This window comes from Miniopterus natalensis, chromosome 5 (genome assembly GCF_054644295.1).
Source record: "Miniopterus natalensis isolate mMinNat1 chromosome 5, mMinNat1.hap1, whole genome shotgun sequence".
Lineage (NCBI taxonomy): Eukaryota > Metazoa > Chordata > Mammalia > Chiroptera > Miniopteridae > Miniopterus > Miniopterus natalensis.
The window spans coordinates 40,119,354-40,191,442 of record NC_142085.1 but is presented as its reverse complement, the minus strand read 5'-3'; positions in this window follow the sequence as shown (position 1 = coordinate 40,191,442).

The window sequence follows — 72,089 nt, the reverse complement described above, 5'->3', positions numbered from 1 at the left end:
GAGCGTCATCTCATACACCAACAGGTTGCTATTTCGATCCCCAGTCAGGACACATATAGGAGGCAACTGATGGATGCTTTTTTCATGCATTGATGTTTCTCTTTCTTTCTGTCTCTCTCCCTTCTTCTCTCTAAAATTAACAAACATATCCTCAGGTGAGGATTAAAAAAATAGTTACAAAGATAGTATAGAGAGTTCCTATATACCCAAACACAGTTTCTCCAATTATTAACATCTTAAATTAGTATGGTAGATTTGGCACAATTAGTGAATTAATATTGAATTATTATTTATTGATGCCAACATTTTATTCAGATTTCCTTAGTTTTTATCTCATGTACTTTTTCTGTTCCAGGATCCCATCCAGAATACCATGTTACATTTGGTTATCATGTCTCCTTAGGCTCCTTTTGTCTGTGCCAGTTTCTCAGACTTGCTTTGTTTTTGATGACCTTGACAGTTTTAATTTTAATTTTATTTATTTTTAATCCTCACCCAAGGATATGTTTTTATTGATTTTAGAGAGCGAAGAAGGGAGAGAGAGAGAAAAAGATCGATGTGAGAGAGAAACATTGATAGGTCGTTTCCACTATACACCCCAGCCTACGGACTGAACCCACAACCTTTTGGTGTACAGTCAACGTGCCAACCAACTGAGCCACCTGGCCAGGGCGAACCTTAACAGTTTTGAGGAGTACTGATCAGGTATTTTGTAGCATGCTCCTCAATTGGCATTTGTTTGATATTTATCTTAGGGTTTGGCCGGGGTTGTAAGTTTTGGGGAAGACACTCACATAGGTAAATTGCCACATCATATCAAGAATGCACACTATCAGCATGACTTAACACTATTGATGTTGACCTTGATCACCTGACTCAGGTAGTGCTTGTTAGGTTTCTCCATTGTAGTTACTCTTTTTCTTCTTTCCATATTGTTTTCTTTATAGAGAAGTCACTATGTGCAGCCCACACTTAAGGGGTGGGGAATTGGGGAATTATGCTGCCCTTCGTTGAGGGTGGGCTGTCTACATAGATTATTTGGAATTCTTCTGCATGGGAAATTAGTCTCTTCTCTCCCATTTGCTTATATATCTTATTGATTAAATTGTAGCAACTTTGACCATTGGGAGGTCTTTCAGTTGACTCCTGTTTTCTTTTAAGATAATTCCATCATTGTGGTGTTTTTAGCATTTTCTAACTTTCTGGTACTCCAAGACGCTCAAGGCTCACCTTGTATATTTCTTGCCCCCGTCCTAGAACCAGCTGTTTCTCCCAGCAGTGTTGGTTCCTTTTATTGTAGAATGGTAGTAGAAACCAAGATATGGGTGCAAGTTTTGCTTGTTGTTATTAAAGTGTTGTTGCTTCTAGGCACAGCAAGGAAATATATGTGTGTATGCTAATCCATGTATATATACATATTTATAAATATTTTATGTTTCCAACTCTGCCTATAGTAAGCTAACCATGAGTTCATACTCACATCTCTAACTCTAGTCTGTTACCTCATGGATCATTGTAGACTTCTCCCCTGGCTTATCTGTGACTTTTCACTCCAACAGTATGATACCTGAATTCTACCATCTGTCATCCAATCACTTAATTATTCAATTCCAGGTATACTGGTTTTAAAATTATTACCCTGAATCCCTGTGGGAAGCAACTTCATCAACTATAAAATAGTGTTTGGGTGCAGTTCCTTCTGTCTTTAGTCTTATGGAGGCCCCTTATTTCCAAAATTACATAAGCAAGCACCTTTCTCCTTTCAGTGAAGTTATTTCATGCATTTGTAATAAGTTAGATTCTTTTGTTTAGTCTGCCATCCATCCTGTGACCTGCTGATCTCTTAAATTATTTCTTTTTAATTTGCATGTAATAAGGTTCAGTCTTTGTGCTGTAAAATTCTAAGGGTTTTCACAAATACATTCTGTCATGTATCCACCATTACAGTATCATACGGAAGAGTTTCATTGCCCTAAAAAAAATCCCCTGTGCTTTGCCTATTCAGTCCTCCCCCAACCTACCCTTTCTGAACCCCTGAAAACCAGTTATGTGTTTAACATCTTCATAGTTTTGCCTTTTTCAGAATGTCATACGCATGGAATGACATAGACTGGCCTCTTCATTGACTTCTTTCACCTGGCAATATACATTTAAGATTCATCCATATCTTTACATTGTCAGATAGCTCATTCCTCTTTATTGCTGGATGGTATACCATTGTATCAGCTTGTTTATCCATTCACTTACTGAGGAGCATCTTGGTTGCTTCAAGTTTTTGAGGATTATAATTAAAAATTACTATAAACATTCTTGTGCAGCCCAGTGTTGGTTGCTTCAAGTTTTTGAGGATTATAATTAAAAATTACTATAAACATTCTTGTGCAGCCCAGTGTGTGTTGGAGGGGAAAGGGTACTCTTCTGCATATAACCACTCAAGGACACAGGTTGATAAAGGATCTGTCCTCTTCAATGTGTAGCTCTCACCTTTTCCCTGGTTATTGACACCCAAATGGCAGTGGGGGAGGAGAGCAAAAGTAGAAGACTGTGACATAGATTTTATGGGCAGGGCCTGGATGTACACGTCAGTTCTGCCTTATATTTCTTTGGTCGGAACTCAATTGAATGGCTCTATTAACTGTGAAGGATGCTGACCTGTGTTCCCAGGAAGAAAAGTAAATAGGTACGGTGAACACATAGCATTGTCTTTGCTTTAGTACCTCCATTTGGTCACCAAACATCTGCTTTACTTTTCCTCCTCTACCTAGAACACACTTATAGCCTTCCCAAGTTACACAACCCAAAGTCCCATCCAGCCATGGCATCCACTCAAAGTCTAGAACTGTAGGCTAGTGTGGCACTTCATGGTGTGGTGACTTTTGATTCAAAAGGCACCATACAATGATAAATCAAGAGAGGATAGCCACAGTACATAGTCCCATTCTAAACTGGGGAGAATGGAAGACATAGCAGTCACTGGTGCAGAGCGATGCAGGAATGCCATGGTCTGGCATTGTGAAGTTTCTTAGGTCCCTCAGTATCCCCTGATTAAACTTGATTCTGCTATCTGGTAGGAACTTAGGAACTCCATGGCCCCGGGATCCATTCTCTAAGGTGTTCTTCCTTTTTTTCCTCTCTCCCTTGGCCATATCTGAAAGGAACACTTGGTACACCCTCATTGGAAGCTCTAGAGCTCCCTGTATGTGGAAGATTGAAGGCTTAGGATTTTTTTAAGTCACAAAAGTCAAAAGACTTTGTTAGTCTATGATCATGGTTTCTTTGGTCACAAAAATCCCTTAAAATCTTGGTAGGCTTCTGAGTGATTTCCCTCCAGTCATTCCATATGCCAGTAACCTCATAGCAAATTCTTTACTGGATAAGATTCTCAAACTTATTTCTTAGCCCCTCCCCCCCCCAATCTTTCTCCTTCCCCAATCCTATCTCTATCAACCAAGTGGTGGATATTTTGAGGCTATTAATCTTGAGAGGGATGATCATAGGCTTAATGTGATTTTGCTGTGGGACTACATTTTAATGGTTTCTTTATCTCAAACATATTAAATCCTCAAATCTCAAGATATAGAAGCAGTTGGTCAATTCCCATAGGTAGTTCTCTCCTATGTACATCTTTTTCAATAGCTTCCGTACAAACTCTGCCAAGATCACCAATACACACTATTCATTCTTGCCAACTAGTTCCTCCAGAATGGCCATTTCAGTAAGCACATGGTCTATCTTCCATGTTACTGCAATTCTCCCAAATGTTTAACATTTTCCCACAGTATAACATTGACTGCCATCCTCTTTGCATCTTATATGAGTTTCCTTGCTAATGATACATACTTTAGGTTTGTGTTACAGCAACACACTGCATCAAAGGTATTGATTTCTATATTAGGCAGGATAATTAACACTGCTGTTGGTTCTCACCAAGACACTTAACATAAAAATCTAGTGATTTAACACACTAAAGTATATTCATTGCTTCTGTAACATTCCAATAAAAGTCTTTGGAGCAATCTGTTCCACCTAGCCATTTAGAGAACCAGGTTGCATAAGCATCTCCATCTTCAACATGTGACTCATAAGGTCATCTTGAGCATAAACATTCAGCAAACAGATGGAAAGAGATATCGCATTGCATCTGCCTGCATGCCACTGGCCAGACCTCAATCATATGTTCTTAATTAATTGCAAGGCACAGTAAGAAATGTGATCTAGCTCTGGGTGTGTGTGTCCAAAAGGAAATAGAAATAGGTTTGATTATTACAGAGCACTAACTCTGTTGTAAGTTTCTGTCACCTCATCAATAAAATGGGGCTATTGATAACCACTCATAGGATGTGTGTAAATGCTATAATTTATGTAATCAACATTGGAATTCCTGGTCTATTTCCTCAGATTTGAAAAATGGGGACAATCTTACCTGCCCTGTGCTCTCTCTCTCTTTCTCTTTTTTTCTTCCCCACCCCGACCTTTTCTTATAAAAAGTAACTTCTAAATTACTGAAGTTAGAACCTGATGATCTTTTACTGTGCATCATATGATTGGTGGCATTAGATGGTAGCTGATTATAGCTCAGTGTTTAAATTTGTTTTTGTTACTCTCTTGGTGTCTATTTTTCATTAGCTATACTTAATCCAAATATCTTGTTAATTTTTATCAAACTGACTGGGCTTCATTGCAGCTTCACAATGTATGGACACTAAGACAGGAATAAGGCCTTCCCAGTCTCGTCTTAGATCTTTGAATTTTGCCCTTGTAAAAAATCATTGGAGTCCTGGAACACAAACTGCCCGTAATGGAATTCATGAAGACTTTTACTCATTTACAAGCCAGGCACTGAAGATAGTGATCATACCCAGATCATCATTCCAGATATGTCAGGTAGCTCCTGGTAATAAGTTGCGAGAAATTACTATCTTCTCCCAGTCTAGGTACCAACATGTCAAGCTCCTTAACCTAATGCATCATGATAATCAGTGCTTTTGAAAACACTGAGGCGGCATAATGAAGACCCAGAAACACTGGAAAGTCTCGGCAGTGCTTCAGCCTAATTGTCACACAACCGAAAGCCTGGGATCTCCCAGCAGCTGGAAGCTGCTGCCATGGAAACCTTAATGTTCCATCATCTGGGAGATTAAAAATTGAGACTATTAATGGATTCGACAGTAGTTTGCATGTTTCATTAGTAAAAAATGTCATTATTTTAGGGCTCAGGGGAATTGGACTTTTGAGTGATGTTTTTTATTCTCTCTTGAAATGGTCCAGGCATGATTTGAATGGTATAACAAAAGAAAGAAAACAGCTGAGGAGGAATTAGGACATTTGGGGCAATCAATGTTTTTCTCTTCTCCTCAACATCCCTGCAAGCTGAGTGTTTAACTGGGTGCAGGTGGGGCTGGAGGATGGGTGGGGAACAAGCGAAAAGCCATTTTCAGCTTCCGTTCGATTCCAGTGCAGATTCTTCATGAATTCCTGTCTCCTGTTTTGGAGGCAGCATAATTAGTGTGGTGTTTGGAAAACTGAGTACCACAACCCATTATTGAGTCATAAAATAAATTTAGCAAGTCTCAACTGGCATTTATCAATAATGGGGTGGAATGAAATGAAAAGGAAAATACTGAAAGTGTTCTCCACTGTTAGAGCAGGTATTATTTTTAAAACTCCTTCTATTGGTTTACAATGTAAAGTTGCTTCCTGTTGTGAATCATGACCAAAAAAAGTTTGAAAAACATGGTTGTAATTCATGATCAAGATCTGAGGCTATAAGGCTAGACTGTCTGGATTTGAATCCTGATTTTACTACCTACTAGCATATATAACGCTATCACTTAACTTCTGTGTATATCTGCTTACCCATAATAGAGGAATGATAATAGTAGAACCATAAGGTTATTGTAAGGAAGAAATAAACCAATGTAAAGTACTCAAATGATAGTTAGCTACTGAAAATATGTCATCCATTACTTGGAATAATTACATCTTTGGATCACTGAACGTCTTTTGCATTTACATTTGTAAAATAGGACCAATTCTTGTGAGTTTAGAAAAACCATCACTATAAATGATTCTGTTAGACCACATGGCACATCACATCACTCATATAGCTCTTAATACGATCCTACAGGTTTTATTCCTGTCTCTTGATACCAGAATCATAATGGTGTTCTCCTGCATCATGAGGTCCTTAGAGAAATGTTGTAAAGACAAATGCAAATTTTAAGGCTCCTTTTTTCTAAGAAACAACACAATTTTTAGCCCAATTTCTCCTTAAAGTCTGCATCCTGTCTGAATGGACCACTAGGGTACCATTTAGTGCTTCGAAACATTAATCCACTAACTGGTGCTGAAAGGTTAATGCAGCCTTAGAAAATGACCGATCTGCTCCCAGAGGCCTGTCCTGAGAGGGCAGGGTTCTCCAAATGAGACATGGGGCCTTGCTCTGGGGAACCAGAGGAGAGCAACATAAAGTCTGGGAGGCCAACTCGTGGACTCTACTGGTATATGGCACCTTTGGGATCTGGGTCTAGGGGTTGCCTTATTTCCTAAAAGTAAAAGATGTCTAAATGATTCCCAAAGTCCTCTTTTAACTGACTGAAACTGCTGAATGTAACTTATTGGGGACAGAGGTGTTCTGAACACTAAAATGTGATGATAGTTTCATGTATTTGAAATTCTTTACCTTTACCCAACCCCCAGACAGGGAAGAATTGACTCAGAAGCACAGTCACATTCTAATTTTCATAGGTGTTGCAATTAAGTACAATTCAGAGGGACTGAGGACCAGAGAGGTTAAAAGGGGATGTGGGTTTATAATGATTCTAGTAACTGTTTACTGAGCACTTACTAGGTACCAGGCACTACACTGAATGCTCTATATCCTTGAACTAATTGAATACCAACCATTTGGAAATTACTCCTATTTTCCAAATGAGGAAATTGAGGCTTTGAAAACGTCTTGAGTAATTTACTAAGGATTATAAAGCTGATAATTACTCTAGCACCTTCACTTCAATGACTAATAATAGAGACCTTTGATCCATTGATTCCATTGCTTTTTGACTCTCCACCACCCACCTTACCTGTACCCTCACTTCCAAGATCTTAGGCTACTTATAAAAAATCACTATCTTACACCAGCTTTTACTTTTACCCATCTCTTCTCTAATGTATTCACCTGGGAAAACTCCTACCCTGGTTAAACACAACTATTTGCCAGCTCCAAGGCCATGTCTGAGCAGCCATTCATCATTCCATGCATCAGTTTCTATATATTTTACTCGAATACAGAGCCAGAATTTGTCCCCTCTCCAGCGCTCCATTGTTGCCGTTGGAGACTAACGTGGCATTATCTCTTGCCTGCACTGCCACAGTAGCCTCCAAGTAATTTATTTGCTTCACCCTTGCTCCCCGCATTATTCCCTGAACAGTATAGTCAGGACAATCTTTTAAAATATTATTCAGATCACGTTCGCTATGTGCTTCAAGCCCTCCAATAGCTTGCCACTGAATATTGAGTAAAACCCAAGGCCCCACATGATTAAGCCCCAGGTGCTTTGACCTCATCCCAAATCATGCTCCCTGTGCTCATGCCAACCGAGCTCCCTTGGCCTTCTCTTTGTTCCCCAAACACTTTGAGCTTGCTCTTGCCCCAGGGCCTTTGCAATTGCTATTTCCTCTACCTGGCCGGCACTTTTGCCAGACCATCCCATACCTGGCTCCGTTCTGTCACTCAGGTCTCAGCTCAGATCTCACCTCCTCTGAGAAGCCTTCCCTGGATATTCAGCTTGAGGGTAAAGAGGCAAAGAACTCTCCAAGGTGGCACAGAGAGCTAGTGGCTGAGTTGAGGCCAGGCAAGGTTTTCTAACTCCTGTTCCCTGTTCTTTCTATTTCATGTGCTATCTCCAAACTTTTTTTTTTCTTTGGCAACCTAGCCTGGTCCAAATGTTTCAGATTATCACTTTGATCAGGGATTATAAAATTCCAGTAGCACAACAGCAGAATTTCCTCTGTGACTTCTCAGTGTTGTATCCTGTGCTGCTGAGGTCAGTCCGGCTTTTAGCTGGCTCCCCACTCCACTGACAGGCAGGCAGCTCCGGGAACCAGCTGTACAAACATGTGCAAATACTGTTCCCAGTGCTGTGTGGAGGAGAAACTTCATGGCCCACTGATGTATCTGCATTTTTTATATTCACAAAGTCAACTATTATGTCATAATGACCAGTTGTGTACTTTATCCATACATAACCAAAAATGAATGCTGCCTTCTACTGAAGCTCTGCTCCGCTCTGGTGGATGATTTTGCATATATTATCCCCAAGGTTCAGAGAAATGAAGAAAACATACTTAAGTTCTTGTGTGAGTGATGCCTGAGCCTGTGTTCTTTCTAGAACATCATGTTGCCTTTAAAATAGTGTATGTATTTGATGAGCTGCCCTTTAGGCATAATTTGCAATAGATGCTTTCTCTTTCTCTCTGTTCTACCTTTCTCTGTCTTAGCATCCCTGACATAACTACCCCTAGGGGTTTCTTAGATAGTCAATATGTAAACCCCAAAAATGTATTCTTTGATATTCCATTTGAAAGTATGAAGTGGTTGAGGGAAAAGATAGCAGGTTTTATTTCTTTAGGAAAATCAAACTTAGTCATACTGAGGAGAGACTTTGATAAGAGGGTGGAGGAGATTTAATGAGGATCTCACCATGACGTCCCTTCAAATAAATTTGTGTCCCTACAACACCAATGTTCATCTCCTTCTACCTATGTGCTGACTAAATCCCTTTCAGCTAAATCCCTTGTCTGAATCCTATTACATCTAGCTGAATCTGATCCTGGAACCATCTTTCTCATGGGAAGATAACCAGACAATTACAGATGAACTCTGTATCTTATTTTCATTAACATAGATTCTAACTAGTAGAACTAGCTGCTTCGGACCCAATATCAGAACACAATTTTGGTAATGCATGCCTAGTAGCTGTTAAACATCTGAATGACTGTTCTTTGCATGTTAGTTAGTACCTTTTGTGTACAACAATGAAGAACCAGATAGGAAAGAATTGTGACTTTATTTTCCCCCCTTAATTGCATGATGAGGCCTTGCCACCTGGTCATGCTCTCCAAAGGCCGCTTTCTATGTCTTCTGGGCAATAACATTACCCATTATCATTTTCTTGGCATGGCTTTTATTTGCTGGGGAAGCTATTCAAAAGCTCCCACACCCTCCTCGGTGACCCAGATAGGAAGCATATTGACATCTCTGCAGAGCTCATTTCCAAGACAGCAATCTAGAGGCATTGATTAGTAGGACAGATACAGTGGAGTTTTAAAATTCTATTCCAAATGTTAGAATCCCTCATTTTAAAGTACTTTTTAACTCTTTTTTAAAAAAAGCTATCTGTAGAAACTTTTAATAGACTCTATGGTGGAGTTTGTGTGAGGGTAAACATGAAACAAAGTCAACTCTCAGAGGAACAAAAAGTGGGCAAGAAAGAGAACATTTACATTTTCATATTGCAGCCAGAAGTTGAATTAAATTATCTTAATGATGCTTTAATTCTGATTTGATAATATATCTGAGTGTGTTTTATTTTATGTGCTATTTACTTATCAGCTCTCAGCTCTGTGCCTACCCTTCTCTACTCTGCTCTGAACTGCTGGGGCTGGAAGTCTGCAAACTACATTTCCCATCAGGTTCTGCCAGTGGGGGGCACTGGTGGGAGATTGAAGGCAGGAGGAAGAGAGATTTCTGCCCCTAGCACCAACTCCATGGCAGGGACCAGCAGTTGCTGGTGCTTTCTTTTTGGGAGAGGGATGATTATGGGTTCCTTGGCAGCACATCTTTGCAGACTGTCCAATCCTACAGCAGAGGTGCCTCTGGCAGTTCCAGCCCCAGTCATGTTGGTTTTAGCACTGACAGCAGCTGCAGCAGGTGCCAGCCAGTGGGTACCACCCCAGGGTGCCTCAGCAGCTTCCTGGTCTCTAGATAGCCCCACTTCTTTCTTTTTCCAACTCTGCCGACACCTGTGTAGTCAGTTCCCTCCATTTATTTTATTTTTTTAAAAAATATGTTTTTATTGATTTTAGAGAGAGAGGAAGGGGAAGGGATAGAGAGAGAAAAACATTGACAAAAGAGAAACATCCATCTGATGCCTCCTGCAGGCCCCCTAATGGGGATTGAGCCCTCAACCCAGGCATGTGCCCTGACCCTGACTGGGAATCGAACCGTGGACCTCTTGGTTCGTAGGTCGACACTTGACCACTGAACCACACCAGCAGGGCCCTCCTTTAAAATACATAGTGTGGTTTTTGTTTGTCTGATTGGATTCTGACTGATATATTTATGAACAAAGTGCTTCAACACTGAAGTATCAGTACATGGATTTTGAACTTTAAAGATTCAGCAGTCTTACATTTTGTCCCTGATTGTCATCTAATGGGGCTTTTATTTGAACATTTGTAGTTGAAAATATTAACTGTCATAAATGATAACAAACATGGCTAACCCTTATCATTTGTTGTGTGCTAGGTGCTATTCTCTGCCCTTCATACCATACTTAATTCCCACAATAACTCTGTGGGTAAACACTATTTTTATCCCCTTTGATACCAAGAAAATGAGGTACAGAGAGGTCAAGTAGTTTGTCGATGTCCATCACTACTCCTTGGGGAGAGCCAGGATTTGACCCAGGACTATCTGACTCTGGAGACTGAGCTCTTCATCACTCCAGAATAACGCCCCCTGCTGCTTGGTGTTCTAACTGAATGTAACTCTATATTGCAGACCATGAAGCCTTTGGTTGAACTGCAGTGTTTTATGAAAAGTTTTGCAAATACACTCCCTGAGGTCACTTTCCAAGTTGTATAATTCTAGAAGTAAAGAACATAAATGTAAGCTTTTATGTTCTTGTATATTGTAAGCTCTCTGAGACCAGAAGTGATTTTCTGCCACGTTCTTCACTGTATACCCAGCACCTAGCATAGTTTCTGTCACATTTGAGCTCTAATAATATGCTTATACAATAAAAGTAATATGTTTGTATAATAAATAAGTAATAAATCATAACATAAGTAAATTGTACATACAATATACAGTAAATAAATGAATTGATGCCAGCATGGGCTTAAATTGGGTTAATATTGCACAGCCAGATAATTCTTTTTATTTCTGATACTTCCACTTGGAGACACCTAGCTAACAGCCAGAGAAGGTCCTGAGTTCTTTTTCTCACACAGAATACAACACACTCTATATTCAGGAGAGTACATTTTCATAAAGGCAAAAATATAGCTCAAGAATACCACGAATGGAAAGTAGAAAACTGTGTTATGATTAAGGACTATGCCTGATGATTTCTTATAAGTCCATAGAGGTATATAAACAAATTAAGAAGGTGAAATAGCCAGGCTGTTGTAGCTCAGCGGTTGAGCATCGATCTAGGATCCAGGAGATCTGGGTTTGATTCCCGGTCAGGGCACATACCTGGGTTTGGGGCTCAATCCCCAGCAGGGGGTGTGCAGGAGGCAGCCGATCAATGACTCTCTCTCATCATTGATGTTTCTATCTCTCTATCCCCCTCTCCCTTCCTCTGTCTCTGAAATCAATAAAAATATATTTTAAAAAGAAGGTAAAATAATGTTAAGATATGAGAGAAATATGGCAGGTCCTTAGGGTAGAAGAGACAAAAAAGAGCAAACTGGACCCCCATCTATTTCCTTTGAAAGGAAAGTGTACAATGTTGAGAACAAGTGGGTAAATGAACGCTTTACTTGTTAGCTTCAGTGATATCATGAAAGAAGTAAAATAAGTTTGGGGAGCGCCTAGGCACTGGTACTACTTTGGGAGGGAGAGAGAGAAGAATGTGGTAGAGGCAGGACTCTAAACATGATTCCTTGTTGAGCTGGCCATCCCAGGTCAAGGATTCAGGCTGAGAACTTTGCCAAAAGAGGGGCATGCATAGGTCTTGAGTAAGGAAACTGTGCAGTAGACTCCCGTGAAAAAAAGTGAATAATATTATTTGATCTGTGGCTGAAAAGTGGAGGGGATATTAAGATTACTTAAGAAGAACATGACTTCATTAAGATTTCAGTCCAACTTCACAAAATTGGAAGAAGTAGCATATCACAGTTGAGTCAGCAGGATGAATCTATCCCACACACAGGCAAAAGGGGTGCATTGGGTATGGGGAAGGTAGAAACAGTAATAAAACCACTGAAGTGGGTCTGCTATTTATTATCGTGATGAGCCTACAAGTCTAAACACTCACAGTGGAAAAATGCTCCTCCCTGAAAAAAATTGGCTGCTGTTTTGAGATCTAAACAGCTACAGCAGTTACTGTTGTTTTTTAACTATATGTCTATATAAATTAGCTGCTCAAAAGAACACACTAATTCTTCAATAAACATTGTATTCCATGTGTAAGTTACCTTAGAGAACTGCCAGAGGTCAAGTTGCCCCGATACATGTGACTCAGCCACAATTATGTTTCAAGAGTAAGTTAGTAATGATTCAGAACCATTGGAGCGTCCTTCTGCCATAGTTTGCATCTTCACATATTCCTGTGTTTAAACTGTAGGTTTTAAATAATAGTTGTATTTACAATGAAACAGAACTTGACTAAAATTCTGTCATTTTATGTAACCACTCGTAGTTTTCATTTGTGTTTAAAAGTTTTAAATTTGCAGAAGCTAAACTTCAAAAACAAGAACTATTAGTACTAATAATGTTAACTATTCATGACTGTAACAAGCCAACATAGGTATGTTTTCCCTTTTTATTCTCCAGAAGCATCTTGAGAAAGTAATCCATTACTTTCTTCATTCTTAGTACTGTAATATTTATTTATTCATTCATTTCTGGTATGATTATATCTATTAAGGTCAAAAAAGGAAAAGTCTTATCATCTGCATTTCTTTTCAGGCCATTATTGTTATTTGTTTCACATCATAGTTATTACTGAAAATAATTTTCTTGTGTAGAAGAAAAATGTTCTCTGTATGTCAGATATGCTAGGGATGCCTCTGGTGGAGGTAAATGGATTGCTGCAAACACAGGGCAATATCTCCAAATTATTATTGCAAATAATGTCCATAAGACCCTGAGTAGAAGAAATGCTATCAGTTATGTCCATTCTCTCTGCTTGTTAACTGAGCCCTCGATAGAGAAGAATTGTAGTGCTTGCTTATTTCATGAACTTCGTAATGATTTAGCCGCTTAAGACATCTTGGCGAATCCTTTTAGGCTTCCTATATGATTTATAGGATTTCATTCAGAGTGACTTTGTTCAAATGGATGTAATGTATGTTAGCAGTATATTCCTTTCCATTCTTCACAGCCCATGAATTAAGTACAATTTGCTAGGGGTTGACCATTGGTGAAGATTTTTGAGTTGGACACTTGTTAGAAGCTATTAATATATGTTAATTTATCTGTGCTTTCCAGTGCTAGGAAGAAAGTGTTGAAATGCAATAGCGAAAAACATTTTCCTTTACTTAAGCAATCATTGGCATAGTAACAAATAAATTTCATATTTACCTTTCCTTCGGGACTTAAATTTCTAGGTAAAAGTTTTGTATTTTATTATGGAATAAAGCAAGGTTAATAAAAATGAATTCATCACATACAGCTTCTTTAGGAAACTGGAAAAATATAGGCACATCATTGTCTGAGTGTGACAAGTGTGATGGGAATAAAGAGGTTTAATATAGGAATTAGGGCTTCCAGTTGTATGGCGAGAGCTGGGCAGGTTCTTCTGGTCACCTACCCATGCTGGTCTCCTCCTTGGGGACAAATGACATGGGCAGCCAAATCAACAGCGGGTTCTGTGCTAAGTGGTTCCAGTGTGTAATGACAGCAGGACTCGGGGCTACTGCAGCTATCTCCTCAGCAGGAAGAGAGCAGCATGACCAAGCTGTCAGAATAATCCGGCCAACACCCTTCTTCTTGGATACTGTTTGGGTGGGCACTGCAAAGATCTGATTGTGATTCTGCTTTTTCAAGCTTTCATGGCTGACCACTCTTTAATTGGATGGCCATCCTATTGACTGGATTTTTACCTCAATTAAATCTATCTGAGTCTGGGCCATTTTGTATTGATTTTATAATGTCACCCTTGAGGGCAATCTTATAGTTATTATTTTCTGGCAATTTATTATTACATGACAACTATAGATATCATAGAGAAGTTCACCAATTAACTAAGGGTTCTAGCAATCATTTTTTTTAAAACACACTCACATCTGAATTTATAGACAAGCATGAAGAATTGGAAAAGGTTCAGAGGAAAGCCATGAAGGTGATTAATGAATTTGAGAATGACTCAGGTGGAAAGACCAAAAGTAGTGCGGGAAAGAAAATGAAGGTGAATGGAATAATAGTATCCAAAAATCCTGGATTGTTAAACATAAGACACCAAATTCTTTTGTAACATGAGGGAATTAGGCTGAGCAGAAAGAACTTTGAAGTGAAAAATATAAACAGTGAATAGGCTACCAAAGAAAGGACTGGAAATCTGCTCAGCAGAGTTTGAAAAATGACTCTATTTTCACTTATTATAGACTGTAATCCTTCCTAAAGGCAGAGAAATAGACCAAATAACATTTCAATTTTTTTCCAGACCTCAGATTACTGATTAACTTTCTCAAGAATAGGGTAATGGATCCTTCCACACTTAGGTGAACCAAGAACTTCAGGTGGTGATTCAAGCCAAATTACAAAGAAATTCCTTTTTGTGCCCTAGTGTAACTTCTTTTGCACAAAAGCACTTTTTGAGAAACTAATACAGCTATAGACCACCACACACGTGTATGCACGCACAACATTTTGTGTACAATTTCTAGGGTCTAGGTACCCAGCTTGAAAACCTCTTTCTAGAGGAAATTTATTCTTACCCCAGAAATGGTCAACCCCACTTTAATCTTTATAGAACATTTGTTCTGGAATCTTCTCGGTATCATGTATTACCTTCACACCACAGAAAATGTATGACTCGCTACCTCTTTTCTTTCTTACTTTCTCCTATTCTGTTCTTCCTCTGTTTTCTTTCTTCCTCTCTCACCCCCTTTCCTGGTCTTCCCCAGTGTTCCCTCCTGTCAAAATCTATTAGTGGCCCCCAGGACTTATAGTTTAAAAACTTTAAAAGACTGCCTACTAAAGCCCAGAATCTGATTAAATTTAATAGGCCTGTTAAAGATCACATAAGTCAGTTTGCATTAGTTGGTCAAAGTCCTTCATGTCCCGCACACTTTGTAGTTACTTGTGAAGGAAGAGTTAATGGTAAGCAAGGGCTGTAGAATCTGGAAATGATTGTTGTGTTCCTGGGATTCTTCATTTAGAAAAATCTGGGAAGTCCCCTCTTTCAGTTGGGGTCAGAGGCACTTAGAGAAATCACATTTCTCAAACTCTGCACATGATTGAAATCAGTTTCCCTTAAAAAAAAAAGAAAAAAAAAAAAGGCTTCCATGAGAAGCCAAAGGGAGATTAGGGTGCAACCTTCACTTTATCTCCAACATTTTTTTTTTTTTTTTGCTGCCCCTTCTCAAGAATGAAATTGACTGTGTGAGGAATAAATGTGCCTCCTCGTGTTACTTTGCAGAATTTCCACTTCCGTGCAGTCCTTTCTAGTTTGCTAGTTTCTCTTTGAGGAGCTGTTATGGAAGCCATTTCCCAGGGAATTGAGGACAACACATTCATTCAATATTTAATTAGAAGTCTGTTCATGGAACTCATCTTTCTCAATTTTGTAGCATTCTAGTGTTTCCATGCCAAAGATACCCTCACTGGGATTCACATTAAAGAAAATCTTGCCATAAAATAAACGCTCTGCAAGTCTGAGTATTTACATATGAGATTTATGAGGAAATAAAGCCAATAGACATATTTGGAAGATTTTCTCCTACTTTTAACTTTAAAACATCACCAAATGAAGTCAAAGATTTAAATTTTAACTTGAAGTCCTAAGTTTCTGTTTTAGATCATGAGAAACAAGGGAAAAAAAAATGATTTTCTTTTAAGCAAAGAGTTTGATTTACAGAGGAATCTTTCTCTAAACATGTACTCACATAATTTTAACCTAAGGGTGGCAAAGTCAAGGGGATGGCATTTCTTACAGGCAAAATTCTACATATTGTGATGCCATACTACCTTTCTAAGGTGAACATCAGGTCAACTTAGGCCTGAGTTACCCCAGTTGTGAAGTATTTTACATATTATCCCTGGTTTTGAACATTAATTCCATAGCTGACTATATTCCCCTTCTCCCTTTGGTGACCAGGGAGTCTAGAATTTACTATGTGGGTTCCCTTCCTCCTATGCAGAAACTTGAGGCATGCATTTCTGTGAATTAACTTTCCCAGGCTTTTCTTTTCCCCTGCTTTCACTTTGCTCTAATTTCTTTATCTTTAAGGGAGAAATCTGATTGTGCTATATGTATTTCCATAAGCTACCTCAGATGTGTTTGTACCAAGGCAGGGCATTAAATAAAAAACACAGATAATTTTTTAATGGTATAATCTTGAAACTTGAAATTTAGGAAGAAATTAATAGTTTTGAAAAATGGAAGAGTTGTCAGCAAGTCCCATTTCAGAAAGAGTTCATCTGCTCTGTCTAATTCAAAGTAAATTGGACCAATGTAAAGCTTCTGTATGGCTCCCCACAATGGAACCCATAGCAATGACACATACTTAAATAAAAAATATTTTCCTAAGTCCAGATTTATGTCACACCTACAAGTATGTTTGGCAGAATATTATCTATAAATAATTATACAGAATTTGCAACAAAATCCCTTTTTTTTTTCTTTCTTAGGATTTTAGGTCAGAATGGTCTGTAAAATATGGAAGCCATATACCACATGCTAAATCTTAAATATTTCCCCATGGACCTTGATCATTGAAGATTTTTTTTTTTTTGGGGTAGCACTTAAGTCACCTCATTGCTTTATCTGGCAGAGCTCTCCTGTTTCTAGAGCCACTAATATTTTTCTGAAAAGTCTAGACAATCCTCTGGAGAACAGACAGGAGTGGTTGAGTATGCAGGGCAGCTATGCAGCTGTGGGTTGAATGCTGGGTGCAGGGCACACCACAGTTGAGGAATGAGTGGGTTTACTTGTCTTAAAGGAATAATTTGGGAGGAGAGGGGACTTTTATTCAACAAGGTATCAGGAGTTCTTCCAAGCACAGCACTTTTTCTCTGATGTCTACACTTGGCTGCTTATTTGTGTGTGTGTTTTTTGTGTTTTTTTTTTTGAGCCTGAATGATTTTTTTAACTTTGAATTTCTCCTCTATAATCTGTGAATTAAGGAAATGACTCTGGATATAGTCATCTGACTGTTCTTTGGCAGAATTCATGGTACCCCAGAAAGTGATGGAGGGAAAGGGAGGGTAGAGAGGTGAAAGGAATTATCTAAAGGTTGAAACAAGCAAAGAGGTTGAAACTGAGTTCCCTGAGTTCCTGAAACTGAGATCATCTCTGGCCCCTGGGTTATAGAACAGCTTTTACTTCTTGAGTATCCAGCACTTTAGGGATTCCTTGAATTATAGTTAAAGCAATTATAAGTTTGGAGACTGGTTAAACTTTAAAAATAAGCCTTCTGATAAAAGATGTAATCTTTTCCAGTTTCTGAAAATTTTTGGTAGAACCTTAGAAATACTTTTTCCCATTATGTTCAGCCCTTTCCTTTAGGGAGTGTATTAAATGAACTGAGTTCTGGGAGATATAAGGTGCCAAATAAGATCACAAAGATAAGCAACTCAAGGCTCTATCCAGATAAGAAAAATGAATAGCTTTGTCCTGTGCTTCTCCTGACCGGCCGCGAGAGCCTGCAGTGGCTCTTGGTGTGCGGTGGCTGTAAGGCCGCAGAGTGTAGGGGTAAGCACTAGCACAGGCCTCAGGGAACCCGCTGGTGGGCTTGAGTCTGACATGATGACCGCATCTGAGAGTTCTGATGTTAGATAGACTGGCAGTTACTTCAATTCTCTCTTCACTTCCTACTCTGTAAACATTTCCTAACCTTTAAACAGCATGGAAGTGTTGTTTAGAGAAGGTTAAATGAAAACTTTGTGAAAAGCACATGGCGCCTGATAATGCTCAATATGTGGTAACTATTATTGTTTATAATTATTAAACCAACCTTCTCGAGAATGCAAAATGTCTTTTTATCTGTGCCTGAATTTCAAACCTGTATTGGAAATAATTATGCCAGCAGTGATTTTACCTATTTAGAGGGAAGGTGCTTTCATTCATATGTAGTTTTACTAATTTAGAATGATTTGCTAGAAGATCGATCTGAATGATTAACATTCAGAACAACACAATGTATTAGAATCAATATAGGTGGAGCACTAGCTTTAACCTATAGTAGATATTATGAGAAATTTGGATTTATTATCTAAAATATATTTATTATTCACTCAATCCTAGAATGCCTAAACCCAGTTTCAGAATTACTAACCCACGCCCCTGTGAAAACCAAATTTAATAAAGAGAATACACTATTGGTGTCTTTTTTCTTTAGCCTTACATACATAATAAACTATTTTCTTTCATAGTTACTTGGGTTAGCTCTTTTCTTCACCAGCTATTCAGTGTGGTTGTTATCACTAATACAGTGAGGTTAGCTCTGTCTGAATTCCATTTTGGGCTTCCCCAGTGTCCAGGTTGATTTAGTTGTTTGTTTATTTTTGGCTACGTGAAACATTAACACAGTTTGAAATATCAGAAATATTTAAAAAGTTATACTTTACCCCATTCTTTCCATCTTATTCCCACCTAACCCCTGTGGATCACTCTTTCCATTAATGCTTCTGATTTGTTCTTCCTATATAGTTTCTTGTATACTTTCTTATTTTCTATTATTTCTAAGTGAAGAGAACACACTGGAGATAATCCTTTGTACTTTGTTTCTTGTACTTAGTGTATCCTGGAAATCACTTCTTACCAGTTTGTAGTTATTGTACTTATTCTTTATACAGTTGCATAGTACTCCACTATGTGCATATGCCATAGCTTATTCACAGAGTCTCTTATGTATGGGGAAGTGCATGTATAGCTTTGTTACATATTGCCAAATTCCCCATCTAGAAGACTTATTCCAGTTTGTATTCCTAGAGATGTAAGAGAATGCCTAATTCTTCACAGCCTGACCAATAGAATATGTTGTCATACTTTTAGATTTTCTCCAATCTGATAGGTGAGAAGTGGTAACTCAGGGTTGCTTTAATTTGCATTTATTTAATTGCTAGTGAGTTTAAGTATCTTTACCTGTGTTTAAGGGCAATTTGTATATGTTTTTTATAATTTGTCTATTCATATCTTTTTACCATTTTTCCATTGGTTTTTGGTCCTTTGTCTCCCAGTTTTTAGGAGTTCTTATATATTAGAGATTTTAGGTTTCTATTTGGGCTATATATTTTACAAATATTTTATTCCAGTTTGCTAGTTGCCTTTTAATTTTATGGTGTTTGCCATGCAAATTAAAAAAAATCATGTCAAATTTATCAATATTTCCTTTTATTTCTTCTGGGTTTTGAATCATAGTAAGAAAGCCTTCTCCTACAGTAAGGTTAAGAGGAATTTCCTGGTGCTTTTTTCTAATACTTATATGATTTCATATGTTAAGATCCCTGATCTATTTGGAGTTTATTCTTACGTATGAAGTGATGCATGGGTCTAATTTTATCTTTTGCCATTTATTAAAATGGCTACCATTTATTAAAAAGTAATTCAAGATGCACCTTTATCATGCACCAAATTTCCATATGTCTTTGGATCTATTTTTGTATTTTTTCCTTTGGCCTAGTTGTCTATTTGTGTGTCAGGACCACAATGTGTGTCATAGAGGCTTTACAATACAGTGTGCTTTAGATAGGGCTAGATCCCCCTTGTAGTGTGTCTTTTTCATTGTTCTCCTGATTATTCGTACATGTGTGTTTTCCATATGAACTTTAGTATCAACTTGTATAACTCCATAAAAAAAAAGCATGTTGTTATTTTATTGGGATTGGATATTTATCAGTTAAGTTGTCGAGAGATGACATCTTTATAATGTTGAGTCATTCTATTCAAGAACAGGGAGGTCTCTGAATTTGCTCCTCTACCTTCGCATCTCTCAGGAGAGTTCCATTCATGTTTTAACCCAAAGAAGAGCCTCGTAATGGAAGGTTCAGCACCCAAGGAGTCACTGGGCACCACCTTCAAACATGACTGCTGGTGATTGCCTCCTCCTTGTTATCCATTCAACTAACATTTACTGAGCATTTACCTACCAGAGGGTAGGCTCTATGCTAGGTCCTGTGGATATAGAAGTTAAAAACCTGTTCCCAGCTAAGGAGGCACTCACAATCTAGTAGGGGAAACATGTTATTAAGTTGACAGTAGCTATTACTTTTTTATTTTATTTTAAGGACAGCCCTGTCTTTTTACTGAGGACAAAAGCTAGATTCAGCATCTGAGACATCAAGGAAGATGTTGAAATTGGTGGTATGAAACCTAGCTGGAAATTTGTTTCTTGATGTCATTTATATGTTCAGTAACTTTTGCATACAACTGTGTCTTAGAAGATTGTTTAAAAGACTAATTGTAAAGCCTTGAGGCCTTCTTGCTCATGCATCTGTATCTATGAGATATCAAGTGGAATGTTGAAATTAGTTGACTCCAGCAGCAGCTGGTACCCAGCAAGCCTCTCCTCTTAAATCACTTCAGTTTCTGATGGCCATTAATAATTTGCCTAAAAATGAAGCAAATCCTTAAAGACTTTTATTACTCTTCCTAGATTTTTCTACCAGTTCTTGACATTTAACATGTGGCTAGCACTTGCTTTTTAGGGAGTGGGGGGCAACAGCAATGTTTGGTATTATGTTTTTATATGTTTAACAAAATATAATTGCTGCCTAACTTGAGTTAATAATCACTTAAGTTTTTTACTGTGACTCCTTCAAGCTTAATTCATGTCTTATTTTGGCCCCATGGAGAATCCAGCAGGATCCTGAGTCAACTGTGATCCTGTGGGAAATTAATTAACTCTTTTAGGATTGTCAATATTTATTAAAAAAAACCCAAAAAAACCATTTACCTTTCTGGGCTGTTCTCTGGCCAAATATCTAGTATAGCATTCCCACTCTTGCCTTCTCTCATTAGGAAAGTCTAGGTTTCAAAATGGAGCTAAGATAATGATAAGTTGTCAAAGTGGATGCCTGCTTCTGACCTCAGAAATAGAGGTAGTGATTGCTGATACTAGGGAAAGGGGAAGGGGGTGGAAAGAGAACAAAGTATCTTGGTCTGCTTGATTCTTTCTCTTCTCATCTCATCTTGAAAGTAAAAGAAGACTTGTTGGCTATGATTTTTCCAAAAGCAAAGACTGTTTCTTCAGGGAGCCTGAGTCCAAAAGGGAAAGTGATGGAATATAGTCTTAGAAGCCTTTCAGAATGAGAACCAGGCCGCTATTATTCAAACATAAGCTGAAAGTGACCTTACAAGGAACTTGCGGAAGAGTAACTCCTAGAATTTTATTAGTGCATTCTTCCCCCCCTCCCCCGCTTCTTACTAATTGTATCCTGCCTCTTTTCTGCACAGCACTATGGTCATTCAGTTAAATCATTTCATTCCCAATCCTCCATACCCACCCCCCCATCCAGGTCTCCAGCCCCTTCCTCCACCCCCACTTGCACTCTCCCTCTTTCATTTTCATTCTAAAGGGGTGCTACGGGAGGGAGAACTGTGTAGTAGTCTCTAAGGCGCTGTGGTTTATCACCATCTTCAATGACCTTCAAAGCTGTTCTTATTTTTTAAGTTCTTTGATTATTTTTAAAATACCCTAAGAAAATTGAGAATAGTAATAACAATAATAACTACCATAGTTCATATATAAAATAAATAAATATATATATATGTATGTATATAGTTCTTTTTTATTCATATCCTCATTTACCCAAGAATGTGTTATATCCAAAGATCACCTAAAATCACTGGTCAAATCAATTAGTCTCACCAGTTTGCCTCCAATCATTCTATTAAGCAAGAGTATTTATTCCAAAATAATAGCTAAGGCTTATATAATGAGATAATTTATAATCAGAAAATTTCAAACACATAGGAAAGTGATGCTACTATGCCAAAGGATTTTTTTTTAAATATATTTTTATTGATTTTCAGAGAGAAGAAGGGAGAGGGAGAGAGATAGAAACATCAAGGAAGAGAGTCATCACTGATCGGCTGCCTCCTGCATGCCCCCGACTGGGGATCGAGTTTGCAACCCCGGGCATGTGCCTGAGTGGTAATTGAACCTCGATCTCCTGGACCCTAGGTCGATGCTCAGCTGCTGAGCTAACCCTAGCCCGGCTGTGCCAAAGGATCTTTAAATACTGACTGACAAGCTGGGAAACGTGATATATAGTCATATATATATATACATTCCAAGCACTGTGAATGGAGGAACATTGGAGTCTTTCTGATCTTGTTGATCTGGGAGGGGTTGACTGTAGTTTCAGGTATATTGGGTTCACTTTTGGATGTCCCCAGGATCCAGTCACTGTGAAAATGCCCAGGACAGTGTGTGATTGCCCTCTGCCCACCAGCACCTCCCCCACTGCTTTTTCAGTGTGGGGCAGGTTGGGCAAATTGACTGCTGGACTGAGTTTTTCTAGGCTTTCAATTCAGTCCAGCAGCCCTATCATCCAAGGAAGGCCTAGCTATTTCCCTTCATCCCCCTAAAGTCTCCCCATCTCTGGCAGCTCACCTGGCCCCTAAATTCAGGAATAGAAGCTGCTGCCTTTCTCAGCTCACCTGTAATGGGCTCATTTCTCTCTGGAATATAGTTTATCAAGATTTCCTTGCTACCATTGTTCTTCACTAGCCCTATAGAAAAGTGTGGTTTTTATTTTTGGGTGGGGTTTTTCTTGTAGTTACTATGAGAGAAAAGATCTTTGGTATTCTTCTACATCCCAACTGGAAGCAGAAGTCTTAGCTACTTCTTTAACTCAACACTTATATGCCCTGGCAAAGGACACAGGACATTGAGAAATATTCATAAAGTCCCAGAGAATTTCTTTGGCATCAATGGCTTCTGTTACTTACTAGAAAAAAAAACATAGACAATGAAATTTCCAGAAAATATATCATTTATAACTATATTTTCTAAATGAAATGAAAGGGAAATATTGAGAAAGGGGATGAATAAGCATTGGATCATTAAGGACTCCACATCCCAAGATCCACGACTATAAAGAAACCACACTGTTGCACCCAACAATACATCAGAGCTAGAAGAAAACCTTAGGCTGTCTAAGGTCCAAAGTCCTTTTTTTATAGACACTGATACAGGTTTGAGGTTTACTTGATAGACTGAATGTTGCTTTTGCCTTTTCCAGTACCCTAGGAAGCCTATGACTAACCGTCAGCATTTTTTCATTACACCTATAATGAAGGTCAGCCCTTCCTTTTTTATCCCTCATAATCAAAAATCCCAGGAAACATATCTTTTACCAAATTCTAAATTTAAAGAATTTTTTTTAACATCAAATTTAGACTTCAGAACCCAAGGGAAAATCACACCATCTCTATATGATGGAAAACAAGTTGTGGGAAGTGGTATTCTCATCTTTTGACAAAAAGATAATACCACGGCTTAGTTTATCTGAGACAGGGCAGGTCTGAACAATCAAGACTATTTTGGAATGCATATGAATCCTTCTAGATATATAGAATTTCATAGGAAAAAATATGTTAATTAAGCATAGACCTCAAACCCTTTAATATTGACTCAGGCTCAGTTGCTAAAAACTCATGCTTTGGGCATGCAGAAACTAAAATGAGTTGAACTGCTCTTCCACAGTTTATAGGACGGGGTCTCCAGTGATTCTTGTTAGGGTACAGTCTACTGCTTGTTTAGTTTTCAGTTTGAGCTGGGGTTGGTAACCTTGCTTCTTTACGTGGTGTTTCTCAGAAGTTCTAGGAAAAGGTGCTTGAGAGTCACCTTCATGCTCTAAATGGAGATCAGTAGTTATTTCCTAAGGGAGTTTCAAAGTTCCAAACAGCTTAAATAACTCAACCAGAAATAGCCAAGGAAAGGAAGAAAAATAGAGTTCCAATGATAAATACCCTATTGCGTAAGCTTAGTATATGAGAGGAAACAGAAAGTTTGGGAGTTGTGCATGTCTTTAGGAAGGAAAAGAGTGAAGTTTGTGGTTGGTACAAGAGCATGGTCTGTGATTGGTTTACAATTTACGTCAACTATGATACCGAGGATCATAATACTCTTTCAGAAGGTAATTGTTATCAAATATGACCAATGCCTTCTTTGGAATTTATGGAAATACCATAAACTAAACACATGCTAACATCTTTTTTAGTGTCTCACAGAAAAAGGTGATTTTATCATAGAAAAAACTTTAAAAAATAGAGATTAAATTCTGCTAAGTTTAGAGTGACTCCCAATAGAGATACTTTGTTGAGAAGGTTTAGAAATAATTGTGACTGTTACCTCCAGCCATCTCCAAGTTTCATTATTATTATTTTAACTTTAAGAAGACGTTGTCTTACCTTCTCTTCAAGTAGTGTGTATTCCAGAAAGCACTGGCCATAAGGCAGAAGTGGAAAATGGGAAGATTTAAGATGCTGAGGTTTGTGCTTCAGTGACTTGAGGCAAAGAGGGAGGAGTGGGGGAAAAGCTCCCTGCTTCTTCCTACCCCTTCCTGCCAGTGCCCTCACTGACCAATCCCAGCCAGGAACCAGATGCTATAGAGGCCTTTGAAATGTAGCCTACAGGCGTCAGTACTCCACCCTCACCTTCCCGGAACAGAGCAGAGTGAGGGAAGGGCAAGGAATGACTAAGAGAAACAAGGCCCAGGATCAGCTCAGAGTTCAACTCGTTAGGGATCCCGTCATCAAGTAACAATATGGCACTTTGTAGTAACATCATGAAACATTGCTCAGCTGGCATCATCCAAGAGCTCTTGCTATCCAATTACCTCATTCCAATATTGTGGGGATTTATATAAATATAAACTAAACTAAAATAGGAAGAGTTTATTGTAAGCAAAGGTTTTCTTTGTAGCTGGGCCAGCAGGATTTAAGAAAGGTAATTAAACGTTAGTAGTCATCATTGTTTTTACAAAAATTTAGACTCCTTAGAAATTGTATATCATTGCCCAGCAAGCCTGGCTCAGCAGTTGAGCATCAACCTATGATCCAGGAGATTGAAGTTCAATTCCCAGTCAGGACACATGCCCGGGTTTCAGGCTTGATCCCCAGTGGGGGGCGTGCAGGAGGCAGCCGATCAATGACTCTCTCATCATTGATGTTTCTATCTCCCTCTCTCTCTCTTCTTCTCTCTGAAATCAATAAAGACATATATATATATTTAATTGTATACCATCTACAATAACTTAAGAATATTGCTAGGTAAAGTAATAGTTTATGGCCTCAGACAAAAACTTGATTAATGTTTCATGGCAATTTACAAATAATAAAATGTTTCTAATTATCTATTTATCCAAAATCATAAGGATGTCAGAGAAGGGAAAAAAGGAATGTATCAAAATATATTTTAAATTTACAGTATTGTTTTCATTCAACCCAGGAAGTAAGATAACCTTTCTCTGCTGGCATAGCTTTTTGTTTTACTTCTACCACATTCGTTTAATCCTCTCCTAAGGATATGTTTATTGATTTTTAGAGAGAGGGAGGGAGAGTATGAATGAGTGAGAAAGAGAGAGAGAGGGAGGGAAACATCAATGTGAGAGAGAAACATTGATCTGTTGCCTCCAGTACCTGCCCCGACCGGGGATCCAACCTGCAACCAGGTATGTGCCCTGACCGGGGATCAAACCTGCAACCTTTTTGGTATACGGGACGATGCTCCAACCAACTGAGCCCCTCAGCCAGGGCTTCTACCACATTTTTGATAGCCATGTTAAAAATGTGTGTGTGTGTGTGTGTGTGTGTGTGTGTGTGTGTACTCTTTCAGGTCACCCCTAATTCTACAGGTTCCATTTGGAAGCTCTGGTGAAGCTCCACTTTCTCCAGAGCACTGCAAAGAGAGCTTTTCCCGACATCTTTTGACCATCTTTTAAAGATTATTCACATGAGAATCATATGCTGCTAAATATATTGCCTTATATAGCTGTTTTGCATAATTTTTAAACTCTTGAACTTTATTTTAACATTTGGGCAACTACACATTTTTTCTCCAAGAAGGTTTTATGCTTCCCGAACAACCATATCCTATTTTCCTCAGCCCCTGCACAGTGTCTGCCACTGAGTTGGTCCTCATTAATCAAGACTACCTGACCATGCTAATTCTCTAAATTTCTAATAAGAACCTTTTTCTCATCAGAATTTCTGGGCTTTTAGAATTGCTATGCTTCTGAGTCTGGAAAAGTGTTATTCTCTCTCTAATGAAATATATAATGATCTTTTAAAAAATAATGAAACAGTTCATGGTAGGTAAACGTTTTCAAGGCCGTATGCCAGAGTTGGAGCAGTAGTCCTCCTAAGAAATGCACTAACCTCCTAAAATAACTCAGTGGCCCTTGGCAGATAGGTCACCACTGTTACTATCTCAGCACCTTCTGCAGAAAGTAGCTGTTTGGAAGTCTCCCCGTTGGCCCTTTAAAGTGGTAGCTCCAGCACAGTCTGGCTCCTGCTAGATTTGACTGAATATGTGTAAAGTCTCCTACATGGCATCAGCAGTGTAACTTCGCGCCTGCTTTAGTTTAGGTTAGTTTAGTTTAGTTTATTAAATTATTGTACAGTCAAGGTTCACCAGGGAAACAGAACCAATAGAGAGAGATAGAGAGAGAGAGAGGGAGGGAGAGAATGTGTGTGTGTGTGTGTGTGTGTGTGCACGCCCGCACACATAAGATTTTAAGGAATTGACTTATACAATTATGGAGGATGGCAAGTCCAATATCTAGAATGAGCTGACATGCTGGGGACTCAGACAAGAGCCTATGCTGCAGTTCGAATATGCCATCTGCCACCAAGTTCCTACTTGCTCACAGGAGGTCAGTCTTTTGTTCTCAAGGTAAAGCTGTTAACTGATTGGATGAGGCTCATCTATTATGGAGGAAAATCTGCTTTATTCAAAGTCCAACAAATTAAATGTAAGTCTTATCCAAATCACCCTCTCAGAAACATCCAGAATAATGTTTCAGCAAATATCTGGGCACCATGGCCCAGCCATGTTGACACATTAAAGTTGCCATTACATTTTATTTTATTTTAATTACAGGTGCCCCAACACTCCCTTGCTCAGTGTGAACTTCATCTGCTAAAGGGCAGGGACCCTCTGCAACTTAGTTCATCACTGTATCTATAGGACCCAGCTCCGTAGATGAATGAATGACTGCATGTGACTAGCAGCTGTCCTCTTTTTTCCTCCCACCCCCAGTGGCATTTTTGGTAGCATATGACTTGACAACAACCCCTGATGCTTTTTGGATTATTCATCACCACACACCCAATGCCTCACTTGTAGGCCATAGGAGCATATATTGAAAGTGGGTTGTCCTAAATATGCAATATGTAAATTAACTGATGTCTCATCACGACATTGGCCAAATAATACTACACTGTCACAGTAGGTGGGGGCTGTGTTTGTTACTTGATAAAGAGGCCTCTACTTCCCTAAGCACAATTAAGAATTTGAAATTTGACACCTTTCTTCTCAAATCTCTCATTTCACTTGTCTTTTACACACACACATTTCTTCCTCTCTAGTCTCCTTTTTTGCCACACTTTTCTCTACCTTAGTATTTTTCCTCAAGTATGGAATGGAAGTAATGTTAATTCTAGGATTCAAACAGCTTTTTGTAAATCTCTCTCATCTCCAGTGAGGAGTATCAGTTGTTCTCTTTGCCTCTTACCTCCCCTTTCCTTCTTCCCCAGGTGTGACCCACTGCACTGTTCACACTCACAGGTTTCAGTGTCACATCCAGGCTTGTGGTAGTTGTGACACTTGCGTAGCTATGAAAATAAACACTGGGGTTGATGCCCAGAACCTAAATGAAACAAGGCAGTGGACCTAGAAACCACTTAATGTGCCCTGTCTCTACAGCTTTATCCCTTTTGGGCTAGTTTTTCTCAGATCAGCATTTACAGATGGAGTCTGAATGTGCAGAACAGGTGATTTTGTTCTTGAACAGGAAATGGATGGAAATGTTTGCAAAGAAAAGATTCATAATTGATGAACACTTTTTGAGTCTAATGATTTTGAAAAAAATATTTATACTGCACTGTTATGAGTTTTCTTTCTTATGAAAATAGTGTAACATGTCAAAAGCTCAGACAGAAATAAGCCTGTAAATGCATATTTTTGTATGTGGGCTATTTACCTGGTTTTCTTACTCTGAACACTAAAATCTTGACTAGCAAATGAGATAGGACCTTCCCAATTTTGATTTTTATCCAAAATGCTGGTTTGTTTTTCTACCTTTTTTGAGTTGCAGATCTCTTTGAAGGCGTAAAGAAACTATGAACCCCTTACCAAGGAAAATTCACGAAGAGACATGAAATTTTGCAGAAACCTTTAACCTTGACCCAAAGACTCATGCATGTCTATTCACAAGACTCCACTTAAAAGACCTCCATATATGACAAGGGATTTTGCTTGTTCTAGACCTTTTAAAGGATTCATTGAGAATGGCTGCACTCACTCATATTATGAAAAGTACTGTATATTTTACTAAATTATTAACTTAAAAATGAACCTCAAATGAATGGAAGTGGTATTTGTCACAAACTTCCAATTTCCTTCTCACAAAGACCTGGTGAGTCCAGGGAATAGTCTCTGCCCTGGGGTAGCCTAGATTCCAGGGCCCCGCAGACTGTAAGAGGACCTGCCACTCTTCATTACATTCCTCTGGAGCCACAACACATTTTCAAATTCAGAACCTAACTTTCACTCTTACGCACTTGTACAAATTTATTTTCAACTATACTAGCAAGGAGTTCTTTCTCTGTCTTAAAAATAAAATGCCTGCTACCAATAAGTTCCCAAAGGACTTTTCTCTCTGTTTGTAGGAAGTGGCAGATTATCTCTGAACTGAGTATATTCCATCATTCTTTGTTATGTACTCTTTGCTGACCTTGGGGGTCAGAAGAAGTTTTGAAACATCTTTTGGTTGAAAGAATGTGTTTGTACTTGGGGTTTGCACTAAAAGCAGATCCCTTGCCTTAAATGGGATAATGTGGAGCCGTGACACCTCCTGTCCCTTTCCATCAGCAGTGGAAGCGTCTGAGGGTGTCGCCTCTAAACCTCACCATGCTCTGGAGGCTATGGCAGGTTGAGCAACAAATGTAAGCATAAAATAAACTTAGCTTATTTCATAGTTATACCGTCTTATCTCACACCTTTTAGTCCAGATACTTTAAAAAGTTTGTTTCAGGCTGGGGTTTTTAAAGCAAAAGTATTATGCTTCACTATGAAACACTTTGAATCCTGTATCCAAGCAAATAAAATTCAAGAAGGCAAAAATTATTTCTAAGCGCTATAAGTTTAAAGGCAGTTAATATATTCATTTATTCTTTTTTAAAAATTGATTTTAGAGAGGAAGGGAGAGAGAGAGACACCGACCTGTTGTTCTGCTCATTCATGCATTCATTGGCTGCCTCCTGTAGAGGATGTTCATCCTGAGGACATAAACCCTTTCTAAGGCCCGAAGAAATACACCATGATCTTGGACTTCTAGCCTGTAGAACTGCAAGAAAATAACTTCCTGTTGGTTAAGCCACCCAGTCTGTGGTACTTTGTGATGGCAGAGATAGCAAACTAATACGTGTATAGATATGTACATGTGTGTATGCGGACTGATTACAACACTTAAAAAAAGTTAAATAAGCAACAGTAGGATAATTAAATTTAAGTTGATAAAGCAGTGTCTTTGATGATAATGTAGTTATTAAAATGAAAATTATGACTTCATTGAAAAAAGATTACTACAATAGGATATAAGTAAACAATGGAACACTATTCAGCAGTCAAAAGAAGTAAAACAAAAACTACCTACGTTTACATGCAGAATTCTCTAAAACATAATGAGTGGTTATCAGTATGCATATAAATAAAGGTAGATAATATGTATTGGGAGAAAATACCTTCAGTGTATGGACATGGGGGTCTAGGTGGAGTAAGGGAATAGGATCTGAAAGGAAGGGAACTAACCAAGAAAATAAATGTCATAAAGAGGGGCTGACGAAGATAAGGTGCCCGGAGGCAGTGGAGGAGTATGATTGTAGCAACCCAACTCTGTGTGTCTGCCATGCAACTAGAATATAATAGTGGTAGATAGAAGGCCGGAATGCATGTATTCTGCAGTCCCACTCCTCTGAAAGCGTCCTTACGTACGAACAACAAATGGAGTAACAGAAACATCCATAATAATGATGGTGAAATGCAGGCTGCGATTCTGTTCTTTAACTTCGTTCTTTATTTTTGTTTTGATTAGAGTTCTTTTGTCTGTTTTCTTGTCCTATAAATGAAATTTCTGAGTGGAAATAAAAGAATGTTAAGACCACATTTAGTTCAAGATCTTCACTGTGGTACTCTGTTCTTTCTAGAGGAGAAAAAATACCCTGCTGCTGTCATCCACAGAACAGAAAATGGATATAATTATCAGGAAATTCAAGCAAAAACTCTACTGTTATCTGAATTCTGTGGGCAGTTAAAACCAAAACTGAGTTTGGCATGGCGGTCTGGCTTCAGCTGTTTTGTCGCTTCATTCTTGTCTTCCTTGTGTTTTCTTGTTCACAGTGGCCTCTCCCTCTTTCTCGGCCTCCCTCCAACAGACACCTAACATAAGCTCTGTGGCGGCCTGGCTCTTCCTCGCACCCTGCTGTCAAATGCAGTCTAGAGAAAAAGAAAAGCCAATTTGTTTCTGACCGCTCTGAGACCTTCAATAGGCATCTCAGTCACTCGGGAGAAAAAACCCTGCCCACAGAGGCCAAGTCGCCCTCCCTCTCTCGCTGGGCAGCGCGTGGAGCTGCCACCCAGGCAGAGTTATGGGAGTGCGCTCCCCGCGATAGGGGAGAATTCTAGGGAGATTACTTCAAGTGAGGGTGGCTGTTTCCCGTGTTCCCTGTTGGAGATTAGATCAAATTTCAAGCCTTTTACTCATAGTCAGCTATGATTCTTTTTTACCTTGAGGTGAAAAGCTTATATGCTAGGCTGTGGTTCTCAGCTCCCACTGAACATTGAAATGACCTGGGGATGTTTCAAAACGTACCCACGTCTGCTTGCCAGCTCAGACCAAATGAATCATAATCTCTGGGGGGTGGGTCTCAGGCACTAGCGAATCAAATGTGCAGCCAGGACCCTGAACCACTGGGCTAGAATGTTCATTAATTCAGTCTAACTCTTTTACAATAAATAGATAGAATCAACGTTTAGCATTACTGTCAGCCATCTACTGTAACAGATGTCAGGAGGAGACTCTTAGCTGTTTCTAATGAGACTGGCTTATCTGTCAGCTCTGATATTGCAAAAGAGAAGCATAGTGGTGGGATTATTTCATTTTAGAATACAACCTTATTCTTCTCTTGTTGATGTGATTTAAGATTGAAATGAACACCTTTTTCTGGCTATGCAGAAGGCACTCTTTTATATTTCTAATTAAAAGTATGTGAAAATACCATCCCCCATGTTACTTATTAAGAAACAAAGCAGATCAGGATGTCATTTAAAAACTGATTATCTATATCCCTTCAAGAAATGTAAAAATGTAAATAACATTTCTTTCAGAGTTTAACTGAGAAAGGATGCCAAAGTTTATCTCAATTGCACGCTCCCCCCAATTGTATTAAGTAATTAATTCAGAGAGCCTAGAGGAGGGACCTAACAAAGGAGATGGAATAACCTTCCTTAATGAGTGCAAGCATGCTGTATCTCCTATCTTTAAAATAAAATGGAACCTCTTGTGGACCCTGTATCCTTTCCTAGCTGACACTGCATATCTGTATCCCTTTAGAAAGTGCTTTGTAATTGCTGTTTTTCATTTCACTTTTCTTTTTATTCTTACTTTACCTGTGCCAACCATATTTGTGTCCTTATATTCCACTGAATCATCTTCTGTAAAGGTCACTAATAACCTCCTTGCTTCCAAAAGTAATGGTCATATCTCAGTCTATATCTTACTCATAGTAGAATTTGACAGTTATTGCTCCCTGGATGCTTCACTTGCTATCTGGGATGCTACTTTGTCCTGATTCCCATTCCCCTCCCTGACTGCTCCCCCCGTCTCCTTTCCTGCTTCCACCTTATCTCCCTGATCATTCACACTGGATTGCCCCAAGGCTCTGTCTTTTTGCCCCACCCCCACCCCTACACCCTTTCTCTAGAGTCTAGGTGATTTCATATATCCTAAAATTCCACATGGATGTTAATGTCTCTTCATTTATATTTCCATCTTCTACCTCTTTCCTGAAGTACAGACTCTTTCTAGACATCTTCCCTTGAATATTACGAGACATCCCTATTTAATACATCCAAAATGAACTCTTTGTTTTTTCTCCTCCAAACCATTCTTCCCACACTCCTCCCCACCTTGGTAAATGGCAGCTCCATTCTACCAGTTTGCTTAGGTCAAAAACTTTGCCATCATCGTTGATTTCATTCTTTCATATTCCATATCCAATTTATTAGCTAATCCTGATAGTTCTACCTTTGAAATTTATCCAGGAAATTGCTATCACCCTTTTCCCAGTTACCACCACCTCTCACCTGGATTAATACTTACTATTCTTCCTGTTTCTATCCCTGCCAACCCCCACCCTACACTCCCTTCACCCCACCTGCACAGAGCAGTGCAAAACCCCACACATAAGCCAGGCCATGTCACTCCTTGTTCAAAAGTCCTGATAGGTTCCCACATTGTTCAGGATAAACACCAGATTCCTACAGTGACCTCTAGGGCCCTTCATGATAGGACCCCTACAACCCCGTGGGCCTCACCTCTTAGCATTCTCGCACATGCTCACTGGCTGCAGCACGCTAGCCTCCTTTCTGTTCTCAAGCACTCCCAGCATGGGCCCTCGTCTACTTCCTTGATTTTTCTTTTTCCAGAATGGTCTACTCTCAGGAAGCATATAACTTACATCCTTGTTTCCTTCTCTGTGTAAGGGCCGCCTCTTAAAAGAAGACTACCCGGATCACCTCATCTAAAATAGCAATCTCCCTCCACTTCTCTCCCCTGTTTTATCCCAGACCACTTTGTTTTTTCTTCATAGCACTTATCCACTCACACTATACATTTATTTCTTAATTTACTGTCTGTTTCCCCACTGTGAGGTAAGCTCCGCAGGGCTATTTTGTTCATTGCTGTATCCACAGCACCAAGAACAGTGCCTGGCAAATAAATGCTCAACAAATATGTAGTATTTGCATTATAACTCTGATTCCCCTAAACCCTGTATGCATCTCTCTCATTAGGTACAGTTCAGAACATCTTTCACTGCATATAACACACCATCCAGGAGAGACAACAGGCTGTTGGCGTAGGCAACCACAGTACCCGCCGCCTCCCACAACCACATCAAAATTACAACTTAAAGACAGAATAACCATCATTCAGAACCTCCTGAAGTCTAGCTGAACAGAAGTCCTACAACTAGGGAACTGGTTAAGCACATCGAGACTAGCAGGAGGGGTGGAGATCCAGCAGAATCTAGGATGAATCAAGGAGACACCACCACAAACCCACATCCCTGCACCCAGGTGCCAAGGTTTAAAACCAGGAGGGATATCTCAGTGGTGGAGGTTTCCCAGAGGAGCTAGGGGGCACAGCCCCACATTAGGCCCCCCAGACCAGGGCTCCAGTGCCAGGAAGAGAAGTCCCCACAACTTTGGGCAATAAAAAGCAGCGGGGATTGTGCCTGAGTGAATCGGAGGCTGCTGGAGTCCCAGGCAGTTCCTCTTAAAGGGCCAGTGCATAGACTTACTCAGACTCACTCCCTCTGAGCGCCAGCTCTGAGCAGCAGCTTGAAAGGAACCTGGGACATCCCATCCAGGGAGGAACGAACTTCCCTGGAATCAGGGAAACAGCTAGAGGAGCAGCTTTCTCACAGACAGAAGAGGTGGCAGAGGCCATTGCTCCTCTGATGAGCCCTCCCCCCACAGAGCCCACAGGAGCATTTCTCACCCTTGCAGGCCATAAGGGAGTGGCAAGAAATATTCAAAGTGATGAAAAGCAAGGACCTACAGCCAAGATTGCTCTACCCAGCAAAGCTATCATTTAGAATTGAAGGTCAGATAAAGAACGTCACAGATAAGAGGAAGCTAAAGGAGTTCATCACCACCAGATCAGTACTACATGAAATGTTGAAGGTTCTTCTTTAAGAAGAAGCTAATGAACAAAAGAATCTGACAAACTAAATAGGCCCAGAGACATTGACACACGCAACAGATGGTACCTCAGTGGGAAGAGGGAAGGGAGTGGGTGTTGGGAAGAGATTATCCAAAGAAGTTATATGCATATATGCATAAACCACATACACAGACAATAACGGGGTGAGGCCTGGGGAGGGGATGGAGCAATGTAGAGGGGTCAGTGGGGGAGGGAAATGGGACACCTGTAATACTTTCAATAAAACAGATAATTAAAAAAAAAATCTCTGCTTCAGAAAACCACTAATACTTTTTTTTCTGAAACTCCACCAGTCTTCATATTTATAATCTGACAAACCCGAACTTCTCCTGCTGCAAGTTAGTGTTAGCAGCCTCAATTGTTAGTAAGCATGAAATTGTCTTCAAGGTCAAAAGAATGTGATGTGTTAGAGTCCCTTAGTAATACATTAACAATTACGCTTAGCAATAACAATTTTGCAAAGTAATAACCATTATTTGCAATCTATGTATTGTTTTTTAAAACTTTTGAGGGTTAAAAAAATTATATTTTTGGAACATTGGTATCGATGCAACACTGCTAAAAATCTAGCAGACTGCAAATATGTATTGTTAGTATTTACAATATATTTGATTTGTAAAGCAGTGTCCAAAGAGCTCAACTCAATTTTACATACATTAGGTTATTTATCCTCATCATTCTTATTGAAGTTGATTTTAAAGCCCATTGTGCCTATTCCATTTATGTCTCATACTTGTACTTTTCCAGTAAAGCACATCTAGTATTAACCTTTTTACAGATTTTGATCAATTATCCTAAGAAAATTCATTAATTTCTTTGCCAAAATTATCCAGACAGTTCAGGCTACAAAATGGCAGATTATACATATAACCTTTTCTCAAACATCTCTGACTAATAGCTACTCCACTAATATTGCCTAAATAACAGATTTATTTTTAACATCTAGGACAGTCTACCTTCTAAGTGTCTTACTTAGTTTTGTTCTATATATCCATTAATTACCTGAAGAAATACTCATTCAGTGCTTCCTTTATATAAGAATTGGACTGCGTTGCAAAGATACAACATGAATCTGAAATTGAATTTAATCTAGAAGGGTTTATAATCTCATGGGAGAGACAGGACATCTACTTTGATGGCTATAGTATTGGTTAGAAATGGGAATGAGATAGAAAAGAAGTACAGATAAAATGCTATGGAAATTTAGATAATGAAGTGTTTATTCCAGAAATCAAACTCATACTTTCATCCCTTCCTAATCCATCTGCACTTGCCTTTGTATCACTTAGAATTTTTGGGATACAAGACACAATTCAAAATGTTCGTTTTAAACAGTAAGAGAGTTTGTTGCCTCACAATAAGGAGTCCTGAGGTAGAGAGGCTCTAGAAGTGATTAGTCCAGTGGCTCAGTAGCATCATGAGCATCCCTTCCTCTTATCCGTCTTTTTCTCAGCACATCACCAGGCATACCCTACTGATTCAAAGATGACTGCATCAGCTTTAGGCATCCCCCCTTTTTTTTCCTACCAATGCCTAAAGGCAAGAACAGAGACTCTATCTCTCTCCTATGTTTCTTTGTAAGAATGAATAAACCTTCCCCAGATGTGTTCCCTCCCATTAGACTTCCTCTCACACCCTTGGCTAGAACTAGGTTACATGATCCCCCCCAAGCCAATCACTAGCAGTGGATTAAAGAGTTACCAAGAATAGCTTAGATTAATCGATTAATCTAGATGCCTTTTCCCTGAGGATAAGATTAAGTAGTAAAAGGTAAACAACTAAACAAATTTGGGTCTCTCCTAGCAAGAAAGAAGTGGGGGTGAGGGAAAGCTTGGAGTAGGCCACCCAAAATGTCTCTTACACTACCTCTAAACTTGTTCCTCCTAAGTTTCCTACTTTGTTTCTTGGTACCATCAGTCTCCCTCTCATGTGATGGACTCAAAACCCTACAATGGTTCTCTAAAAAGACTTTTCTTTTGCCCCGTATCTTATTACCAACCATCAAAAATATTAACTTCCATGTCTTAAAATGCATCCCACACTTCTGTTCTTTCATGAGCCTTCAATGTTTTAAGATCTCCTAACTAGGGGGAGCACCTTAATATATCAGGGAAAACAGGTATCAACTACAATCAACCCGGACATGTTTATTCCACCCCTAACTCATCTTTTTTGAGTCCAGTTTTTACATTTTCCAATTCAAGTTTACATTGTCATTGAACTACTCTTTCTGGAGCCTAGCCCTGATCATGCCACATTCCTATGCAAACACTTTCAATAGCTTCCCTCTACATGTAGAATGAAACACAAACTGCTTACCCCAGGATTTAGGATTTCCCACAGTAAGTCTCAAATTTTCCTGGCTTGTCTCTCATTATTTCCCAAAATATAAACAAAATGTCAGCAACACACCACCTTTCAACCCAAAGAGGTTACCTATATTCTTTAAGTGCACCCATCCCTTGCACATCTATAAGTTTGCTAATGTGTTCTCTTCCCTTCAGTGTCAACATCAAGCCCACCATTTAATGCTACCGCAAATATCTCTCCTCTTTGACAAGTCAGAGGCAATTTTGTATTCTCTTATTTCTACAACTTTTGTGGTTACAGCTATGGTGACCATGTTTTCTGAATAAAAATCAGAACTTGTAATATGTCATGGAGGCTTACACTGGGATGGACCAAAAACTGATCATATTGGAGCTTTTAGTAAGTTGAATTTAATAGTTTTCCTTACAAGATGATGGGCTCTGCACTGGGAGAAAACGTATCTTACCTATCTTGGATTGACATATTGCTTTATGTATATCAGTTTCTCCATAAATATGTTTATATAACTTTCTTAATAAATTAATTACTATGGTAGCATAGCTATCACACATATTTTAAATTGGCTTAAAATCAATTATAACATAAAAATAATAATAGTATTTATCTGTTGGAAAGGTGAGAAGTAAATAGGTAGATGACAAGTTTGGGGCAAACTTTTCTATATACCCTTTTATAATTTTTGATATTTGAATTATTTACATGTTCGTTGAAAATTAATTTAAAAGCTTAAAAATCTAATGAAAAATGTGTCTTTTAATGTAGGGTTTACATTTAATTTTTATTTTTAAACACACAAAAAGTATGTAGTCTAGTGCCACATCTTTGTGTGAATTCTGCACCTAGACTTGGCAGTATTAACAGATATAGTGGAAAAGGGAAACCAATTACTCTAACATCTGTTGCAGATTATTTTACTGTAGAAAAATACACTAGAAAATATAAAGTCAAAGACTTCAAAGATGCATATTTTCTGGAAAAATCTTTATCTTGCTTTGATTAGGACTTCACAACCCAAATTGATTACCATTGATGGTGTCAAATGGCACCAACAACTTCCATTTCCTTTGATTTCTTACCGTGTTATGCTTTTGAGATTTAATGATTCTTGTAGATCTTGTTCGTTTCCTTTAACTATCTTAAGGATTGTGATTTAATGAATAAATCATAATTATCCTCATTCTTACTGATGGAAAGCAAGCTTGTTTCCTCTGTTCCCTGTTATAACAACATTACAATGAACAATGCTGTATCCTTCCCCTTGTATACACATCAATATGCAAGTGGGATGGAAGGACAAGTGCATGGCTAACTGATGGAAAGAAATAGAGAAAGCAAGTGTCAGTACCAACTATGTTTTATTTTCAGATCCCTCATTGACCTACAGAAACATATATTTTCTCTTATACTGGTTCTCCTGGGAAGGCAGGGAGGCTTTCCCTCCTACTCTGCCTGGAGAGCTCATAGATTGTAGCATAAGGTCGAATAAATGACCTACAGCCTTCTATTGACCTTGCAAGAAAGAGTCAGGGTTGTTGAGTCTGCCATCTGCTCACATCTGGCTTCACTGCCCAACTTTAATACTTCAGTGAGTGCATTTACACCATTTTTGAAAAAGAAAAAAATTATGTGAGCAAGTCCCAGAGTTTGCTGTGCTTTAGCTGTTTAAATGAAGTGTAGTCTAGCAAGAAGAAACAGATCAAATACACTGGAAATGTGCCACCATATTCCTTTGTGACCACAGGAAAGTCACTTTGCCTTTCTGTGTCTACATTTCTCATTCATGAAATTAAATTACTCTATTTATCTTCTTAACAAATAAAATAACCTAAAAGTGCTAACTGAATATACCTAGCACTTTTAACCCTTATTTGGAATTAAGAGAAGAGTCATGTATGTACATATTGACTTTGACCGTCAAAGGTCATTTCTGCCAACTCCAAAGTCTGAAGGCAATAGTATGATTTTTGTATGAGAGTAAATCCATTACTATCAATAATTTGAGCAGTCTTGCAAAGACTTTCAATTTTATTCACTTACGTTAACCTTCAAATGTTTTCTTAGGACAATATTTTTTGTCATATTTGTATATACATCATATTCTTGGTATGTTGTTTTAATTTTACTTATCAGACTAAGAATTGTATGGACTAAGATTATATACCCCCCAAAATGCTGATTTTAAACAAGGAAAGTAAATCACTATCCATTTCTGGTTCTTAAAACCACTGAAATGGTTTCTTTAAACTTTATTAGATTTTTTAAAGTCACTCTTGAAAATGCCAAATAGAACATTTCTAGCCTTAGTACTTAGAAGAATCACTATCCATGAGTGTCTAAAAATATGAAATTGGTCACTTAATATATTATTTTTGAGATCCAAATAAAGCTTTGGATAAGTTCAGACCAACCTTTCCTGAGACACTGAGCTTCAAGAAGGTAACCCCAGAATCATTTTAGTTATTAACACTTTAAACAAACTTGCTGAGATCAGGATCCTTCTGGAAATGGAACTGTCAAAGGAGGTTTAGAATCCCAGAATTATTTGGTACAGGAGTATACATTAGGATGTAAAAAGAAGGTATTCAGCAGATGGAGGGCATGTTGGAGGCTGGGCCCACAGGAAGGAGAGGTTGAGACTTTAAGGAAGAGCAACGGTACTAAAGACAAAAGGCCCAATTTCAAATTTTGTCACTTCTGAGTACAGGAGGCTGGGAGTCCCATAGAGAGGTCTTACAGCCTTAGCTCCAGGGCATCTAAGTAAGTTAAAGGGTCTTATCTGAAAAGCAACTGGTACAATCTGGGAGAATGGCTCAGTCACACTTTCAAATCTGTGAAGTCCCTACAATAAGAGGTTAAGAGACAACAGGGACCTGAGCAGAATAGATAATCATCACCTATGCTTTGTATATTTTTATTGCAAATATCTCTTCTATTTGAACCATAACTTTTCATAAAGTTGATAAATAAATCACAGCTTTTGAGGGCTATGGTGGCAGGGATATATAATCTGGAAGCAGCCCAAGTGCCCATCAGTGGATGAGTGGATAAAAAAGCTGAGGTACATTTATACAACGGAATATTACATGGCCATAAAAAAAGAAGGAAACCTTACCCTTTGTGACAGCATGGATGGACCCGGAAAGTATTATACTAAGTGAAATAAGCCAGTCAGAGAAAGACAAGTACCATATGATCTCACTCATATGCGGAATCTAATGAACAAAATAAACTAACAAAATAGAAATAGACTCATAGGTATAGAGAACAGATGGACAACTGTTGAGGGGAAGGAAGTTGTGGGGATGGTTGAAAGAAGGTGAAGCGATTAAGAAAATAAAACAAAACTCATAGACACTGGCAATAATATGGTGATTATCAGAGGGCAAGGGGGTGAGGGGAGATAGAAGAGGGTATGGGGGGATAAATGGTGATGGAAAAAGACTTGGGGTGGTGAACACAAAATACAGTATACAGGTGATGTATTATAGCATTGTACACCTGAAACCTATATAATTTTATTAACCAATGTCACCCCAATAAATTCAATAAAAAAATAAAAAAATTATTTCTTGCTAAAAATGCAAATGTCTTTTAGGTCAGTGGTTTCCAAGCCTGATTATACATCACATTTTCCTACAGAGCTTCCTTAACAAATGTGTAGATTCTGGGCTCCATCTTGGACCCAGAAATCTGTTTTCTTGACAAGATTTACCAGAGGCTTATCAACTATGTTAGCATTTTTAAAGGACCATGTTTTGGTCTCACTGAATTCTCTCTATTGTATGCTTGTTTTACATGTTATTTATTTATGGTCTCATATTTAATTTTTCCTTCTTTCTACTTTCTTTGGTTTCATTTTGCTATTTCTTTTCTACTTCTTGAAATGGATGTTTGGCTCATTAATTTTCATTCTTTTTTTTTTTTTTAATTATCTGGATATTAAGACTATAAATTTCTCTCTAAATTTGACTTTCATTATATCCTACAAGTTTTAAATGTAGTGTTTTCAATATCTTCCACTTAAAAATACTTTCTAATGCCCACAGTTTTTCTATTCAATTTATAAGTGTATATTTCTTAATCATCAAATATATAGGGACAGTATTGTTGTCTTTTAAATTTTACTGCAAACTTTATTGCATTGTGGTCTGAGAACATGCACTGTATGGGTTCAGTCTTTTGAGATTTGTTGAAATTTGCTTTCTGATTTTCACATGCCTGCCTTTTATTTGTTTACTTATGGTATACATTCTTAAAAATAATACTTATTAATTCTAAAATCTCAGGTCTCTAGTTTTGTTTCTCCTGCCTACTACTTGGTAGTTTCACCCACATTGCTTTGTTATTTTTTATTGTGAGCACCACATGTTTTCTGGAAAATCATTGTTGGAAAATCTTTAAGGCCTACAATAAAATATTTCTTCAGTGAGTTTTTTCTTTTGCTTTTACCACGTAATCTTTACCAGCCCAGGACCACCTTAAACTGGATTTGGGCTGGAGGTTTCTGGGCTATTCTGGTAATAGGATTTTTGGATACAAACTGGCAGGAAAGCTAGCTTGTAGTTGTAAAATTACTGTTCCTGAGGCCATAGCCCTTTGGAGCCTGAGGGCTATTAGGACTGGTCTTCTATCAAACATCCCAACATAGATGACCCTAGGACTGAGTTTCTATCCCCCCACTACACAGCTAATTTCATCCAAACAGAAGCTCAGTTTTGCAAATCCTCTACAAGTTTAAGAAACTTCCCTTTGTTCTTATTCTCAGTTAGATTATAATCTTACTATTTTGTCAGCTCCTCCATGATTTTAAAAGACCTCAAAAAGTATATTTTACACTAGTATTAATTCGTTTTTCTGTGTGAGAACTGATATAAATAACCTAACCTGCCGTATGACTCCAAGCAGGAGTCTTCAGCTTGATCTGCTCAGCCTGGTCGCTCCACAGAGCCGAGGACGTGGCTGTCCGCAGGCCTGGACCATGACGGCAGCGTATAAGGGCCACCCTCTCTTTAGCTCCCATCTGAAAACTATCCCTGGGTTAGACTCCGATGAACTCACTATAGCTAAGATATGTGACCCTGAGCCAGGGACAGAACCTGTCACCAGAAGAAGAGAAGGGGTGGTGGGGAGACCAAAACAATAGCGTCTGCTATGCAAACACTGTTTTATTTAATTATTTCACCACCACCAAGAGGCATTCACTTTCTTTTACCTGAAGAAAATGATGGCGCTGTAAGGCTAAGCAGATTTTCCAATTTCATATAATTAGGAAGGGCCAGAGCCCATTCAAACCTGCTTCTCTCTGACTCCATACCCCAGGTTCTTAACCACTGCACTCTCCTACAAGTTACTCCCCCTTTAACTGGCCACTCAGGTGTCTCTAGTGGAACAGGACTCAGGACATGGTGCTTCTGATGGACAGAATGGGAGATGTGAGAGCAGGGGCCAACCCAAGTGGGCAGCTCAGGGGCCAGTGGCACCTAGGTGAATGTGCTGAGATAGAATGAGAAGAGGCACTGGACAAACCAAGCATACTTTGCACTTTGCATTTCTGCCAAGATGGGTCTGCTCTTCTACTGAGTCTTAGGAAGGTAAGTAAATGTGATTCAAGTAAAGCTAGACACCACCTTGCACCCACCCTATGGCCAATTTCGATATAATATCACATTCAAAAAGAGAAAGTTATAAACCTAATTCCAAAATGTGTTGCAAGGGTTATGGGCTTTAACTGATGTTTCAAGAGGCAGAAGCAGCATACAGGTGAGAGTGCAGCAAACACAACACAGCAAGGCTTCTTTCCCTTTAATGTTCTCCTTTCTCCAAAGACCCACTTCTCAGGGAAACTACTTAAACCCCTCAGTCACCACCTGTCAAATTTCACCTCTGTTCTCCCTCTTCTTTCTCTGCGTAGCTTTAGCTTCCTCCCTGATCTTGGATGTCCCTTCCCAGGCAGCTTAAGCTTTTCATACATAGAACCTTATATTCCATTTGTTTTGACTTTAAAAATCTTTTCTTCCCATAGTACAATATACTGATTAGTCCGATTAAAGTTTAGTAGTCGAAGAGCTCAACAAAGAATTCATAAAGTAGGAGAGGAGGGAAGTATGCATATGCTTTTTTCACTTTAAAGTTTCTTTTGTGCCTTCTCCTAAGTTTTCAATGTACATGATATAGGGCTTTCAGGAAGAGAAGATGAACCTAAATAACATTAAGTGCGAGGTGTGACTTGTTTAAACAAATCACTATAGCAAATGATCTGCCTTATGAGAAAAGACATTTTATTCTCTCTGCAGACACTGAAAACACTTATTGGATAGGAATCCGCTGTGTAGCTTAGGATGGAATTGTACCTTGTCCTTCAATGTCTTTGTTCCCAGCGATAATGTCCCTGTAAAACACTACTGCTAATCTAATATTGCCCTGGATCTTTTACAACCAGCTGCCACATAAGGTGATTCAGTATCCATCTATAAGTAATTTCAAAAGAAACTCTATGGACAATGCAATGACTTGCAGACATATAGAGTATAAGTTAACTCCTGTCAGTAATAAATCAAATGCTCTGATAACTGACCTGGCAGGTTTTCATCTTGGATTTCCATTTTATTCACCAGAAACATCCTTTGGGGAAAGCTTAGGTGTTTTTGAAATGACAGCAAACTAAATTGGTTCTTTTGTAAAAGAAAACACCAGAGATTGTTTACTTGTTTAAAAAGAAATTGATTGGATTAATTTAAAAATGATGTCTTGGTCTTTGTGTTTTGTACTATTTTTATCATCTGTGTTTATCCCTTAAGAAGTAGACACTTTTCCCACAGCCACAATATGAGGTTTTTATAAAAAACAAAACAAATCGCTAAATTACAAAATAAGAGAGACTCATTTAGATAAAATCATCTTTCATCCTGCCCTCCAACGTACCAAGCATTCACAATCAAGTAATCTCTATGGTTGTCCCTCTTCTTCCTTCAATACCACTCACCGTGGCTACACACACACACACACGCACACACACCTGTCTCTCCCCCCACCAGCCTCTGTATCCCTTGACATAGGGACTAGAGGGGCAATGTCTGCCACATGGAAGATGCTTAATATTATTTTTTTAATTCTTACATTTTTTTTCATATTTTAATAATTCATAAATAAAGATGCTTCTTCCAATAATTTGCATGTTATACTTTAAATGGCAGCCTTTTTTTCTTAGCGAGATGTAAAATAATCACGCATCTTAAACTTGATAGTCTATTTTTTTTTTTAGGGGAACTATTTATTATTTTTTTAAATTTATCTTTGTTGTTGAAAGTATTACAGGTATCCCATTTTCCCCCCATTGATCCCCTCCACCTCACTCCCATCCCCTCCCCAGGCCTTCACTCCATTATTGTATGTGTCTATGGGTTATGCATATATTCATATATCTTCTCTAGTCAATCTCTTCCACCCCCACCCCCTTCCCTCTTCCCTCTTCCCTCTTCCCTCTTCCCTCTTCCCTCTTCCCTCTTCCCTCTTCCCTCTTCCCTCTTCCCTCTTCCCTCTTCCGAGATACCATCTGTTGCATGCTTCAGCGTCTCTGGGTCTATTTTGTTTGTCATTTTCTTTTGTTCATTAGCTTCTTCTTAAAGAAGAACCTTCAACATTTCATGTAGTACTGATCTGGTGGTGATGAACTCCTTTAGCTTTCTCTTATCTGTGAAGCTCTTTATCTGACCTTCAATTCTAAATGATAGCTTTGCAGGGTAGAATAATCTTGGTTGTAGGTCCTTGCTTTTCATCATTTTGAATATTTCTTTCCACTCCCTTATGGCCTGCAGAGTTTCTGTTGAGAAATTAGCTGACAGTATCATGGGTGCTCCCTTGTAGGTAACTAACTGCTCTCCTCTTGCCGCTTTTAACCCTCTCTTTATCTTTAACCGTTGTCATTAACCTTTGCCATTTTAATAAGGATGTGTCTTTGTTAGGGCCTCTTTGGGTTGCTCTTGTTTGGGACCCTCTGTGTTTCCTGGACTTGTAAGTCTATTTCTTTCACCAGGTAGGGGAAGTTTTCTGTCATTTTTTCAGATAGGTTTTCAATTTCTTGCTCTCTTTCTTCTCCTTCTGTTATCCACAAAATGCGAATGTTGGGGTGCTTGAAGTTGTCCCAGAGACTCCTTACGCTATCTTCATATTTTTGGATTCTTTTTTCTTTTTGTTCTTCTCATTGGGTGTTTTTTGCTTCCTCATATTCCAAATTGCTGATTTGATTCTCAGCGTCCTCTACCCTACTGTTGATTCCCTGCAAATTATTCTGCCTTTCAGTTAGTGTAGCCTTCATTTCTGTCTGGTTCTTTACTATGTCATTGATGATCTCACTAGTTTCCTAATAGTCTTACTAAGATCCTTGAGCATCCTTATAACCATTGTTTTGAACTCTATATCTAGTAGCTTGCTTGGCTCTGTTTCATTTAGTTCTTTTTCTGGAGATTTTTTTCTGTTCTTTCCTTTGTGATATGTTTCTTTGCCTCCACATTTTGGCTGCTTCCTAGTGTTTGTTTCTATGTATTAGGTAGACTTGATATGTCTCCTGAAATTGGTAGAGTGGCTTTGTGTAGTAGGTGTCCTGTAGGGGCCAGTGGCTCAGTCTCCCCAGTCACCTGAGCTGGGGCCCTCTAGGTGCTCCCCTGTGTAGGCTGTGTGCGCTGTTCTGTTGTAGTTGAGCCTTGGTTGCTATTGGCATTACTGGAGGAATTCACCCTCAGGCCAATCGGCTGTGAGGACCAGCTGCAACTACAGCTGAAGAGCTGCTGTGCTGGAGACACCCCTATGGAGCAGGATTTACTTCAGTGGAATTTTGGTGTTCACCAAGTCCACCCTTTGTGTGTGTCACTTGTGCATGTGGTAGGTTTGACCACCTGGTGCACTGTCTCTGGGGCCTCCCGGGAGGTGCAAAGTCAGCCTCTGCCTGTGCCCTGCCCAGGGCCACCCAGCATGAGCTACACAGCACAAGTAGATGGCTGCTACTTGTGCTGGGTGTTGAGGTGTGCAAGAGAGGCCAAGCTATGAACCAATGCAGGCCGACACTAGTGCCAGGCTTGGAGCCACTTCTTGAGAGGTATGGGGCACGCTGAGGCCAGTTGCTGCTTGTTTGAGAGATTTTAGGAAAGTCCTAAGCATGAGGCTAGAGAGGCCACTTGCATAGAAAAGCTACTGGAAATGGCTTGGATGAGCTTGCAAGTATGGAGGGGCAGGGTCTCCAGGAATCTCCAGGGAGGGGTGAAAGGTATGAATCTGGTTGGTGGAGATTCAGAGAAGGAGCCTGCCTGTAGGCTTTGTGGGGGGAAGAGCAATGGCCTCTGCCACCTCTTTTGTTTGTGAGAAAGCTGACCGTCCAACTGTCACCCTGATTCCAGGGAAGTTAGTTCCTCCCTGAATGTCCCAGGTTTCTTTCAAACTGCTGCCCAGAGCTTGCGCTCAGAGTGAGTCTGAGTAATTCTATGCACTGGCCCTTTAAGAGGAACTGCCTGGGACTCCAGCAGCCTCTGATTCACTCAGGCACAATCCCCGCTGCTTTTTACAGCCCGAAGTTGTGGGGCCTTCTCTTCCTGGCACTGGATCCCTGGTCTGGGGGTCCTGCTGTGGGGTGTCCCCTAGCTCCTCTAGGAAACCTCCACCACTAAGATATCCCTCTTGGTTTTAAACCTTGGTACTTGGGTGTGGGGCTGCAGCGGTATCTCTGTGATTCATCCAAAATTCCGCTGCATCTCCACCCCTCCTAGTGGTCTCGATGTGCTTAACCAGTTCCCTAGTTGTAGGACTGCTGTTCAGCTAGACTTCAGGAGGTTCTGAATGATGGTTATTCTGTCTTTTAGTTGTAATTTTGATGTGGTTGTGGGAGGCAGCGGGTACTATGGTTACCTATGCCCCCATCCTGTTTTCTCCTTGAGATTGATTTTTAGAAATTTAGAGGGAGAGAAGTGAAATTGAAGATGACAATGGACCAAATGTGAAAAGAACCATGGATAAAGTGACTAATTCATTTTCAAAATCACGAGTGTGTTTTACATTAAAATGGATCACTAGTAAAGGGTAAAGGGGTAAAATAGATACTGATGGAAGGAGATTATCTTTGGGTGGTAAACACAAAAGGTAATACACAGGTGATGTATCATAAAATTGTACATTTGAAACATAATTTTATTAACCTGTGTCACACCAATAAATTTAATAAAAAATAGATCAAATTAAAAATATATTATTATTGTAATACTTATCAGACAAAAATTATTTCATTTTATAGTGGATCTATAAAATAATTATATTTAAATTTTTTGAAATATATATTAATATATGTAAAGATGAAATATATTTATAATTATAATAAAATTTCATTATATTCAATACTAAATGTCTATTATTAATTTATTATCATATTTGTTTATTATAAATTATAAATTCTATTTACAAATAAATAAAAATATTAGCATATATTACATCAGTATACATTAAATTAAAAATTTTTAAAAGTTCTTTATATCTATTACTTGAACATTAAAAAATACAAAAGCAGATAATAGTATTTAATACGTATTTCTCCAATTCTCTTTATTAATCATATTTTCTGAAAAAATACTTTGTTAATATAGTCTTATTTTTCTTCATAAAAAATGTCTAAATCTTCAGAGTTTCAAATTATGGTTAATTTTATCTTAGATTGATTTTTGTTTTAATAGACCATGACCTTCCTTTTCAATAGAGAAAATACTTTCTTTAGGTGCTGGTTGATGTAACTGGTAAATTCTGTCAAATAAAGGATAATGCCAGTTATACTCTTTTACACTGTCAAAACATTTCCAGAGCACTATCTTTCCACTCCATTTAGAGTGTCTTTTTACAACAAATATTTGTGTAAGACAAAACTCATAAGGTGCTTCTATTCACTATTCATTTGAATGTTTTGTCAAATTCAGATTCTACAATATATTGTCTTATTAATGTATTTCATTACAGTGCAAAATATAAATTTATATATGTAAAATATAAGCTACATAAAAAGTTTCTTCTAAAAGTCAAGATATTCCAAAGTACTATTATATATAATTTCAAAATTATATCTTCCACACTGTTGGAACCCTTTGATTTGATTTGTTAATTTTATTTCTTGTTTTTGTAGGATATGTTTAGATGTCTCCTATTTATAAATTTTGTTTTTATTAAGTAAAACTAAGTTTCAAAAGTTGAAGCTTTATTCTCTCTATTTGTTGATTATTTCAATAAAGATTTCCAAGTAATGTTGAAAAAAATACAACCTTAATTAACATAGAAGACATTTTCAAACAGGTGCAATATCATGGTAAAGCATTAGGTTGACAGAAAAATCAGTTCTTTAAAAGACCAAACACTTTAAAAATCTAATTTATGATGGATAGTCAAAAGAGAAATTGTATACTAGCATGCTTAATTTTTTCAGAATCAGCTCTGAACCCTTACCCCCAAACTCCAAGTATATTTCTTATCTATAGATTTCTCAATTTAATAAAAATATAATTTTTTCTATAGTGCTTTATTCACCAAAATTTGTGTTTGTATTTTTACTGCAATGACAATGAACTTTATCTCTAATGATGAACTTTTTAAGTGATTTCCCATTCACAATAATGAGATATATTTTATTTTTGGCAGACTTGAACCCCAAAATACTATTATTTCATGAATTCTATTTTAAAAACCTAAAATTATTAGTAAAAAGAATTGATTTTCTATTGAAGCATCTAATGACGCTGGTGCCATTTAACTATTTGCACTTCTTTTAATTGTGCTGGAGCCGATATATTAACAATTAATGCTTCATTTCTCATGTGTGCACAAAAAGTTGGATATGTAAGTGAAGCAGTTATTTTATTTAAATAAAAAGTCAGGCTTTATGAAGTCTTATGTGAACTTATCATTTGTAGCCTCATGTGTTAAATCATCATCTTTGAGCACAGTATTGTATAAATACTACTAACTTTTAGATAGATACTGATGCTTCTTCATCGTATTTGTATCTTCTAGTTTTTAAACAGTCAGTGATGTTATCGTGGCCCCAGTGTTAAAAGTTAAGAAGTATTTTGTGCAAGTTATATGTTCATCATAGTCATGATCTTTTAAAAAGCTCATTTCTTCTGAAATGATTTATTACAAAAGAGAAAAGCATTACCAAAAGTTAAATAAATATTGTAGGACTGCTCAGGCTCTATGTTCTGCACAAACTTTATGCTTGCCCATGGTAGAGATCCTGGAGCTTTGAACATCTCAGAGGACTCAGGGTAGAACAGATACAACCAGCGGGTACATCAAGTGGCTGGCAGGATTAACAATATTAAGTACTTCTCCCTCTACTACTACCGAACAGAATGAGGTGGGTGTCCCCAACTACTTATATCTAAACATACTTCGGTTCATCATCAGCAAGAGCTGTGCATGCTATCCTTTATTTATTTATTTTTTTAATTTTTTAAATATTTCTTTATTGATTTCAGAGAGAGGAAGGAAGAGGAAGAGAGAGAGATAAAAACATCAATGATGAGAGAGTCATTGATCAGTTGCCTCCTTCACGCCCCCAACTGGGGATAGAGCCCCCAACCTGTCATGTGTCCTGACCAGGAATTGAACCATGATCTCCTGGATCCTAGGCCGATGCTCAACCACTGAGCCACGCCCGGCTAGGCTATTCTTTAAAGCAGTGATTTTCAACTAGTGTTTTGCAAGAATTTCTAAAACATGCAATAACTGACTATTTAGTATTTTCCCTTAGACTGTCAAATAATGACAACAGCCAACACAACAATAGCCATCCAGTGTGAATGCCCTGTCTTGAACCATAAATATATAGGTCATATAATAGAGTTGCATCTTATTGGTCACATCGTGTAATAAGCTTATGTCTGATTGGTTAATTCTTGGTACCAGAAATACTTATATGCAAGTAGAGGCACCTGCATTTTTGAAAAGTCACTTGGAGAAAAAAGGATAGGTAATTACTATTATTTGTTTTTGTAAATCAATCAAAATTATACCAGTGTTTTTTGTCACATCAGTAAAAATACATATTTTTTTGGTGTGCCACAGAATTTTAGTAATTAGTTTATGTGTGCCATGAGATGAAAAGGGTTGAAAATCACTATTTAAAGTAAGGTGGGATAGATCATTATGATAATGACCTCAAGTGAAGCCTGACTTTCTGTGTAAATCGTCTTTTGCAATGGGATATTGCCCCTCTTCCCTCAAGGGATGGAGTTTGTTTTCCAGTCTCTTTAATATAGGTTGACCTGATGTCTTGCTTTAACCAATAAATAGAATGTGGTAGGAATAATGTTGAATGAGTTTTGGAGCCTAAGCCTTTACATGCAGTCTTTCAGCTCCCACCTTGGAACCCTGAGACTATCATGTGTGAAGGAGTCCAGATCAGAAGCTACATGGAGGAATACCAAAGCATCCCAGCCCCAGACATAGGAATGAAGCTACCTTGGACTTCCCAAAGTAGCCCAGTCACCAACTAAATGCAGCCAAATGAGTAAGCCCAGACGAGATTCGCAGAAAACCACCCAGTCAATCTACAGAACTGTGAAAAATAGTAAATCACTGAAATTATTTTAGGCCACTAAATTTGGAGTGGTTTAGTATGTAGCAATAGATAGCTGATAAAGAAGGGGTTAATTATATTATATCTGGAACGGGCCAGCCAAAAAGAGATGAATTACCACTGGTCACATGTTAAGTATAAACTATAATTACTACATATGTGCTTTACATGCTACTAGATGAGACCTTATCAGGAGCTAGAAGTACAAAATAGATGTCTGTCAAATACCTTGGCTTATTGTAATGCAACTATTAATAATGCAGAATTTAAAATTTTTTAAATGCATTCTAGCTAATACTAAATCAAATGAGATGACAAGACATCAGGCATAACCCATGACTGTCCCAAGAAAATTGAATAACTGGTCTTATCAGCCATATTCCAGAAAGAATTTCCAATCATTAAAGAATTAATGTCCTCTTAATTCTATGCAGAATTCAAATGGGGAGGTCTTGAAAGGGTTAAAAGAAAACATAGGAAATTGTTATTTCTCACTTTTCCTTGATACACTAATAGTTAAAATATGGCTCTGTGAGATTTTACCTACAGGATGAGAAAGTAAGATATCAATTTTCTTAATAGGAAATGTGTTTAGATTTGTCCTTCATAAGATTAATGGTTTTTAAAACCTAAAATGATATCCTCTCCCAGTGAACCCAGCCCTCAGAGCACTGGCACACCTGTGAGCTGAAAGTCCTCCTGCACCCACGCTGAGAACTGTTTAGGGCATTGTGATACACTCTTTATCACATTTTTGAAATATCACTTTTCTTAGGCACTCTATCTTTGTCCCAGATGTTGTACTGAAATGGAAAGTAAAATGCCCAATTTGATTTTTGAAGGGTAGAAGGGAAAAGTAATATCCTAAGGCTGTTATAATTCCATTTCTTCTAAGTACATGCGATTTTTGTATCTGTGCAGTAGTTGACATTCAGAAAGACTGAGAGGTTTTGAAATTGCTCTGCCTAGAAACAAGTGTTAAGAAATCAGTTTTCTATGGCATATTGGCTACGTACACAAACACATAGTGGCGCTCACACACACACACACACACACACACGCGCGCGCGCACATACACACACATACACACACGCACATATTCTTCAAATGGGTATTTGGAGCATAGCTTCACCTGGTGCTGCCACCAATCTTTGCAAAACTGTAGTAACTGCTCATCTGGTGTGTCCTAAGTGCACCGCTTCTGCCAAATGTAAGTCATCAAGAAGGCTAAGTGCAGCACCCTCCGCATAATCAGACTACGCAGATGCGTGCCCACTCTGCTAGAGCAAAGAAAGCAGGCACCCCAGCTTCACCAGTGACCCTCACCCACTTGAAATGCTTTCTCGGGGGCTTCTCTTTTTTCCCTGGAGCACTGCTTTTTAGACTTTTACTTTCCTGATTCTTTTTAGGGATGAAATAATGTGAAGGTTTCTTTGTAATAATTTGGTGAGTGTCATTTATCATGTAGGACTGTGTGGAAATTTCTGTTTGGTACAACTCCTGGCATTTGCAATTTGAACTTTTTCTTATACTGTTGTAAATCTAAGTCTTCTTTAAAAACACACACACACACACACACACACACACACACTCACACTCACATACACACAAGAGAAAAGTTCTTAAACATTGGAAGCTGCTGATATAATTGTTGGAATTAAAAATCCTTAATGTTTCAAAATCCTTAATGTAACCAACTTAAATTCTTATACAGATTATAAAATTTCATTTAAATGGGATGAAAGGGGAGGGTAAAAGATAACAAAAGGTTAAAAACTCATGACTAGATCTAGTAGTTAAATTGGAAGAAAACCAATTAGAAAAAAAATTCTCAGGGGGGGAAAAGATGAGAATGAATTTTTTAAGCCTCAAAGAGGAACTGGTGTGATCACAATGATAATAACCCAGAGTGGGAGGGTCACTCCTAGCTACTGACAGAATCAAGGGCAGCTTAAACCTTGCTCAGGAGGATGTTAGAAAATTTCTTTTTTCCAAAGGAAGCAAGTTCCTTCATCAACAGATTAGAAATCTTACAAGCCACAGTCTATTAAATAGATTGTCCCTTGGCTCCCATTTAGTTCTAGTACTAATTTCCTTTGTACACCTGAACAAAGATGTAATCCCTGGTGTGTGTGTGTGTTCTCACAGTGTGGAATCTGTGTTGTTTGGTTCACAGTAATAGTCATCCTGAGGGTACACAACGAAACAATGTCCTAATAGCCTACATGTTATAGGCATGCATTTTTGAGTATGGGGCTGTTTGAAATAGTAAAGTCAGGTTTCATGATGTATGTGTTCCCTTCATTACAATGGCAATAACTATTTTTTGTTAGGGCTTTACATCTCATTTGTTTAGGCCGCTATCTCATCTGTTCCCCCAGTCTTCTGAAATATTAACGACTCAACTTTATATACACAGACACCAGGCTTAAATTGGAAATGCTTGTTGTTGTAATTTATATTAACAGTATTAATGATTGCCTGTCTACCCGCATCCCTAAGGAAAACTGTCCCATCCACTGTCCCTCTTGCATTGGTGGCCATGTCCTGTGCTAGGAGATCCATTCTCTACCCTCATAGAGAATCACCCCCCTCACCTGGTCACACACAACTACTTGGTCCTAACATAATTAACTGACCAAGAGACCTCTTCTGAGTAGGCTTGCCAGCAACCAGTGACATATCCTGGAATGAAATGAAATGTTTATCTTAGTCAATCAGATTGTTACTCAGAGAAATCAGAGTTAGGAAATGCAGAGAGAGTCACTCAGGAGTAGCAGAAGTCATGATCGTGGCCAGCTTCATGGTGTGTGATCTGTGTAGTTACCCAGGACCCCAAACTTAGAAAAGCCCTGCCCTTGGTTTTATGCTCTGCTGTTGCTGTCTTGATAATTTTTGAACAGGAACTCCATGTATTCATTTTGCAGTGGGCCCCTCAACTTATGTAGCCAGCCTTGGTCATAATATAGAAATTACAGTAATAATTCTGAACTGGAGGAATGAGCCCTAGAGAAATACCAGAATCTCTCAGAGGTGGGGATGTGGGGTGGAGGAGACAAGTGAAAATCTAAAGAAGACATAATCAATCTTATAATTTTCTTTTCTTTTTTTTTAAAAAAATATATATCTTTATTGATTTCAGAGAGAGGAAAGGAGAGGAAGAGAGAGAGATAGAAACATCAATGATAAGAGTCATTGATCGGCTGCAGCCCGCAACCTGGGCATGTGCCCTGACAAAGAATCAAACCCTGATCGCCTGGATCCTAGGTCGACGCTCAACCACTGAGCCACGCCCGGCCAGGCAACAATCTTATAATTTTCTTATAAAATTATTTTTATTTTATAAAAGTATAACAAAACTATTATTTTTATAATGCCAACTCCAGTAAACAAAACACAACCACATCCTTTTTTCTGCTAGGTTACAAAGAAAATACAGAGATTCTTAACTGGAGTTTCCCTTCCCCTAATCCTGATGGACATATTAGAATTTTGGGGAAGTGTGAATGAGATGTTTATGAAAAGTTGGCATTAGTTTAAAGGGTCAAAAAGTACTGGAGTAAGGAGAACTGGGTGTCTGAAATGAGTCCATTGAGTGTCAACGCTATGGGAAGTGGACCCAAGGAACAGAGAGCTGGAATGGCAGTGCTAAGGAGGATTCAGCCCTTTCCTAATGCTCTGTTAATTAGGGCATCCAGCCAGTCCTCAGCTCTCTGAGGTCTTCCCTTGCCTATCTGCTGCTCATTTTTACAGAAGAAAAAAAACAAGTGTGCTTGTTGTTTTAGAAGAATGTGGGCCCTCATTTCTTTCTCATATATAGACAATTAGCAGGAGCTTATTAGTTTTAAAAATCAAATAATTTTTTGTTAACACCTAATTGATGTAATTATAATGTTAGTATCTCAGCTCTCTTTTTACTTGGAGGTTCAGAAATCCTTTAAAATCCAAGACACACTCTGTCCCCTCTCCCCAACTCTAGGAACAGTCTTAGAGAAAAGAGACTTTGCATGACCTGAGAAGAGAATTTTCTTTTGCAAAAGGGCTGTGAATCCTTCTAGCTCCTCTTAGAGGCACCTTTAACACTGAGTGGAATTCTTAGGATATCGGAAAAACAGCTCTTCACCTCTAAGTACAAAAAAAGTCTCAAATTAAAAAGAAACAATCATTAGGGCTCTCAGACATTGCTAGCAATTTGTTAATGAGATCATTGAGAATTGTCTGAAAATGTGTATGGGAGGGTATTTTAAAATAAGTGGAGCTTTTTATGTTTGATTTAGGTGCCAAGTTTTTGTGGGCACAGAATGAAACCACTTGGCAATTCATATGGGAACCAGCATAGAATAGAAAGGGAGGATGGGGGACATCTGCAATAGTGTCAGCAATAATAAATAAATAAATAAATAAATAAATAAATAAATAAATAAATAAATAAATAAATGCATTTAAAAATACTGTATCAGCAATTTCCCGGCATTTTTGTTGTTGTTTATTTCAATCCTAACCATCCCTCTTTGTCCCTTTCACCACTCTGGAAAATTTCTCTACAGACAATGTTGTTGTTTTTTCAATTGAAGTGGCTTAAAATGTTATTCTGAGGAACTTTTCAGAATTTCATGACACTTCTTGAAATAGCTAAAGACCCCTGGGGTGCTGCAAATCTAAATAATGAAAGCATTAAAAATAGCAGGGAAAAGTCACTTGTAGCAACTAGAGATGGAATTTTACTTTTCTTTGGACTATATGTGCACACACACACACACACACCATCTGTAAATACTCCCATGCTCACCCTCAGCCAAAAAGCTTATCTTTCCAGAATTTTGAAACACTTTAACGATGTTCTCATTACATGTACTGATAATGATTTCCTTTCTAGCATTAGGCGTTTATTTTTCAAATTTGATTTCAGCAATCCTCAGATCCTAAGAAATAACTATAATAGGAGTGTCTCAAATTGTATAATGATGAAGAACCAAAGCAAAGAAAGAGAAGTTTGCTTTTTCCTCTGCCCATTTAGAAACTATAGCATTTTAACTGTAAAAAACAAACACAAAAAACCCAACATTTTAAGAAAGAAGTGAAGGAAGGTGGGGCACAATGCCTTAAGTGATTGAACTAATTGATATTTGTCAGTGATATGATTTTCTAAGAATTATTTTGCTGTTTTAAGGTCTTGCTCTACGGGGATGGGGAGCTCTTTGTTTCCCATGAAGAAAAGTTAAGGTAATTACTGAAACTTAGAGTCTTAGCATTGAACTGAAAGTTGGAAATAATCTAGACCAGTGGTTCTCAAAACATGGTTCCTGTACCAGCAGCATCAGTATTACATGAGAACTTTAAAAGCGCCAATTCTGGGGATCTTCTCCAAACCTACTGAATCAGAAACTCTGGAAGGAGAACCGAGCAATCTGTGTTTTACCAAGTCCTCCACACGAAAGTTTGAGAACCACTGATCTAAACCATCTTTCCAGCCACTGAGAATTCTCTACCATGGCCATTCTGACAGAAGCTCATCCATACATGTAATAACATATGCCAAGTGCCCCTATCAAGAGCCTGACATACACGGTATTTTGCGTACTCGCAACTGTAAACACAGTTCATGTATTATTATTTATTAGTTATTGTATTATTTTCCATATAAACAACTGTAAACATATTTTGCCCCACCCTGTATAGTAGACATTTAATATTTTATAATGATGATAATAACAAATATAATTTTTAAAACTCCATTATCACGATCATCTACTCACTGCTTGCATAGTACGTCCACTGTCAGTAAGCTTACTATCAACACACCATTCTTTTAGGATGCATCTAATTGCTAGAAAGTTCTTTCATATTTATTGAAAATCTTATCTCTTCTTTAGCAGTTATCCATTGACCCTGATTCTGTCTTTTTCAGACAGAGGGATCATATCTTTTAGCCTTTTACTATGACTTTTCAAATATTTGGGCAGAAGTATATATCTTGAGAGAATGGTGTTATAAAGACCTCTGTTTCAAGCTCTTTCATTTTATACAAGAAACATCTGAGTCCCCAAAAGCTAGATGACTTGAAAGCCACTCTACATGTTATTACTGATTTTTCTTCTCCAGACTAAAATTCCAAGCTCCTTCAACATTTTTCTTTTTCTTTTTTTTTATCACTTTATTAAATTTATTGGGTGACAATGGTTAATATGAACATATAGGTTTTAGGTGTGGGTTTCTATGTTACAAGATCTGTATATTGCTCTGTGTGCCCACCAGCCAAAGTCATATCTTCTCCTGTCACCATGTATTAGGACCCCCTTCACCCCCCACCCCTTTCCCTCTGGCAACCACCACACTGCTATTCGTGTCCATCAGTTTCAGTTTTATATCCCACATATGAGTGAAATCAAATTGTTCTTAGCTTTTCTGACTGGCTTATTTCACTTAGCCTAATATCCTCAAGGTCCATCCATGGTATTGCAAATGGCAGCATTTCATCCTTTCTTATGGCTGAGTAGTATTCCACTGTGTACATGCACCACATCTTCTTTAAAGATCCAGTCCTCTGTTGCAGGACACTTTGGTTGTCTCCATGTCTTGGCCACCATGAGTAATGCTGCAATGAACATAGGAGTGCATATATCTTAGCGAATTCATGTTTTCAAGTTTTTCAGGTATATACCCAAGAGAGGGATTGATGGGTCATATGGTAGCTCTGTTCTTAATTTTTCCTCAACCTTTTTCTAATTGACATGACATCCAGGATGTTCACTCTTTTCACTGTTTTCTGAACATGCTGCTGTTTGTCAAGATCTCTCTTCATATGCAGTGTCCAGAATCTCACAGAAAAGTCAAAATATGGTTTGACTATTGAAAGGTGCATTGCAAAGGTTTCTTTCCATGATTAGGTACTTTTTCTTCATTTAATGATATTTAAGGATTGTATTTTTTCCCCAGTTTTACTGAGGTCTAATTGATTAACCAACAAAAATTGTATAAACAATGTGATGATAAGAAAGACAGTACCCCATTCACCTCACAGATGTCATTCACGTTCACTGTGATTGATCTTCCAGATGCCAAGCTATTGAACAGGGTAATGGAATGAATTTGAAACAACTCACTGTTTTTAGTGGACCCATTGTGACTGTAGCTTTTCATGATATCATTTTCTCACAGGCCTGTTATTTAAGTTTCCTATGGGTTGATGTTAAGCCTACTGGTTGTAATTTCTGGGATTTTAGCATTTTTAGCTTTTTGAAAACTGGGGACATTTGTCCATCTCTAGACTTGTGCAGACTTTTTCCTATACTCCATGATGACTGACAGTGGCTCTGGGGTGGTATCTAAACTGTTTAATTCTGCTGCAGTATCATTTTGCTGCATCTGAAAAATTGACTTCATTCAAATAATTTATGAGACCTCTTACTATCCCCACTCTTGTCTAGATTTTCAATTTTCTCTTAATCACATTTTGCCATTTCTTATTTAGAAAAATATTCCATTTTCTGGGAAGTAGTCACAAAATAACCTAGAAATTCTCTCTGTCATCTATAAGCCTTATTCCATCTTATGTAAAACATAAGCAAACTGGTATTGCTTAGTGGTTAGGAGCTCAGCCTTAAGGTCATTCAAAACAAGTCTTGTTCCAAAGCAACTGAGAAATAGGGCCAGAAAAAAACTGAGGCCTCTGGGAAATAAAAATATCATCTGCATAACTGATGGGGCTGATATTAAAGCATTTGGCATAATTGGAAGCTGGTGAGCTGCTGCTGCACCCCAGGATTCAGCAGAGCTTCCCAGTCAGTCACAGGCAGCTCTGGACCACTGCGGACCTTCTCCACGGGGGCGAGGCCTTCACCTCTAAGTTACCTCAAGGCTGAAAGCATCTGAGAGCTTCCCTTACAGAGGCAGCTCTCTCCAGAGAGAGGGAAGGAGAGACTGGTTAACACAGTTTCTCCTTAAAATCTCACCAATCAGGTATTTGCTCTTCCACCGCCAGTGGAGAGGTAAGAGAAAGAAAGACCAGGGTTAAAGGCTGTCCTTCCACATGGAATGGGACAGGACTAAAAACTAAGTGACATGAGGAGTAATAAGACATTTCTGCTCACCTGTTCGGAGGCTATAGGATGTCGCAGAAGCTACTTTACCCCTTTTCACCTTACTTTTCTCCTCTATGAAATGGAAAACGTGGCAACATATACTTCATGGTTTGCACTACTTGACATGTATCAAGTGCTTTCAGCCACACTCTACTGTCCTCAATGCTTTCTGTTGTCCCCAAGTCTCTGCTCACTGTGGTCTTTGACTTTCCCAACATTCTTCCTAACAGTTCATGCTATTATTCATACATGCCTTTGTTTTTTCTTGCTGTCCTCCTTATTTGACTTATGTCCTTTATAAACCTGAGCTAGTCCAAGAGCTCCCTCCATAGCCATGCCAGTTCCTCCTTATGTCCACTCTCTGCCCTCCATCTCTTACTTGAATTGTTGGAATGTATGTAGTCAGGATTTCATTGCTCATGGTCTTTGATCTTCATGAGTCATTTTTCCTTTGTGTCTCTGGCTGTTGGCATATAGTTATTCTTCCTAGAATGTCTTGAAATAGGCTTTTAAGTTGCTCTGAAATGTATGTCCAGAAATGTCCAGCACATTTCCTTTGTGAACTCCAAGATGACATGGTCTCTTTTCCCTGTTTCTGTGACTCCTACGTTGCCACCAAGTCCTCCTTTGTTGGTCAGGATTAAGTCCTAAGAGGCACTTTGAGGCTTCTCTTACTTTATAAAATTTTGCTTGAGGGCCTAGGATTTCAATTAATAACTCTAGGAAGTAATTTATATGGCCTTGAGCCGTTTAAATGTCAAACCTTTACTCATTGTTTAGATTTTTATCATGTTTCTTCTCTTTTTCCTGCTAGGGTCCATAGCTCCTTTAAAAACGTTAAGAGATATTTCATAATTCATCTCCATAGTCATTCATTACAATAATGGCTGGCCTATTTTTCAAATATATAAATACCTGATATATAAGAATATCTGAATTTTTCTGACACATTAGGCTTAGTATTCCCCAAACAGTACAATGACTGATTGATAGAAAGTTTCATAAAGTTAAGTCTCTTTCAGTTCATTTTTTCCTTTTTATTGACTTTATTGGGGTGACACTAGTTAGTAAAATTATGTAAGTTTCAGGTGCACAATTCTACAACACATCATCTGTACACTGTATTGTGTGTTTCAGTTCATTTTTGTGAAAATTTATATTCTTCCTAAAGTAAATATTTTTAGAAGGAAACACTGTTAGAAAGAGAAAACTGTTGTTAAGAAAAATGGATGAGAATTTTTTCAAGCAAAATAGATAATAGTCAAGGACATTGTTAATGTACTAAATTAATGTTTGCATATGACTTTGTTTTCATTGCTCTATTTTTTGAGGCTTTTTAAATTGAATTTATTGGAGTGACATTGGTTAATAAAATTATATAGGTTTCAGGTGTACAATTCTATAATACATCATCTGTATATTGCATTGTGTCATTAAAATTATGGCAAAACCCATGTTATTTATTGAGGAAAAATATGAGATTGCATAATGGAAGGACTTGCTTTAGTGTGTGTGTAATATTTAATACAGATTTTTTAAAAAGCCATGCCCTACCTGGATTTACTCACCTTTTTGGGAATAACAGTTAAGTGAAAATAATGATGGAATCTCTCCCCAGAAAAAATATGTATGAAATTACACATAAATTTTTCATAAAATTCTAGCTCCATCAAAAACCATTTGAGCAGTTACTATGTACCAGATACTTAGCTTATGTATATTGATTTTTCATTATTTGAGTCTGTGGGACTCAAACTGTGTACTAAAAAAGTAGCTGGTTAACGTTACATTTTACATTTGCATAATCATTTAATATACTCAGGACACAGCTATTTGGAAGTGAGCATGGGGACAATTAAAATGTCTAAATAATTCAAATTTCCCAGTTTTGCCATTGGTTGTATTGTTTCTTTTGTCAAACTATAAAAGTTCCATGTGTCAAGAATATTGGATTTTTTAATGATCTCAGCTATTCTATCAACTAAATACTTACTAAGTAATAAAAAACTAATCAGAATTTAAATAGGCTAGGCAGGTTGCCACTGTGCCTGGTCACCAGTGGATTTAGAGGGCATTATGTCACACCACATCTGTAAACTTCCCTCCTTTTCTTCCTTCCTGCAAGAGCTCTCCCCTCCACGATTTTATCTATTAAAAAGTCTCCTGAGAAGCTAGTTACTTGCTAAGTGGGGGAGTCCATTCTGGGATTGTCTGTTTATATAAGTCAACAGGGATGTTCCGGTCCCTCAGCATCCTTTGAGAGTAGGGAATGCTATATGAGAGGTTAAAATAGGCCCACTCACACAGGAGTGCTTGGGATCTGTGCTGGCTGAGTAAGATAGGGAAACACCAAAGGAAGATGGCACTCCTGGCTGGGAGCACAGAGCCTGCCCTGCTCCTTCACTGAAGAGAGTAACATCAGAGGCCCTAGAGTCTTGATGTGGAGTGGGAGAAAAGCTCAGTAATAGCACCAACAGACAAACCTCTACATTAGAATAGTGCAGCGCACTGAGGCAGTTATTAGCAGTGACTGTGACACCCCGTTCCTCAGAAGTTTCAGCATGTCCGCTGACATCAGCCAGCAAATTTCATAATTAGATCTTCCACTGACAACACTGCTTGGAAGTTGGCCAAGAGCACCCCCAGTCTGGAACATGCTCTGGCACTTGATGGAAAAGCATTCCTAGAGGTGGTATCTTTTGGGCCATTGGAATAATTAATAAATTGAACAGATGTCTTTGTTCAAGAGAAGGTCAAGAAATGGCCCCTCTTACTTTTATTAATGAAAGAGAAGTCATTTCCCTGGCACAAGGGTATATCAGGAGCTTGTGTGGTTTTTAAAATCTGCCCTTTTTGGTACTTCTTGGATTATGAGCTGGTAAGTGAATAGGGGTTAAGCAATTTTGCAAAGATGTCAACTCCTTGGGAAAAATGGGATGGAGACTATGACCACTTACCACTTGAGGTTCATTATGATAAGATCTTCTCTGTTGGGCCAGAGTATTGAGGATTGCTAGCAGGAGAGGACACAAAGGGCCTCCTAGGGGACACTTCAGGCAGTGAGAGGAGTCTAGCATAATGCACTTGCACTGTGTTCTGGGTGGAAGCTAGTCATCCAATTCCCCTTCTAAAGAGGGCATAATACTACAGTAAAGTGTTAGCATTTTCACTTGTAATACTGACCATCTTAATCCATTTGGACTGGATATAAAACAGTACCATAGGCTGGGCGGCTTATAAACAGCATAAATTTTTCTTACAGTTCTAGAGGCTGGGAAGTCCAAGATCATGGTTCCAGCAGGTTTGGTGTCTGATACAATCCAGCTTCCTCCTTGATGGCTGTCTTTTCACTGTAACTTTATATGAAAGAAGGGGCAAGGGTGTTTTCTCAGGAATCTTTTATATGAGAGCACTAGTTCCATTCATGGAGGTTCTGTCCTCATGATCTAATTACCTCCCATACATCTATGTAAAAAAGACAAAACAAAATCTCTATGAACTAATATGGAGTGATTTCCAGAATATATTGCTAAGTAAAAGATTCAAAGTGCAAAATTCTATAAAACGCTACTTTTGTGTAATAAAAATATGCTACATTTTGTGTAAAATACAGAGGTATAAAAGAGTGAGGCTAGCATAGAAGGAATGGGGAAAAGGAAAATTCTTTGAAAAGACCTTTTTATACAGATCTCACATGTAGAGCCATATTAATATTTTACATACTCAAAAAATAAACAAACTGGGATGATAGTGATTTGAAATAGAATAGAAAGCATAATAGCCCGGCCAGTGTGGCTCAGTGGGGAGCGTTGGCCCACAGAACAGGTGCTCACGGTTCGATTCCCGGCCTGATTCCCGGTGAGGGCACATGTGTGGGTCATGAGATCAGTTCCCAGCAGGGGGCATGCAAGATACAGCTGATTGATGATTCTCTCTCATCATTGATGTTTCTATCTCTCTCTCCCTCTCCCTTCCTCTCTCTGAAATCAATTTAAAAACAACAAACCAAAACATTAAAAAAAAAAAAAAGCAAAGAAAAACAAATGTTCTTATTGTATTTCAACTGAGTAACATGACTAATTGAAGTATAAGGGAGAGGTAGGTAGAAACTAATCCAGGTAGATTTTGCAAATTTACCATAAAACAACTTACCAAAAAGGATGCTGAAATAAATAGGAAACCTAGAGTACTATGTTGAGTCTGTTATTTAAAGATTTTGTGCAAAGAAATATCCAGACTCCCATCAGGGAGTTTCTCCAAATATTTAAGGTAGAAATAGTCCAATCTTATCAAACTCTTCCAGCAAACTGAAAAAGTATGAACACTTAGTAACTTTTCCTATTAGGTCAGTAGCACCTTGATAATAAACTCTAATAAGGATGTTATGAGAAAGGGAAAAATACAGGTCAATGTTAGCTTTGTTCCAAGAATGCAAAAATCATTTAATGTACAAAATTCAATTGATGTAATTCACTCTATTTACAGAATTAAAAAGTGAAATGATAGCTGGAGGGGAAGGGGTAGAAGTTTTGGACTAGGAACATGTAAGGAGCCCAGCTACTGAGGCAGACGCGTGTCTGTCGTGTAGGTGTGAAGTGCAGAGGGAAGCAGAGAGAAGAAACTAGCAAAACGCGCCGGGGCCCCATGGCAGCAAGGAATTCCTTCATTCCACAATCCAGCGAACACGCACGGACGGCCCACTGGAAGAAGGAAATAAATTATAAGTGCTAACAATAGCTTGGACTGTGAATGAGCAGTCAGCGTGCTGAGAAAGGCATTTGCAATTGCATTTTCCTTTAGATCCATAATTTCTATCTGGGAAGACAAATAAAAAGGGTTAGTATAATCCGTCCCTTTGGCAGGAAGAGTCAAGTCTGCAGAGCTTCGGGTGTAAAGTGCTGGCTTCCCTTTGTGGCAACTCCCAAATGCCAAGGAAGAGTCCCACGTGTGGGCAGAGGGCTTGAAAGCAGGGCTAGAAATATCTGGTTATGGTAAGGACAGTGAATTTGATAGAGGAAAAAAGAAAGAGCACGTAAAACGCTTTGATTGGGGTCATTTCTTTCTGTGTGATCAAGTACCGAAATCCATCTCTTCAGTATCAAGATACCTACAGTAGCAATATTGTCACAACTGACACAAAAAGTGGTTATGTCTCTAAATTTGGCAGATTATTCAAATGTTCTGAAATTGTCCTCAGTTCTAGTGTTTCATGTTTGCACACTTCCATATTTTATAATGCTTATGGTAGTTTCTAGTTACACGGAAACCATCTCAGAATAGTGATACTGTCTTCACATTTGTTTTCAACTGTCTTCGACTTGTAACAATGGGTTTGAAGAGTTATTAGAGAATACTTTCCCCTCCTTTCTCCCCTTGCTTGTAGGCCCCAGTTGAGCTGCTCTATAAACACTCACTGTAAACAAATTATATGAATTTAAATTGATCCCTTGAAGGATCTGTTTTAGTATTTAAAAATTTTATTACCCTTATCTCTAGATTCCTTTTAGGTTTTGCTTTTTCTATTTAAGACATTATTTAACTGTGATTATTAAATTATCGAACTTGATTATCACTAATTTGACTTTGAGGGATTAAAGCAACAGGGCAGAGTCCATACCTGTCTGTCTGTCTGTCTGTCTGTCATCTCTCTATTTCTCTCAGGTAATACACAGAGATTGGAATATTCAATAAATACTATAAAGTCCTTGCCTATGAAATATTTTTAGGCTAGTGAGGAGACATAAAAATATGATTGTAATATAGCTTCGTGAGTGTCATAATAAGAATAAGCATAAGAATACTTCGGTGATATATAAGAGAATAAAATAATAGCAAGCACTTAATCATAAGAGTAAGGCCTTAGACTAGTCTTAGTAAATTTTTTTGTCTTGGTTATACATAAGCATAATGAGATAATTATCTTGTGAAATTTTGATAGTCTAGTAAAACATCATATTAACATCATAATTATGTATCTGTCTTTTCCAAAGAAGAAGGGCTGCACGTCATAAAATAAGTATATATATAAAATAAGCTTCAATATATTACTTATATATATGAGGCAGAAAAGTATAAATGACCATGATGATTTTTAATTTTTTTTCAATATAATGCAATAATATTCATGATTATTATATACTAAATAAAAGAGCAAGGGACACTTGCAGAGGGAAAAATACTTCTTTGGTAGTCTGAAGGGCAGATGTCCTGAGATCAGGTTTTATCAGAATGCCTTGCCTTTGAGTATCTTCTACAAATGCTGAGACTTTTTGTCCTTAAACATTTCAAGCATTGTTTTTTAAGTGTGGCTGTTTTAGAACATTGATGTGCATTTTTCCTTTCCCTAATAGGCAGTGAGGTCATTCTGTCATGCAAAGCATTTTTAAATGTGTTTGCAGCACATGTGGTGCATGTGGGTGCTTTGGTGTAGACGTGGTCTCTGTCTATCTGGGCCTATGTGGTGGGTCAGACAGGGGAGTTACCATCAGTTATAGGGGCCTCTTGATTTACAAGACACTTTAGCCCTACAGCTAAACTGACAGACCCAATAAGCATCGGCTGTAGTTATAAAGGAAAAAAAAGTTGTGAGCCACTTATCTGAGGGCTATCAGATCATAATATTTAGTGACTTTATTCAACTTATAAAACACTCCAACAGTTGCACAATTTATGAAAGAGCAAATAATCATGTTGTGAAATGTGACTTTATTTAACTTTTTTAATACTGAATTTTAAATATTTGTTAAAGTAGTATTGATAAAATAAAAGAGGTGAAAAGGCACTCTGTCTCTGGAGATGTTCAGAGATGCTCAGCTGTTCAGAGACAATAGGAGTTTAACATTACATAGCAAATAAGACTATAAGTTGGGGTAACTTTCCTTTTCTTCAGGAAATAATAGTGCTCAACAAAATCATAAGCTCCTTGAAGCAATGACTTAACCATTTGTCACTGCTGACACTTAAAAGGAAGCTTCAAAATGTACTTGCTCCCACGACTTCTGGGAGTCTTGAGTTAGACTCTGGAATCATGCAGTTGTCATGTGGGAAATTCCGGAGGCCTGCAAACATGCAGCACTAGCCTGTGTCTGCATAACTAGTTAAGTGTGGGAATGAGAAACTAGAGCTTTGGGTTCTGGCTTCTCGCTGTCATAAATTAAGGTATTGTTTCTTCTTTCCAGGAACTAGAGTTTTGTTTGTTTGTTTCCTCTTAAGGGATCTGAGATGGAATTAAACTGAGAAACCAACGCAAGGATTTACTTTAGGAAATTTTTTTCTGTTAAGGTTGCATATGAACAATAAATTATTTAAACCCTCTAGGATACTTCAGATTTCCCATCACCTGATAGTCGAACATCACCATCCTGCAAACTCTTGCATAGCCTTAGTTTCCCAAAGTTTAAACTGTGATGGTGTGCGTTGTTAAAAAGAAAATTAATTCTGAGGTTCAGGTCATGAAAAAAGAGGGAGAGGAAAAGAATGAAAAACATATGTGGTCTTTAGGCTCCTTCATGTTTCTGTCAGCACAACACTGAAAAAGTTAAGAACTCTTTAAAAAACTGGGAAGAAGGGTGAAAGTAAAGGAGAGGGGAGTGGGGAGAGGCAAGAAGGGGAGGAAGGAGAGACAGAGGAAGGGAAGGAGCAGGGTTGGAGGGAGAGAAATAAATCCAAATTAAGTAGCCCAGGATTTTGAGAGATCCTTAAAAAGCTTTTACCAAAAAACATGTTTTAGGAATAGATTCACACATTAGGAGAGAGGAAGAATTTGATTGTCAACACCTGGTTAGGAATTCCCTGCTGATCCAAACTAAAAAGGTATGAAATGGCTGGAAGCAAAGCAACTTATCTTTTGCTGGCAATTGCAACTTTGCTTTCATAATTTTGTCTTCCATGATATGAAGACAGGAAGCTCTGAAATCCTGCATCTCTTGTCTTAATCATGTATCAAAGAAAAAGTTATTCTCATATAGGTAAGCAATATACAACTAGTTATAAAATTGGCTCTGGGTATTTTTTCCTGCTTAGTGTATTTCTTTTACCAATTAGTCTGCCCATATTTGCACAATTTTGTTAAATAATCCTCCCATGAACTAGTTCATATATGTAAAAATTTTAGAAAACGTGAGTCAACTATTTTTACCTAAAAATTTAGCTATAATATACATGAGATACCATGCAACATGGCTTGGCTGAGCCTTTACAATTATTTTTTTAAATCTCCCAACACACTAATTATAATGTAATTTTAATATTAAAATATTTAAATATAGTATTGCATGGTATTTTAAATTTACCTTATGACATGACACATTTGATATGAAAATTATCTTCCAGAGATTATATTTGGCCAAAAGAAGCTTTCCCCCATGTTGGAATCTAGCTGGTAAGGGCATTTATTTAACACAAATTTGTAAAGGTGGTTTAGAAGTAAAAATGTATATAAGTGAACTAATCTGTAAGAGTCCATTTAATGCTCAGGTATATTAATATGAGTTCAAATTGTGTAATCATAGAGGAGCAGGAGATAGAAAAGTAACAGTAAGTCATCCTTTGCAGAAACAATTCAGGCACAGGCCAGCATCAATTAAGAATAGAACTGATTTTTACTTAGAATACCCAATGTTAGCAGAAAGCATACTCTTGAAGGACTTGAGTCTCTTGTGAAGAGGCAAACAATTACCTGAGAGATAAAGTCATTGAAGAAATAGATTCACAAAAAACGTGAAATAAGAATTCAGTCATGTTGTAGACCATAATAGCTGTTTGATGCAAGTAAATGTGAAAACTTATAAGTAGGAAGGCTGATACTATGCAATTAATGCATGTCGCTATGGAAAAGAAAGCATTGAATATAGGTCATAATAAAGTTGTTTTCACTTTTTAAGGGGCTAAGTGTTATGCTAACTTCAAGTCATCTTATTATTGGGTGCTTACCATGTTCAAGCTACTTGTTCAGTGGGGTTCAAAGACCCTGATGTACGTACTTGCTGACTTCCCATATGACCCTAGAGCCGTGAAGATGGCTCTGTGAAGACCTTTCATTCATCAGTTCACTCATTCAGCATTTATAGAATCCTACCATGCTTAGTAATATGAGGATGCAGAGTTGGATCAAATATATTCTGTTGAGGGAGAAACAGCTTGTACCCGAATAACTTTATTAAGAAGTAAAAGGAGGTTGTCATTAGAAAAGCACACAGGTAGTGAAGAAAAAAGTCAAAGAGGTGGTTTTCACCTTGAGGCACTAGGGAAGGCTGAGTGAAGGAAGTAACATTTGAACTGTATCATCAAGGATGCAGAGGATTTGATCGTGTAGAAACAGAAGGACATTCCAGAAGAAGAAAAGAGCAAGAGCAAAGGGAGTGAGAAGTGTTGGAAGTGTTGGAGCTACTCGGTTGGAAGTGTTCCACTGAGTAGCTCCATCTGTGTTCAAAAATTATTGGGAAATGAGGGGAGAAGTAGTAACAAAAATCTGAATCCACCACTGTCTTTTACTTAATATATCTTTTTAAAAGATATACTATTATTATTTTAAAAATAAACAAATTTCAAAAGGAAGTACGGGCTCTCTGAAATGCCATGTGGATGTCACTGATGCCCATGTTGAGAGGTGATACAAGAGAAAGTGCAGTCTTCAGAGTCTGAAAATCTCCTTCTCCTTGTACAGATGCCACTCTTTGGGTGTAGGGCCACCCTAATCTAATATGACTTTATCTTAACTTGATTACATTTGAAATTCTCTATTTCCAAATAACACATTCACATGTACCTAGGGTTAGGACTTCAACATATCTTTTGGGGAGACATAATTCAACCCACAACAGTACTGTAGGGAGAGTAGGAGTTAGCAAGGTAAAGAAGAGGGTGACTATATCCCTGTGCAAAGGCAAAGGAGTAAGAGGGAGTTTGGATCCATAATGAGTTGAAACAGGTTAGGCTTGTGGGCAAACTCCATCTATCACATCCTCTAGGTAACTACTCAACTCTAACCATTTGTCTTTCTCCTTAATTGCAGTCAAATTTTATTTGTCCTTGATACTTTCCCTTCAGGCACTTTGTAGGCTACTGGTTATTGGCTGGATAGGTTATTAACCAGTTAACCTGATTCTTTTGTGATAGGACCTTAGAATGGGTGCTAGTAGATAAATGCATTTACACCTGTGAGGTGATACATTTATGTTTAATCTACTTTCTGGTCTGTTTCAAAGAACTAAAACAGTGATTATAATTAAATAACAAGCAGAAGAGAAGAAATTTTGCTAAGGAATTGCCATTGTGTTTCTAAAATAATTTTCTCTGCCAATCATTTCTCCCACCCCAATACTTCTCAAAGAACCAGCCCCATCACTCCTTCTAAGTAGGCAGCCAGCCCATTAGACACCTGACACAAGTTTAGCCAATTAGAGTCTCCCTTATAAGAATTTGGATTTGGGACTCTGAGGATCTAGTGAGTCTGTGGCAGCCTTAGTACAGAAAATTATGCAAAGCTGAGGCCTGTGGCCATTTTTGGCCTGTGCATTTCAAAACATGGGAAGCCAGTCTGTGGAGAGTAAAATGAAGAAAAAAACCTTATGAGGAACAAAAATGAGAGGCCATGTGGTCCTGGAGAGACAAAGATCTTTTCTAGAGGGGGTTCCATTCTTTTGTGAGACCATAATGTGCTTCTTGCCCTTGAGTCTTTAAACACACACACACACACACACACACACACACACACACACACACCTTTTTTCTTAAGCTTAGTGGAGTGTGTTTCTTTCTCTTGTAACCAAACAATCCTTGACTAAACAATGGTTAACCTCCTTAATGACCTATGTCTAGACCTGGCTCTGATTAGGCCCCTACATCCTGAAATACACAGCCATCCTCCCATTATCTTCCCTCCCTTTTGGAATATAGACTCTCCTTGGCTACTGCCCTTCAAGCTTTCTTTTCCATGCCACACCTGCTGTCCACCACTGTGTGGAAGTGTTACCTCACTTGGGAGAGCATTCTACCTGATCTAGATGAAGAACTCTGAAGATAAAGTTCTTCACAGCAAAGTTGAACATATTACATTAGTGCTACAGATATCATGTGTATACTTTTATTTCTTTCGAGAAAACAATCCTCTTTTTTGCTAAAAAGAGAAATGACTTTGAGGGCATAAACCAATGACTTTAGAGTAAATTATTTTCCTACTCTATACCTTCCTTAAATGAAGCTTGCAAGATTAATTGCAACCTTGAATGTTACTATATTGAAATGTATTCACTTAGCTTTGGCCTTCTAGAAACGTGACATCAGTCATGTCCTACAAACTTAAATGTAAAGGAAACATGGAGTAATACATGCAGCTTCTGAAAGATAAGTAATTTATAAAAAAATTCTTGCATGGTTATTGGGGCTTCTCACTTGAGACAAGAACATTTTGACAACACAAAGGACAGATGGAGTTTGCTCCGGCAGAGTTGGCTGTCTTTTGTCTCAGAACTACAGTAGGATGGTTAGAGTAAATTATGGTTGAAATCTATCTGACAAAACTGCATTTTATGCTGAGAAATTGGTGTGATTAAACTGTCATCCTGTGGAGAAGAGTTTGAGTTCAAAATCTCTCTAAATTTGCAGCATATTGTCCACTTTCAGATTCCTTTTTCTCTTCTTCAACAGTTTTCTCTCAATTTGCAAGTGTTGAATTCTAATTTGATTCATTATAGGCTCATTTCTCAAGGCGTCCAGCATAAAGTAGAATGTATACGACTAGGCAGCTCTTTTATGCGCCCCCTCTATGACCCCAGTTCCTCAGGTCGGTCCTTAAGTAGTTGGATCTAAGCCTAATCCCTGTGGGGTTGGGATAAGAGGCAGCAAGGGAAGACGCATTGGTTGACCTCATAGTGGTCCTTCCCTCCTGATCATTAGGCCACTAGACAAATTATGCTAGATAACCTGGCAGATCTATAACTGCTTTAGGCATCTGAGTTGGCTCCAAAATCTGTAACTGGACTGGAACCCCAGTTCTATGTCTATTCTAGGGACACTCTTTACTCTGACTCAGTCTTCCCCACCCCATGCCCAATGTACAAACAAATGTAGCTAAGCCTCATGAAAATAAGTAATGGTATCACTCATGTCCATTCCCTTCGTTATTCCCAAGAACTAGCATATAGTGGCCTTCAGTAGTGATTATTAGATTTATGAATGAATTTTCTATAGACTCCCATAGCTGTGCTCACCTCCCTATTTCTCTGACCACTCCTGAATGCTGTCTCCTTTCTGACTCCTCTCGTAGCATTCTCAACTCCTTCAGCCCTACAGTCTTCTATCTCTACCCAGTCCGTAGTCCTCAACTCCTCCTGTTTCCTTAGCGAAGGAGTCCCTGCTGTCGCTTGTGGCCTCACTGAAATCTTATCCAAGCTAAAAGAACTTCCCACAGCTAATTTCTCAAGAGTCTTTGAATTACAAGTAGTTTAGGTCAGGGATTTAGTCACAGATTAGTGACTTAGGTTTAAGATAAAATCAGATCATCCTTTAGGCTCAGGAATGGAGAATAAGTAGATGGAGATTTCTATTTCTATTCTATTCTATTCTATTCTATTCTATTCTATTCTATTCTATTCTATTCTATTCTATTCTATTCTATTCTATTCTATTCTATTCTATTCTATTCTATTCTTCTATTCTATTCTATTCTATTCTATTCTATTCTATTCTATTCTATTCTATTTATTCTATTTATTCTATTCTATTCTATTCTATTCTATTCTATTCTATTCTATTCTATTCTATTCTATTCTATTCTATTCTATTCTATTCTATTCTATTTCTATTCTACCCTACCCTACCCTACCCTACCCTACCCTACCCTATCCTATCCTATCCTATCCTATCCTATCCTATCCTATCCTATCCTATCCTATTCTATTCTATTCTTCTTTTTCTTTTTCATACTGTTCTTCCATTCTGGGTAGACTAATATAGTAATTGAGAACAGAAACTAACCAAATGATGTAAAAACATGCAAAATAACTTAATCTTTCTGTGTCCTTCTTTTGAAAAAGTATACATTTTTGGAAAAATTATAATAGTAGTTGACATGCTTTGAGGTCTTACTACATTTGGGCACTATGCTAAATACTTTACTACAATTTTCGCCCCTATAATTTGTACAACAGACCAATAAATTAGGTACTATTATAACTCCCCAGTTTTACAAATTTGGAAGTTGAGGCGCAGAAATTAAATAAGTTACCCAAAGCCTGGGGAGCTACCTTTTCAACTCCATGAGTACATTCCCACTGAGGGCTAGGTAAGTGGCCCTACTCTGCCCTACTCTAGAGAGTGTCATTAATATAGATTCTAATGTAAATGTGTTGCTGGAGTTGAACAAGGCAGCTGCCCTTCCCATAGCAGTACAGAGTCAAATCATAGCTTAAACATAGGCCAACTTGACTTCAAAACCCAGGATCATCACCACTGGGCTACACTGAGATAAACATTTGGGTTCTAGAAATATGATCTGTCCTTTTTATCAAGCAAATAGAGGGACATGTGGGGATGTATTATATTACAGTTGCAGGTGTTAGCCATTTTTTGTGTGTAACACTTAACACAAAAGGTCCCAGGTCTTTTGGAGCAGAGCCATTTAAGGCTTAATGATGGTAGAAACCTGTGGTAGAAACCTGTATTTAGCTATACTGGAGGCCAGAGGAGATGAGTGTATGTTTCCAAAAAAATGGTTCATAAGTGAATT